This window comes from Lepisosteus oculatus, chromosome 18 (assembly GCF_040954835.1).
Source record: "Lepisosteus oculatus isolate fLepOcu1 chromosome 18, fLepOcu1.hap2, whole genome shotgun sequence".
Classification (NCBI taxonomy): domain Eukaryota; kingdom Metazoa; phylum Chordata; class Actinopteri; order Semionotiformes; family Lepisosteidae; genus Lepisosteus; species Lepisosteus oculatus.
In genome coordinates this window covers 14,346,744-14,418,832 of record NC_090713.1, presented here as the reverse complement: position 1 = coordinate 14,418,832, position 72,089 = coordinate 14,346,744, and positions in this window count along the sequence as shown.

The following is a 72,089-nucleotide window of genomic DNA, read 5'->3' as shown; positions in this document are numbered from 1 at the left end:
AACTGTAATCTTAAAGTATAATTATTGCACTGCAGATTCAAATGCTGGTCTTACATCAATACTTTCAGTGCATCATATACAGAAACTGATGAAACAGATTGAAACTGGTGAACATCCCGAAGTACAAAGAAGAAGTGTGAGGCAGCAAAGCATCTCAGATAGGTTCACAGGTGAGGTATCTCAATATCAGGCAGACTGGATTCTTAGGAGAGGCTGTATTGATAGGATGAAACAATCTGTTGGACAGGTAGGGTGAAATGAAAGAGCAGCACTGTTCTCACACACTGAGACAAGTGTCACAGTAAGAGGAGCAGAACACTGTTTTTTGGGGAAAAACTGAGACTCTCAATTCAGTGTTCAGTGTTGCCCTCTAGTGTCAGTAATACGGTAATTACACTGAGACAAGAGTCACATCAGGAAGAAGAGCAGCAACGTTTGCCAGCTGAGACTGACTCTCAATTCAGTTTTCAGTGCTGCCCTCTGTTGACTAATAATACAGTAATCCCTGTGCAGCCTTTTACAAAGAACTAATAATTATACAGAACAGTATAAGTGTAAGCAATTATAATAATTATTAAAAGCTTACAGACTACAGTATGTTGACATCAAATTAATTTGAATTTGGATTTACACAGCAAAATGTAGGAAAAGTGCATTTTGATGGGAGAAGAAACAATATTTCTGTGTCCGTTTGCACGGATGTGCATGTGTACAGAGACAGGGTAATGCCAAACAAAAACGTTTTGAAAAAGAAAAAGAATTCCAGGACGGCACACAACCCGTATTACAGCTTGTACACGGTTGGCGTTCCGTTTACTGTTACCAGCGATAACACTTGGCATAAGTCTTACTATCAAGTCAAGTGAACGTATTGCGTTCAATGTTTAAAGAGGAGGCAATGTACAACCTATGTACGGGACATGTTTCTGCAGCTTTACATCAAGAACATACTGAAAGTTTGGAAAGCCGTGACGTGTCTTCTCGCAGAAACGGCGAAAACGATACGCGTTTAACCTGGGAATGCTTACTTATGGAAGCGCATAGCTGCCACTAAGGAAAACAAAATTATCGGTAAGGAATTTTCTCGTACGAGATAGTAATTCTCGCGTACTTTACAGTATGTGATCATGCGACAGCACGATCGCCATATAATACCTCTATCGCTCCGTGTGGACTTACAGTTTTAAGCAGTGGAGCTGATTGCAGGTATAACTGTTCATAACGGAGCCATCATTGCTTTGATCTCTAAATCGCACACACCTGGTCGTCATGCTTATAATGATTCTGTTCATATATGCTCAAAATAGCAAGACTTCATTGTGATTTAACCCCAGTCGAAAGTAAATCTGTACAAATTCTACAGCGCCGGACATTGACATGATCATTAAACCGAAAGTGCCAGCTAAGCTCACGGTAGCTTCTACATGCGTTCAGCGCACAACACGACAGGTTGTGTATACTGTAACGCAACGGGGGCTCAGGCGGGCGCCCTTGCCGCATCAGATCGGCCCCACACTGTCCGGGGCTCGAACCCGGGACTTCCGCGTCTTTCTGCAGCGACCTAGCCTCGTGAGCTAAAGAGAGATCTCTTCACAGCCCAGTAGCTGTAGTCCTGCTATCACAGGGAAGGGCGGTGACGTCACCTGCTCTGGTACGCCGGCTCTTACACAGTACCTGTCGGCCGTAAGCGTTACAATACTGTACACTGAAGTAATCATTGCTATCTTGTAATCTTGTAAAAAGGGCGATTTTTTTACCCTTGGTGGCAGCAATGCACTTCCGTATTTACTGACACGGCATTGTACTTCATGTATACAAAAGACAGAACACGTGTTACTTTATTAATTTTTTTTCGAAAAGAGGACAGTGGAAATGTTCTGCTGTTGTTTAAGTCAATGCTACTTTGCAGGGGACAATATTATTTCATATTGTGGCGTCCTTGCCTGGCGTTGCGGCCAAAGAGCGCCCGGCTGGGGTGCGCGGCGAGGGGCAGGACGGGAGTAGTAGTAGTGGTCAGGGCGGGGACTAGGACAGCCACTGGCCAGTGCCGTTGACCATTCTGAACGGGTGTACACCCTGGATAGGTTGTCGGAGTCCCTGTAAATAGTTATCCCAGTTTTGCAGCCCCTTTTATATCTGTACCCACTTACCACTCTATACCACGTACTGTACACGAAATGACCCCAGTGTGTTTTACCCTGTTTCTTTATTCCCTTTCTCTGTTGCTGGTGCTGAGCCGGACGCACGTCCAACTATAAAACGCTGTGGTTTTAAAAGAGCCAGAGTTCCTGTCTCCAACCTCGCTGACCCCATCTCGTTACAATATGCAGTATTAATATAGTAGGTACCATTGTTCACAAATTAATAATTGTGTGTAAACGCAATACATGTCTCCTATATACAAGATACTTTTCTTGTATAAACGCAATGCCATTTCGTATAAATTAGATCTTTTATAATAATAAGCCTCTGTACGCTTCTGTGCTCCACTGTCGGCATTTCTGTTGTATTTTACATTGTCTTTGTGCAATCACAATATTTTCCCGCTAATTGAACAAGAAATCCAATGACACATATTACTTTTAAAGTAAATCTTTATTTCTTTATCTAAGTGCAAAACTGTAAATGTGATTGTTACTATTACAAGTGCAATATTTGGGCATTTAATTTATAACTTAAATCAGAATGCAAATTCTGACACTTTACTTAAAAAAGCAACAGTAAACTGTTAAAAATTTAAATTACAGTTGAAGGAGAAGCACACAGAAAAATAAAGGTTTATTTATCCCAGAACTCCCTGTGGATTGTAATTTATGTGATGTGAGTCTTAGTTGTGTATAATAAGGTACTGTATATACTGCATCTGAAATGCAAGTGAACAGACTGAAGACTCTCCTTCAATTCTCCTGCTATTTCCAGTAGTGCTGAGGCCCAGGGTTCAATTCAGATTTGGAGCTGGGGTCCTGACAGCCTGGAGTTTGTATGTTCTCATAAGCTTCCTCTGGGAGGTCTGGTTTTCTCCCACAGGTCAAAAACAAAGTGGTAAGTTAATTGGTTTCTGGGAAAATTGGCCACATTTTGAGGAGGTTTGTGTGTCTGTGTCTGTGTGAGTCCTGCAATGGACTGGTGTCCCATCCAGGGTGTATCCTGTCTTGTGGCCATTTCCTGCTGGGATAGGATCCGGCTCCCCATAACCCTGTATTGGATGAAACAGTTAGAAAATGGATGGATAGAAATCAATGAAAAAGTGACACCCTAGAGGCTGTGCCAGTATTTACATTAATTATCATAACATATAAATATTTGCATTTATAATTTATCATATAATGTAATTCATATTTATCATATCATACAAATAATTCAGTTGTGATATTCCACAAACCTCGAGAGCTCCATAAGTATTGAGCTTACTCTTTGACTGGGGTAGAACAGAGGAAACTCAAAGACAGACTCCTATAAAAACTCCATCTGTTTTCACAGTTCAGATCACATCTAACTGTCTGTGACAGGATTTGTATACAGGAAGGAGCTTTGCATACCTGTGCCGCCTCACTGCTCCAAACACTTTAAGACTCACAGTGTGGATCAGTCACTGTTCAGCCCTTTCAGAGTCACTGACACACAAGACAATGATGCCACTGATTCTACTGCTGTGGACACTGGGGCTCTTTGCTCAAGGTGAGGATTAAAGATAATTCTTGCATTCTGTGATTCAGATTATTCTGAATTTTGTGATACAATAAAACTTACTGATAACTGAATGAAAATTATAGCAATGCTTTTTTGTCTCTCATGTAAAACAAAACATAAATGTTTTTAACAAGCAATTATTAATAATCTCTTACTTACAGTATACACATTCCCTCTCCAGGGTCCAGTGGGCAGATTGTTCTGACTCAGTCTCCAGCTCAGACTGTTCTCCCAGGAAGCTCTGTCTCTATCAGCTGTACAGCCAGTCAGTCTATTAGCAATGACCTGCAGTGGTACCTGCAGAAACCTGGTCAGGCTCCACAGCTCCTGGTTTATTGGGCAACAAACCGTCAGTCTGGGGTTCCTGATCGATTCACTGGCAGTTACTCTGGGACAGTCTTCACACTGAAAATCACAGGAGTCCAGGCTGAAGATGCAGGCGATTATTACTGTCAGCAGAGTAACAGCTTGCCTCTTACACAGTGATACACGTCTGTACAAAAACCTCCCTCAGATCTACAGGAGCTGCTCTGGCTCATCAGCAGGTCTGAGACTGAGAAGAACAGCAGAGGTGTTACAGGAGAACTGAACAACACTGGATTTGTACATAATGTACAAATCTATATTATATTTGAATATATTTGTAAGTACTGTAGATATTTGTTTTCCATTTTTACACATACATTTCTAATGATCTAAGTTAATACAGTAGATATGGCACATTGGTTATTATTGTGCCTTGCAGTGCTGGTGCTCTGGGTTAAATTCTGAATCTGGTGTGCAGTCTGTGTGGAGTTTGTATGTGCTGGTGCTGGAGGAAATGTAATAACATTAGTTCAATTTTTTAAAAATCATTCATCTTAGATTCATCTTACATTAATCTTATCAAAGTGAATAGGAAAATAAATGTAAACGGCTTCTTTGGCATTTTTAAGTTCAAAGTTATACTAGAATAAGTTCTTAAACCATACACTCTGCAGAGATGCAACAAGTTACAGCACAGATCAGCGATGGTTTGAAATGGGTTTTAATTCATATAAAAAAGGCAGTTTTATGAAAAACACCAAAGACACACAGAAGGTGTATCCCTGTGGTGCTCTGAATCCCAGCAGTTTTGCAGGATGTTTTATAGTCTGAGTACAGCTCTGGTCAGCCTCTGTTATTACATCAGACTCTTTTCTTTTCCTCACCTCTTTCTCTTTGGCTGTCTGGGTTACTTCTCTTTCCCTCTTCCCAGTCTTCTCCCTGCTCCCCAGCAAAGCCTTTTTATTCCTTCTCAGGTGTCCTGATTCTGTTCCGATGCCTGGAGATCCTCACTCCATTAGCTTGAGCTCCCTGAGGATTCTTAGTTCCTGGGCTCTGACTGGAACCTCTCCCTGCAGCTGTGCTGACCTGGGGCTCTAAGAGTTTAGAGGGGACTGAGATCTGTATAGTAGTTCACATTGTAGAAATACAAATCTGTGCTCCAGAAATATCAAATTGAATTTTGTTACACATCTCATCTTTTGCCTTTTGCTTGTTTAGTTCCTTCACCAGTGTTTAAACTTCTCATTCAGTATCTGAAAAGTGCGACTGGCACCACAGATGTAGTTTGACTGCAGGAGTGTTTCCAGGATGCTTCACATGTCATGGAAACTGTAGATGACTGGTTTAAACAATGAGGTTTTAGATTTTAAAGGTAAACTGTATCAGAAGTGTATACAGTATCTAAATACTGTAATCCTTACTACCTACAAATAGCTTGCTTTCAGGTATTTGTGAGACAGTGTGGCCTTCAAACATCTAACAGTTGTCAATCAGTACAAACGGTATTCACATCTCCACTACACCATTAAAGCTCTCAATTTCCTTTTTTACATAAATAGATCAATATACAATACTAAATCTAATACTACTCAGTATATAACCCATAAGATCAGAAATGTGATCTGTGTGTGGATCTAAAGTCTATTTTGTATAATTATTTGTTGACTAAGATGAGCCACTCTACGTGTGAGAGAAGGGGAGCCAAAGTACTGAAAGAAGCGAACAGTGTATTTCTAGTTTGCAACAGTGACCTCTACTGGAATTACAGGAAAACTGCATTGCATTTTATAATTTAACCTAGTGTTGCCTGATTTGCAGCACTAACCAAAACAATGAGCAAAATATCTATGTAACTATCACATGTCATTAGAATACAACAAGATCACAAACTGAATGCCATCAGATAACATGAACTACATCTGCAAGAAAACATGAGGTAAACTGAGCCCTCAGGTTTCTTAACAAAAGCTACTCCTGGAATTCCTGCTATGAAGTTGTGTTTATTGCGCATAATGAGGCAGAACCTGTCACGGACACGGATTGAGATCCGTTACAGGTCTTGTAGTAGACCCTATGGGATGCGGTAAGAGCTGGAGAAAACAGGAGGCGTGGTAAAAGGAAACACACAGGGGTTTAATAGTGCACAAAATAATGGTGACAATCCATGAGACAGTGAACGGGGAAGACAAAAAGGCATCCAAATCCAAATGGGTCCAAAGACACTTCAGGGCACAGCCCAAGGGTCCATCAACGAATAATCCATCCTGGGATGCGACAAGGTTAAAATCCCCGGGAGAGGGGAACACACGAACAGGCAAAACATGGAGGTCCAAGGGTGATATGGCAAGATCCTCCAGACCCCGGGCTCAGGAAGTGGGAGGGGTCGGGGACGAGGCCTGTGCCCTCAGGAGACGGATGCAGGGTTTCCTGGTGCCAGGCTGGCCTCGCAACATCCTTACCCTAATGATGAGCCCCGAGGACTGGAGGAGCTAGTCTTCAAATAAAAGACCTAAGGGGGTACACCTGGGGAGCTTAATCACAGAAACAATAACGGGAGTAGTGGAGTGCCCTCTAGGGAGGGATGTTGGGCATGACAGAACCAGGTTCCAGCACACATTTCTTCACAGACCTCAGTGCACAAATGTGTTTACAGCTCAGCTTGGTTAATTAATTAAGGAAGACACTTTGCATTGGCAGCACATGCTTCAGTGCTCTGGGAGTGTTTATAGCCCTGTGAGTTTAACACTTAATTACCGAGAGCTGTCCTTTATTGCAACAGAACCCACAGCAACAATTACTTTTATTAGTGTCTTCATATAGACACTTGTTGTGTGTACTTGTGGCGAGTAGCAAATAAATGAAAACAAGATTTGTAATTTGACAGGGCCCATATACAGCCCATCCCACATCCTGCAAGCATCAGACAGTAATCCTGACTCTGAAATCTGGTAACTTATTTTTGAGGTTTTATTTAATACTTTCTGTTTAAAAAATATTTAAATAATCAATTCCTCACAAAGATCATATTTAATGGGAATCAAAATGACACCTTTGTTCTCAATCATGTTCCCTTTATTTAGAGAAACCCTGTACAGTTGGTAGAGGGGCTGGTAGTTGGACACTGAGCTGTTCAGTTACAAGCTTGGAGATGTTCAGTCTGGGTTCTGAACAACATACAGTACAGGAAGAAATATGCTTAAGCAAGAGACACAAGCTCAGAATGGCCGTAAGATGGAGCAACTTCCCCATTATTGAGGTAGAAACAGAAAAAAAACAAAATAGCTTTTCTCTCAGCAGTGTTCTCAGTGACAGATAGGCAACAGTCTTTCAGGGCCTGTTACAGGAGTAAAGGGGTCTGTACCCTTCAAGGTGTCTGGTGGTACAGTCAGTCAGCTACAAAACTGCATTTAGGGCTCTTCATCCTTGAATATTATGACATATATTAAAATTGTTTGTGTTAAAATAAATAAAATTTGCACTCATGTTTTTTGTAAATATTGTTAGAGACTGAGGTTGTCTACAGTGGAGGTATGTAAGAATTTAGATAAAGTGTCTAACACCTTGCAGTGTAAACATTTCCAGCTTCAAAGCAGGGGGGATGTTTGCTGAGACATATAGAGTCCAGATTCTGTGATCAAAGCAGTCATAAAGTTTACCTCGGTTTACTTTTATTAAGTTCTGAGTAAATGAGTAAAGTGCCAATCAAAAGTCCAGAATGACACCATATAAGATCCGATCAAGAGGAGGACAGAGAAGATGAAAGGGGTAAAACAGGACAACAGAAGAACAAGAACAGGACCAGACAGAACTTGTAACTTGTGCTAGACAAGAGTCCCTACTTCAAGATCATCTGAAAAGTCCTGATTCGAGCTCAGTATCTGAAGAGAGCTTGCTATTCTGTGGCTTTTAGGAAACATGGAGTTCCTGAGTGAAGAATCCCTCAGTTTAAAACTGCCTCTCCTGCTTATTGGGTGCATTTTAGAATGGAGAGATGGGCTCCCATTTATTCTGTGGCATCTGGGTGTGCAGAGAGAGATCTAAGTGTAGGCTGTATTCTGTTCAGTTTAGAAGGCAGCTTATCTCTTCTTTGGCCTCTGTTGGCATTATTAAAGAGCCAGGTATTCAGTAGCAGTTTGGGGTTATCTGGGTGGTCTGGATGTAGGCCTAGTCTGTATACTTGTAAATACAGTAACTTGTGTGTTGTGTGTTTATGATGTGTGTAGTGTACAGTTTGTTTTGTCATTGTTAATATTTGTTTAACCTAGTGTGCCTGACTTTTTACTGTTCTCATCGAAACAGAGAACAAAGAATTAATGTAACTAATCATACCACCCACTCTGGTTAATTCTTTAAGAAATCCTTACAAGCTGGGGGTTATGATTATTTATTTTACTTATTGCTTTATTTGTTCACTCAATTACTTTTATTCACTATTTTCGAAACCCCACCACTTGTAACAATACTCTATTTTCATGTCAGGACACCCACGGAACATGTTGCTCTACTGAATTTTAAGATGCTTCAGGGAGAATGCAGTTTTAGGGAAAATAGAAGAGGATATTTGAGTTTCAGGCATTTTTCATGGTTTGCACAAGATCAGTGAGTTCCAGAGGTGGAAACTTGTATTGTTTACACCTCCAATATTCCTGCTGTACATTTACTAAAACAAACAGTTTTGCTTTCCCAAGCTCTTTCTGAAAGGGTTCTTCACCTGTTAGCCAGCCCTGTCATTCTTTAAGGACACCATCCCTTTGTCCAGTGTGTGACAGTAAAGTGTAACAGCTTCCGTTGAAATATTGTGTCTACAACATGTTGAATGAAGCCGGATGGGCTGCAGACATTATTCACAGTGAAAACAGAGAACACAGGAGAGGAATCAGGACTGATTGAAAATCCAATATCCCAAAAAGGTCTTAGATTATCAAATATTCAATGTCAAGATCTACAATTGGATGAAGGCTGGATATGGGGATAGAAATGGGAGTGAAAAGAGCTTTATTGAGAACAGGAGGCAATTCCTTACACACAGAAGTATAGGTGTGTGGAACAAGCTGTCACAGCTGCAATGTTCAAGGTGATTCTATTCAAGAACATTCAAGATGAGCATCTTGAATCATCACAAATCAGTAATTTATTTAGCTGTCACCATTAAGACAGCCTATTGATCCTGTCAAGCATTTTACTGCAGCAATCTAGATGAAGTGCATGCTGAAAGGGCACAACAGCAGAAGTTTAGCTGAGATTTCAACCCTCAGCCTTCCAATTAGCTAACTGTAGTTATCACTGAGAAAGCAAGATTGACCACTGGCCTACTCATTAGTAATCTCTCTTGTGTCTCTGAGCAGCTTGGACCTTCTTTGATCATTTTATCCAAGCAGTCAAGATTTTGAAACACAATGTATAGGAATAGTTTTTCAAGCTGCATTTTCAGGTGAAAATAATTTTTTTAAAGAAAATGTGTAAAGAGGAAATGTATTTTCATAGAAAATGAAATCACTTTGGTGCCACCAGAGGGCACATTCCCTAAATGTCTCTACCTGAAATCAGCGATTTCCTGTTCAATCTCTGGCTCTCCAGCTCCACCCACAAAGTGCTGGACTTGAAGAGGGACTGTGTCACCTGTGTCACTCAACATTAAGAAGAAGTTGACTGATGTCTTATAATGGCAACTTACATTTTGAGCTTTAATCCTTCAGTCCTACTGTGAGCACACAGAGCCAAGTTCTCCTTTGACCAGACTCTCCAGACTCCACTCCATTCCAGCTGTGTTGAGTGGAATAAGGGCTCAGCTGGTTGTGTCTCATCCTCTGCTCCTTATAAAGCTGCTCTCTGTCTAGTCCTGCTGTCCTGGGAGTGTTCATGCTAAACTGCTCATCTTGGTCTGTTACAACACACAGCACCAAGCCTGTGTTTCCAGCACTGACTGGTTACAAGTGCTGATGAACCCAGGAAGACAATTTGCATAGAAGAGACACTTTGCATTGGCAGAACATGCTTCAGTGTTCTGGGAGTGTTTATAGCCCTGTGAGTTTAACACTTCATGACTGAGAGCTGTCCTTCATGATAACAGAACCCACAGCAAGAATGACTTTCATCACCATCTTCCTCTGGACACTCTTCATCTCTGTTCAGTGTATAATTTATTACTTGGCTAGGTGTTGATGTAAACATTTTTTAAAATTTATGATGGAGTATATAGCTGTTATTATGTAAACAAGCTCTACAGATAAGTGTAAAATAGGTAAAAGAAATTAAAGCATTCCAGTTATTAAATTCCTGCACTTTTTGTCTTGTTTTCAGAATCCAGCGGACAGGTTATTGTGACTCAGACTCCAGCAGAAAAATCTGTTCTCCCTGGACAGACAGTCTCTGTGAGCTGTAAGACCAGTCCTGCAGTGTATGTTTATAACTCTTAACACTACTTAGCCTGGTACCAGCAGAAAGCTGGAGAAGCTCCTAAACTCCTGATCTATTATGCAACTACCCGTCAGACTGGGATCCCAGAGCGTTTCAGTGGCAGTGGATCTGGGACTGACTTCACTCTGACCATCACAGGAGTCCAGGCTGAAGATTCAGCAGATTATTACTGTCAGAGTGAACACTATATCAACAGTAAATATCTGTTCATACAGTGTTACACAGCCGTACAAAAAGCTCCCTCAACAGGACTGCACTGCTGCAGCTGGGACGTACTGCAGGTCCACTTACAAGTTTATTTTGCTTTTATAAGAGATCATTTAATACAGTCACACTATTAAAATAACTGTGATTATATTATTTCTCATTTTTGTGGTGTGCTTGAAATAACAGAGATACAAAAAAAATCATAAGTTACACATACATACAAAATACAATATACTGTAACAGTGGGTTCAGGTCTTACGCAAGTTTGAAACATGCATTTTTAAAACCATATACCGTTAAGTATATCTTTGTCTGAATGACATGTGCCGTATAGTTACAACATTGAGTGTCTCATTGGCGTTTTGTAAATACTGGTACACAGTGATGCTATTGTTGAGAATTTTTTTCTCTCGCATTTTCTCTCACTCTCTCTCAAATTCCCTTTACAGTAAACATAACTGATGCTGACTAATATTTTATGTATGTTCGTGAATACACGTCTGTGTGAACTGTGTTTTTATTTTATAAGTTAATGTATTGAAGCTTACTAATATTTTATGTATTTTATGTATGTTCATGTACTGTATACATGTCTGTGTAAACTGTGTTTTTATTTTATACATGTTACAAGTTGATGTATTGAAGGTACAATATTTAGCGTATGCCACGTCCCATGATTCGCATCTATAGGGTGTAAGCAGAGTCACACTTACGCATGCGGAATTCAACTATAGCATTTAGAGGATCATAATTTTAAATAGGAAACATTTGTTTAAAAATACACAAAAGTTACAGTACACGCAGGTTTCCGGAACCTTCACGTAAATTGAGAACCCTCTGTAAAACTACATGACTTGCATTAATTGCAAAGGGTGCAAGGCAGGATACACTCTGGAAGAGATGCCAGTCAGTTGCTAGGCAGATGGACACAAAAAGACACACAAACACTCACATTGGGGTCAAATATCGCAGCAGCCAGTTATTCTAACAATGTATTTGGACTGTGAGAGGAGACTAGGGCACCTGGTGGGAAACCCATATGAACACGGGGAGAACATTTTGCACAAGCAAAATACAGAAATAAAAAGTTAATAAAAGTTTGGCAGTAAGGGATATTCCAATAGAATCTGCTAATTAACATAGTCTGATAATAATTTGAAAACACATAATTGATTTCATAATGATCAATTGGATTGCTCTGATTGAAAATGATTTTAAAAACTATCTCTATTAGCACAATTAGCACAGCAGAAGCAATCTTCACATATAGAATCATACAGTGTGTCTAGATACCTGGATGCTCTTCAACTACTTCACGGTCAGAATGGATGTATTCCACACCTGGAATAGAGGGACAGACAGAACACTAAAGAGAAGGAACTAAAGTTAAAAAGACACAGCACTCCACAACACTTGCCAATCATCATATAGTAATAGTCATATGAATCGCCACACAATTGGCAGTCTATCCCTAAAGCCCTATTAAAACCCACCTGAGATGTGGTCCAAAAGCTTCTGGTCTGCATCTGAAATAACAAGTGGAACATCCTGGAAGATTCCCAACCACAAAATTACGTCTTTGCAATGTCCTACAAAACAGATCGACCTATGGGAAGTTCAGGCGCAAAAAATATATATATATATGAATGCCAAAATTTGTCTTGACACGTTTGATAGTTCATGATAGTGAAAGCATATTTACTTGTATGTGAGAATAAATGTGATTTATTCTTTTTTTGTGATTTATTCAGCTTTTATATTCAAATAACGTTATGAGATATGAGAACATTAGAGTTAACATATGTGAAATATATTAACTCTGATGTTATTGTCTTATCTTGGCAATCCCTGAGGGAATGATCAATCTTTCCTATCACAGCAGATCATTTTACAAATATATTCTATTAAGACTGATAGTTTAATATACATGTTCTGGTGTTGTATCAATAAGTTGTATATCATGTAAGCTATTAAGCCCTGCAGTGAAATGACAGGTTGAGCCCCAAGCGCAGGACTTCAGGGATCTTTGGGAGATCAGAGAGATGAGATGGAGGTGAGGCAGTGAGCAGGAAGCAGAGAGCGAGAGATGTGTGGGCTGACTAGGCTGGGAGCGAGTGAAGGCTGCAGTCTGCAGACTGGGACCTGTCTGTGGAGAAGGTGGGGAGACCAGCGCGAGAGGAGCTGTGTGGAAAGTAGACAGCAGGGTCACTGGGGAGAGTTTGCCAGGAATAAACAGACAGAGGAATAGCAGGTTCTGAAGCAAGGCCAGCGGAGGACTGGGATCTCCAAGTACTGGCAAGAGGACTTCCGGGGGAAGGTGAGTCTCTGTTGGATCAATGCTTTCAGAATGTTTAGAGAAAAGGCTGTTGTTTTTGTATATGCAGAGTCTAAATGTGGTAGAGCTCTAACATCAGAGTACTGATCTAGCAGTACATGCACTACATATTATATACACATAACAACAGACCCAACCCTTGCAGATTGCACCTGTTCTCCCAGCTCAGGCATTTTCTAACTGTCTGTGACAGGATTTGTATACAGGAAGGAGCTTTGCATACCTGTGCCGCCTCACTGCTCCAAACGCCTTAAGACTCACAGTGTGGATCAGTCACTGTTCAGCCCTTTCAGAGTCACTGACACACAGGACAATGATGCCACTGATTCTACTGCTGGGGACACTGGGGCTCTTTGCTCAAGGTGAGGATTAAAAAAATACTCTCTAATTCAATTATTATTATTTTATTTAAATTAATTTCAAAATAGAACTTAGAATAAATTTAGAATAAACCTAAAATTTAAAGAATGTCAATAGAAATGTATCAAATGTGTTTTCTGAGGTACAGTAAATATATACAGTATATACAAATGTTTTTTAAAAAGTATGTATTAATAATTCATTCTTGTTAATATTTCACTTCCAGAGTCCAGTGGACACATTGTTGTGTCTCAGTCTCCAGCTCAGTCTGTTCTCCCAGGAAGCTCTGTCTCTATCAGCTGTACAACCAGCAACTATGTTACCAGTGGTTACAGTGCCCTGCACTGGTACCTGCAGAAACCTGGTCAGGCTCTACAGCTCCTGGTTTATCGTACAACAAACCGTCAGTCTGGGGTTCCTGATCGATTCACTGGCAGTGGGTCTGGAACAGCCTTTACACTGACAATCACTGGAGTCCAGGCTGAAGATGCAGGAGATTATTACTGTCAGCAGAGCTATAGCGGGTAACACAGTGATACACGTCTGTACAAAAACCTCCCTCAGCTCTACAGGAGCTGCTCTGACTCATCAACAGGAAGCACAGAGGAATGAGACTGTGAACAGCTACAGAGCTGCTACAATCACTCTGAACACTTGTACATCATTGATACTGTAAATGCTGTGTGATAAACACACAGAAAAGATGTACATGTATAGATATACAGGTATTTAAGTATTAAGCCTTATGGCCTACGAAACTGAAATTGACAAATAAATTAAAATTAATTAGCATTATAGCTAATAAATGCCAACAAACATAATATTTCAATATTTTAGCATAACTATATATATATCTTGTGATATGTATTGTTTATGTAAAACAGCAAAATACTCCATATTTTCAGACACTTCACAGACGCTACTGTGAGACACGGGGGATCTGGATGTTTTTCTTTCACATGTGTTAGACAGAACCACAGCAGACTGCAGTTATTGATATTGACCACAAGAGGGAGACAGGACATTGTTGTCTCCGCTGTAACAGCACAACTTGTCTTGTTTTTCCAGATATTATTTCATTTTTACTGCATGAAACAGACCAAAGCAATTACCTTCATGGTAAAAATTACTGGGACTTTAATCATTTAATGCCACCAGAGAACAGCAAAATAGTAATAACACAGAACGTCCTGTGGAAAATTACCAGACTAACATATTATTACACTATTATGATTCCCTCTGTGATAGATTACAACTGCTGCATTCTAATATGAGCTATTGCATTCTTGTGGTGAACGTTTGTGTGAACTCTGTATAAACTTACACAAATTGACTATGTTGTATGATAAGAAGTCATCATATGCCAGCAGTCATATCACCCTGCAACTCACAACTGGCAACCCACTGAAGCTAAGCAGGTGTGAGCCTGGTCAGTACCTGGAGGGAAAAACTAAGGTTGCTGCTGGAAGAGGTGTTAGTGGGGCCAGCAGGGAGTGCTCACCCTGTGGTCTGTGTGGATCCTAATGCCCCAGTATAGTGAGGGGGACACTATACTGTAAACAGGTGCTGTCCTTTGGACGAGATGTAAAACTGGGGTCCTGACTCTTTGTGGTCATTAAAAATCCCAGGGTGTTTCTTGAAAAGAGTAGGGTGTAACCCTGGCGTCCTGGCCAAATTTCCCATTGGCCCTTACCAATCATGGCCTCTTAATAATCCCCATCTATGAACTGGCTTCATTATTCTCTGCTCTCCTCCCCACTAATAGCTGATGTGTAGGGAGCGTTGGTGATGGTGGAGGGGAGACCCCATTACCTGTAAAGCTCTTTGAGTGGAGTGTCCAGAAAAGTGCTATATAAGTGTAAGCAATTATTATTATTACACATTCTGAATCTGTCTAAACAACGCTTATTCTGTATGAGGTGCAGAGGTGTCCCAGACAATGTATTATGGTATACGTCACATTATTAAAAATGAAATTGATAGCGGAATCAGGGTTAGGAGTTGTAGTCTCAGTCAGAAGGTGGTTGGCTCGTATGTACTGTAGTAATTTACCAATACAATTACCTTAGTAGGCTTATGGTAATCACCTTGTGATCCTTTGTAAATATTCCTAAAGTAAACATGTCCAACAAACACTGTTTTCTTTTTGCATCAGTTCTGTGGTAACACATTCCTCCCTCAGAGCACACATTACCGGGCCGTACAGATGCAGATTAAAAATACTCTGCACCTGACAGGTGATTACAAGTAATATTGTGCAAAACACATGGCGTGTGCAAAAACCCATACCAGATGCATATATAATTATAAGTTTCAAGTGAGAGTAAGACTTCAGTTTTTAGAAACACAATTTTCTACCTGTACAAAGATGTTTTCGATGAACTCCAGAGACCAGATCACTGTCAGTTCTCAGTATCACCTCTAGATGTCACTACAGGATATTTAAATTGAATAAACACGTCACACTAAACTGAGCACTCATTCACCTCAATATACCAATGTCTCATTAATGAAGTGTCTTATTTAAAGTTACACCAATAGTTAGTCTTCCTACTTTCAATGGTGACATCCTCTTTGATATAAAAAAACAATTAAAACAACATACTCCTTACTGGATTCCTGCAGGAACTACATTTTAAACTATCAGTTCCCTGAAGTGAAATAGGGCAGGACTAGTTACAAACCTCAAAACATCCAAACAATAACAACTGTTTAAATATAACTTGTATCCTTTCTCTGTCTCAATTTTGACTGGTCTTTTTCCCAAAGACACTCCTGTTCTCTGCTACCTGCGCTAATTACCAGCTAATTATCCCCGCCTACACCTCTAGTTAATTATAAGCCCCACAGGTACACCCCAGCTGTATGATCCAGTCAAAATCATTCCATCTCAACAAATATATATAAAAGTATTAGCGTATTAGTCATCTCACTACTGTATTTATCTGAATATAAGATGCACCCATAAAATTAAACAGAACTTTACAAATCACAAGTTAAAGTACCTTTCTGAATAGTAGAGAGCAGTCGCCATGCAATCTGTGTGGGTCCTAATTCTCCAGTACAGTGGTCAAGACATTATATTGTAAAAAATGATGAAGATCAAATGTAGCACTGTAAGAAAGGCACCGTCCTTCGGATCAGCCGTAAAACCAAGGTCCCAGTCATTAAAAAGGAAGGGTGTTCTTCAAAAAGAGTAGGGGTCTTACCCTGGGGTCTTGGCCAAATTTGCCAACCATGGTCTCCTAATAACCCCCATCTCTGAACTGGCTTCATCACTCTGCTCTCCTCCCCACTGAGAGATGGTTTGTGTGGAGCAGACTGGTGCATCATCCAGGTGGGGCTGCACACTGCTGTTGGAGGTGAGTCCCCATGGCCAGAAAGCTTGTTCTCCTGCAATCCTTTGGTCAAAGAAATGTCTTCTATTCCTGGATTGAAATGCAGGAATCTGCATATTTCCCCTTGTGTCCTCTGGTTTGTCTGCTATGTTGACTTCTCAATGTCTTTGAAGGTTTTGAGAACTTATATAAAGTTCCCTCATACTTCTGCATCTGTATGCTCTTCTCTGGACTGATTCCAGAGCAGCAATATCTTTATTGGCACACTATGACCTGAATTGTATGCAATATTTTCTAAATGAGACCTAATTAGTGTATTGTACAATTTTAACATAACATCCCTTGATTTGAATACTACACGTGTGAGAATACTGTGTAGCCTAAAGTTGTATTTGCTTTTTTATTGCGTCCTCACAACACCCAAATCTTTTTCATACAGTAAGCAACCTCTTCCAGTTCAATGTTTCCCATTTTACATTTATAATTCATTTTTTTACTATTAAACTTAAATTTACTGCTTCTGAATTATCAGAAAATCCTCATAATTTCTTGTCATTTGTAAAACTGACAGTTCTCAGTCAATATCCATACATTTCACTGAATACCTTCTGCCTGTTAAGTGAAAATTAATATTTTATGAGGAACTTAAGAAAATCTAGATGAAGACCAAATTGTATGCATAGTTCATGCTCATTTTCTTGCTTGTTCTAATGAAGTAGTTAAGAAAACCTACCTTTTCTCATTCCATTGTGACTAGAATGTTATTTCCATATAGGTTATTAGTTCTAAGAATTGTTTCTATAAGCTCACATGTTATAGAAGTGATGTGATCTGGTCTGTAATTGGGTCAGTATTGTCACCCTTGTGGATGGGCGCTGCATTAGCAATCCTCCAGCTCCTGGGTACAGCCCAGTGTTGAGCTGCTGCTGCTGCTGGAAGAGCTCTGTCAGTGTCTTCTGAAGAACACCTCTCCTTTCTCTGATGCCATCAGGCCCCGGAGGTTTATTTATTTTTTAGTCTCTCCTGTACCTGAAGAGCAGTTGAAATGCTTTGAGGAAAGTTGTCTACTTCTTGTTTAGTGAAAACCCAAGTGAAGCAGTCATTAAGTACATCTGCTGTTTCCCTTTCATCATCTAGAACATCATCTTTTAAGAAAGCTCATTGACCCAGCCATTAGTTTAACTGGAGCAATCTAGGTGAAGAGCATTCCAAAAGGGCACAACAGGGGCAGCAGTGGTCTAGCTGAGATTTAAACCTACAGCCATCTAATCAGCCAGTTGAATCCAAGAAAGCAAGATGGGCCCACTAGCCTCCTCGTTTGCAATCTTTCTTGTGTCTATGAGTAGCTTGTACCTTCTTTGATCATTTAATCTAAGCAGTCAAGACAAACGCAAGATCCATTTTGGAACAGGATTGGTTTTTCAGGTGAAAAGTGTAGAGGAGATTTCGGTCAATGTAATTTCAAAGAAAATAAAGTCACTATCTGTTCACTGGAGTGTTCATGCTGAACTACTCATCTTGCTCTGTCACAACACACAGCACCAAGCCTGTGTTTCCAGCCCTGACTGGCTACAAGTGCTGCTGAACCCAGGAAGACAATTTGCATAGAAGAGACACTTTGCATTGGCAGCACATGCTTCAGCGCTCTGGGAGTGTTTATAGCCCTGTGAGTTGAACACTTCATGACTGAGAGCTGCCCTTCATGGCAACAGAACCCACAGCAGCAATGACCTTCATCACCATCTTCATCTGGACACTCCTCATCTCTGCGCAGGGTATAATTTAATATTTGTCTATGTATTTACTTAAACATATTTTTTATTTATTTGTGATGAAGTGTATACAGTAGCTTTAACCATACATACTACTTATGTAAACAAGATTCATAAAAAAGTGTAAAATAGCTCAAAGTAATTTTAGCATTCTAGTCTTGAAATTCTCTGTGTAGCGGAGCTAGTTCTGACATGGTGACGTCATCGCCCTCCCTGCGCATAGTAGGGACCTTGGCCGGCTAGGCTGAAGGATGTCTCCTTTAGCTCATGTGGCTGTTTCCCTGTTGCATTACGCTGGAGACCTGGGTTTGCGCCCCAGGTGTTGTGGGACGAACTGGTGGGGTGGAGTGGCGAGGGCATGAGCCTGTGTGGAACTGCGATGGTCACATCTGTTTACTGTGTTTTGTCTTGTTTTCAGAATCCAGTGGACAGGTTACTGTGACTCAGACTCCAGCAGTGAAATCTGTTCTCCCTGGACAGACAGTCACTGTGAGCTGTAAAACCAGTCCTGCAGTGTATGTTTATAGCTCTTATCACTACCTGCACTGGTACCAACAGAAAGCTGGAGAAGCTCCTAAACTCCTGATCTATGCAGCAACTAACCGCGAGATCCCAGAGCGTTTCAGTGGCAGTGGATCTGGGACTGACTTCACTCTGACCATCACAGGAGTCCAGGCTGAAGATGCAGCAGATTATTACTGTCAGAGTTACCACTACATCAACAGTAAATATCTGTTCACACAGTGTTACACAGCCGTACAAAAACCTCCCCTAGCAGGACTGCGCAGCGAATACACTGCTGCAGCTGGGACCTCCTGCAGGTGCTGAGGGTGAAGACAAAGACAGAGGACACAGCCTGAGGAGCAGCTCGGCTGCACTCAGATAGTGAGCTTCAATTAAATATTATAAAAAATTATATCACATCAACTCATCACTGTCAATACTGATGAAGTACAAGCTAACTCACCACAGCCTGGCCATAGAGATTGGACACAGACAATCCAGTCCAGACAGTCCAGATGGGACAGACAATCTTATTATCTTGAGCAGAGAGAAGCAGAGACAGGGGGCCTTTTCTGCTGCATCACAGGAAATAATCAGGGACGGGATTACTATTCCTCCCTACAAAAACTAATTTGATTCCAGATTTCTCACACCTTCCAAAATAAGTCTCAATTTAATATGGGGAGGAAACTCAAAACATTTTGCAGAGTAGTTTATACGCTTCTGTCACAGAATGATAAAGAAAACAAGAGTCTAATATAGTAATAATGATATGATATTATATGATATTATATTACTGTATATTATATTATTGATAATGTTTGTACTGCTTCTTCTAATTCATGGTCACCAGGTAGACGGAGCCTATCCCAGCAAGCAACGGGCACAAGGCAGGTACACCCTGGACAGGATGCCAGTCCATTACAGGACACACACAGACAAACACATTCATACCAGGGCAAATTCTTACATTAATAAATTAATATGTGAGATATAATAATAAATTGATTATTAGTGAGACTCTTAAATAATAATGATATTATTCCATCCACCCATGTTCTTACTGCTTCTTCTAATTCAGGGTCAATGGGGAGCTGGAGCCTATCCCAGCAAGCAACGGGCACAAGGCAGGTACACCCTGGACAGGACACCAGTCCATCACAGGACACAAACACAGACACACATACAGTACTCATACCAGGGCAAATTCTCCCAGAAGCCAATTAACCTCACAGCATGTCTCTAGACTATGGGAGGAGACTAGAGCACCCGGAGGAAACCCATGCGAACACAGTGAGAACATGCAAACTCCACACAGACAGCACCCCAGATTTTGATCTGAACCCAGGGCACCAGTGCTGCAATGCAACAAAATGTTAACAACTGCACCATAAAAATAATAATGATTTTAAGTATTGTAAGTGTATTACTAATAGTTTCTTAGGCAACAATGAAATTCATTTACACATACACATACCAGTAAAGTTAATGGCATGAACTAGGAGTGTAATAATAATAATGATGATAATAATTCCCTTAAACTAATATATTTCTTTTCTGGAGACTCCACTCAAAGACACGGCTGTTTTGAGGACTGTTGGTACAGTGCCAGTGCTCAAGGATTCATGTATAATATTGAGGACAGTGGGAGAGAGAAAAAAGACACAGGACTGAAATAAGGTGGTGGGAATGGGATCTAAGATAGATGTGGTGGGTTTCATGTGTGTAACTAGTTTATTGAGGGATGCTGAGTCAAGAAGAGAGAAGCTGGAGAGAAGGGAACCAGAGAAGTTGAATGAGGAGGGTTGAGGTATGGAAATGATATGTGTAGTGGAGAGTATGTGATGCCGGATATTGTCGATCTTAGAACTAAAGAAATCTAAGAATGTGTTTCAAAGTTGCGATGAGGCAGGTAATGTTGCAGGATGATACAGCTGCTTGATTAAATATCAAGATTAAATTAGATTGAAAGTGAAGTTATAACTGATGGTAACTGGGAGATAACATAGGGAATAAATACACATAGAAGAAGCGACTGTCTAAAAATATTAGGTGTCATGCCTGATGGGTTGGCGTCAGTTAGAGTGAATTGGGAAGATGTACAGTAAATTAAAATTGTGTTTGAGCCCTTATACAACTGTGACTTTTATATTATTACCTCAGCTGTAACTGCACTGCAACAGCTGGGAACTACTGCAGGTGTTCTTACAAGTTTATTAAACAACTGTAAGAGATCATTTAACACAGTCACAGTATTCAAAAACTGTGATTAAATTGTGTATCTTTTCAATCATTTTGACTGTGATGCTGAGGAGAGAGATACTGATCAAACCTCTTAAGGGTTCATCTGGTTGTGTCTCATCCTCTGCTTCTTATAAAGCTGCTCTCTGTCTAGTCCTGCTGTTCTGGGAGTGTTCATGCTAAACTGCTCATTTAGCTCTGTCAGATGCAGCAGATTATTACTGTCAGAGTGGTCACTACCCCAGCAATAACAGGGTGTTCACACAGTGTTACACAGCCATACAAAAACCTCCCTCAGCAGGGCTGCAAAGCAACTCATGAGCTGGGACCTACTGAAGATGCACATATTCAAACACGTGGGTTTAAATTACTTCTCTTTTCCACAATTTTGACTGTAAGGCTGAAGACAGATACTGTACCAATTACATCTGATCTCTCTGGTATTCAAGAGGGTTTATTTTCCAGCTCATGAGACATGTTTTCTCTGGTGGCACCAAAAAGTCCATCTATCCTTTTTCTCACCACTATATCCAGTTCAGAGATTCAAGGACAAGGTTAACATTTTTGCCAAAATAAACCTTTTGGTTGAGAATGTTTTTGTGATGTGCTTAATATTACAGAGATACAGTAGATACAAGAAGATAAAGAAAAATCCTAAGGAACACATATATACTGTACTGTTACAGCTTTAGGTGACTGAAAAGTGTCTCTTAGATTTTAGATCAAGTTTGTGACACTGGGAAGAGTAAACACTCCTAACTTCAAAGCCAGGAGGATGTTTGCTAAGGTCTCTGGGGTCCCTTGAGCAGAAACAGATGTAATGTTTACCTTGGTATACCTAGGCAAGTTGTGGATTAATGACTGTCAGGGACCAGTACAGACACAAGATTACATTAAGAGCAGGAGATGGAGAGAAAAAGAAGGAAGATGCAGGGAGAAGGGAGAGGAGTCCAGAAGAGCTGGGAAGTCTGCACCAGACAAGAGCTGCTACTTCATGATCATGAATGATCAAACAAATCCTGACTGGAGCTACAGTAAGTACCTGAAACTTGTTAGAGAGTGTTTGTTGTTCTGTGTTTTTAGGGAACTTGGATTTCCTATGTAAAAGACACCTCAGTTAGAAACATCTTTCCTGATTAGGGTACATTTTATGGATTGGGATATAGGCTCCCATTTATTTTGTGGCATCCGGGGTGCAGAGAGAGAGAGAATTAACTTTTTATTTAATTAGAGGCAGCTTGTGTGGTCTCTTTAGGCATATTAAGAGTTTAATGTTTAGTAACAGTCTGGGGTTTTCTGGGTGACCAGAATGTTAGACCTCTGAAATGCCTTGTCAGTAAATACTGTATATAATGTAACTTTGTGTGTTGTTGTGTGTTAATAATAATAATAATAATAATAATAATAATAATAATAATAATAATAATAATAATAATAATAATAATTGCTTACACTTATATAGCGCTTTTCTGGACACTCCACTCAAAGCGCTTTACAGGTAATGGGGACTCCCCTCCACCACCACCACCAATGTGCAGCATCCACCCGGATGTTGTGTGTTGTGTAGTTTGTGTGTTTTGGCATTATAATAAATATTTGTTTAACTATGTGTGCCTGAATTATTACTCTTCTCAACAAAGCTGTGCCAGAGAACAAAGAATTCACGTGCCTCTAATTATACCAGCTGCTCGGGTATAGAAATTACTTACAAGTTGGTGTTATGAATAATTATCTCACTGATTGACTAAACTGCTTGGTCAATTCCGGATTTTCTCCCATTTTGTAACCCTCCCTTTGTAACAATACAGAATACAGTATGATGCTACATTACTTCAAATACTTGCAAAGAATGCAAGGCAGGATACACTCTGGATGGGAAGCCAGTCCACTACAGGGCAGACAGAGGCAAACAGCCACACACTCACACACACTCACACTGGGGTCACTTTTCAAGCTAGCAGCCAGATATTTTAACAGTATGTCTGTGGACTGTGGCAGGAGCACATGAAGGAAACCCACATGAACACAGGGAGGACATACACACAGTCAGCACCCAGGGAATTGAATCCAGGGCCCCATTTTGGTTGCTAAGAATGTTTTTGTGGTGTGCTTCATATAACAGATAGATACAAGAAGAGAAAGAAAAATCCTAAGGAATACATATACAGTATACAGTAGTTCAGATGGGGAGCTGCGTCAGCATGTGTAGGCTTTAAAGGAACGAGTAATAGGTTTATTCCATGCTGAAAAGAGAAGAAAGAAAACACTACATTTCGGCCGTGTGCACCTGAAGAAGGCTCCACGGCCGAAATGTAGTGTTTTCTTTCTTCTTTTTTCAGCATGGAATAAACCTATTACTTGTTCCATATATACAGAATACAATATGATGCTACATTACTTGTTTAACTTGCAAAGTGCGCACGGCAGGATACACTCTGGACTGGAAGCCAGTCTACTACAGGGCAGACAGATACAAACACACTCACACTGGGGTAACGTTTCCCAGCAACCAGTTATTCTACCAGTATGACTTCGGACTGTGGTAGGAGCACATGAAGGAAACCCACATGAACACGGCAAGAACTTGCAAACTCCACACAGTCAGCACCTCGGGAATAGGGCTGCAGCACTGCCAGGCAGCAATGCCATAACTCAAAAAATCATTCCTACAGTTTTACTCAGACTGCTCTTGAATGACTTGTGAGTGACTTGTGAGTGTGGAGCTCTTGTCAGCTTCATAATATTCATTGAACTGTGTATCACAGCTCTCCAACACTAAAGTCTCATCACCACCTTGTCATGTTACACTGTGCTGATGCTGAATTTTGTCCCCTTCATTACAAGGGGAGCTCAACTGCAGCGCTTCAAAAAATGTTTTGAAAACCCTTGTGTGACAATGGAGCACACATCCCTCCGCCCTCCCTACTCTGCTGCATGTGGGAATGTGCAGCTACAGCACCTGAGGCTCATCAGGATTGCTATTTTTAAGATCCCCACGAGATCGCGGACAGGGTTCAAGCTCTTAACCAGCGTAGTAGCGAAACAGTTACGGAAGTATTATTTTTTCCCTTTAATGAAAAACCCGAAGTTGTATATAACGAAGAAGAATCGCCTTGTTTTTTGTAAAAACAAAAATAAAAATCATCAGACTGTGCTATCAGAATCATTGTACGAGGAATTTGCAATTAAATCATACTTTCTATTAAACATAATTTCTATTTCTTCAGTTGCACGTCACCTGAATTTATAGAATATCCGGCGAGTGGAAGAGGGTTCATAAACTAGTATTCTGTAGTAAAAGCAAAACGCAGAAATAAAAAGTTAATAAAAGTTTGATAGTAATGTTCTGCTAGATGGACACCTGAATTGCAGTCATTTGTTTGACACAACAAATAGAAACTGCTAATTAACATAGTATGACAATAATTTATAAACACATAATTTATATCATGATGAAATATTAGATTCCTCTGATTGAAAATGATTTAAAACGTATCTCTATTAGTGTAATTAGCCCAGCTGAAGCTTCTTCACATACTGTATAGAATCATACAGTGTGTCTAGATGACTGGATTCTCATCAATTACCACACAGTCAGAATGGATGTGTCCAGTCTGGCCCACACCTGGAATAGAGGGACAGACAGAATACTAAAGAAAAGGAACTAAAGGAAAAAAGACACAGTACTCCACAACACTTGCCAATCATCATATAATAATATAGTAATAGTCCTATGAATCACCACACAACGGACAGTCATATCCCTAAAGTCCTATTAAAACCCACCTGAGATGTGGTCCCCAAGCTTCTGGTCTGCATCTTAAATCACATAAGGAACATCCTGGAAGATACCCAACCATGATATTACATCTTTCCAAAGTCCTGCAAAATAGATCACCTTTCCATGATAAGAACTTCGGATAGTTCAAATGCAAACAAAAATCGTATGAATGCCCCAAATTATCCTGACACATGTTTGATAGTTCATGATAGTGAAAGCATATTTACTTGTACAGTATGTCAGAAAAATATGATTTAACTGCTTGAGACTGACATAACCTACAAGGTTGACAACAACACTTTATAGCTGATATATATTATGAGATATGATATAATTAGAGCTAATGTATGTGATATATATGAACTCTGATGTTATTAAGTCTTATCACGGTAATCCTGAGTGAATGATCAATCTTTCCTTTCACAGCAGATCATTTCACATATATATTCTATTTATTCTATTCTATTTATTTATTTATATTCTATTTATCTATTCGTTTCGGCTCCATGGCCGAAACGTTGTGTTCTCTTTCTTCTTTTTTTCAGCATGGAATAAACCTATTACTTGTTCCTTTGCAGCCTACGCATGCTGACGCAGCTACCCACCTGAACTACTACCGCCTACAGCTGCTGCGACCCACTATGCCTTCCTCCAAATCTTTTTCTAGATCTCTTCGTCATAGCTTCTCTTCCTCCCTGGGCCACTTGCCCGCTTCTCTCACTAAACCAGAATTCCGTCTCTTCACAGCTATCTGTTCCAGAGACCAGGCTTTCTAACCACCATCTATTCCTTTACAGATGTCGTCGACATAATATCATCCCTAAAGGATTTCGCCTTAAATTTTATACCTTTTCTTTTGACTCTGATACCACCCAGAGTAACACTCAGAGACTTCTAAAACAATTTTCTAGGAAACTAATGCTCTCTACCATTTTCTCCCTCAAAAAACAGATTATCCTTTCCGACAACAACATCAAAGAGGCTAAGGAATTTCTACGGCTGACAGCTCCACATCATCTTCCCTTCATAACTAACCTCATTAGATCTCTCAACTAAACTCTACCAGTTTCTCACTACAGAGAAGGACAAAAAACTCAGTCATCTTCTACAGAAGAAAACCATCAACACCCCGAACACCCTCACCAACCCTAACCTTGTTGTCACCATACCTTCTGACCTTTCCCTTTCACAGGATGAGCGATCCCTCCTCAGCAAAGGGCTCAGTTTTGTACCAGTTCCCAGGAAGCTGGACATCCCCCAGACCAATGTCGACCTTAACCACTTTTACCGCAGGATCCGTCTCAGAGCACATTTTGCCGACAATTCCTCTTCACAGGCAGCTGATAACAACCCGATTATTGATGTCATTAAGAACATTAATCCCAAACAGAGCTGTTGGACTCCCTCCTCTGGCCGTTTTCCACCAGTTGATTATTTCATCAACCAATGCACTAATCAAGCTCCCAAGGCACTCTCTATACCCAGTAAACATAGGTCTAACCTCACCCAAGGAGAAAATCAGGCGCTCCAGTCTCTCCGCAACAGGTATGATATCGTCATCAAACCAGCGGACAAAGGAAGTGCTGTTGTGGTGTGGCGTAAGGATCTATACATCTCTGAAGCCTCTAGACAACTAACTGACACTTCTGCCTACCTCCCTCTCCAACAGGACCCTACCACTGACTACCAAAAGGAAGTGGTATCCACCATTTCCCTTCTTATCAGCAGTAACGAGCTCCCCCAGGAGGCGAACCGGCTCATCATGGAACATCCACAGGTATCTCAATTTTACCTCCTCCCCAAAATCCACAAACCGGACACCCCTGGACGCCCCATCGTATCAGCATGTAACTGTCCAACTACTTACATCTCAGCCTTTCTCGACAGCCTCATGAGACCGCTGGTTGAAGATCTTCCCTCATACATCAAAGACACCAACCACACGCTCCAACTTTTTAATGATTTCCAATTTCAGGGTTCTGTCATGGAAATATAACTATCAAGGAAGCCACAAGAGAGAGTTCTCACCTGAGTAAGGTCTTTATTTCAATATTGCAATATTGGGAGCCCTGCTGCCACTTTACAAAGTGCATCAGAGACTCAATTTGTTACAAGCAGTACAGGGTTTTTATAAGATGTTGCGCTGTAAGAGAAAGCTCAGCACTTTGTCTCTTCTAACATTTCCCCTTTCCCTAAGACAAAACAAATTATATCATAAAACGAAAGAAGAAGCACCACTAGATTCATTATTCAAAGCTTATCAGTTACTTTCGGCTAATCTAACGACCCAGACAGCATATATTGTTTTCGTACATTGTCTTCTAAAGTTACCTAAACAGTGTACTTTGACGCACTGTTTTCTAAAAATCTGCATGTACTGTAGCACAGCAGTTACATCCTTAAAATATATTTTCTAAAAGCACCAATATATTTTTTGCATAGCTCTCTACATTTTAAGAATCAATTTACTTATTAGATTTCCATTTCAAATGGTAAACTATTTAGTCCTGACCGCAACAAATATTGCCCTTTAAGAATATATTGTCCCAAGTTGTGTACTGAAATTCCCTATTACAATAAACTGTTAAATAGTTATTATACTACTTCTAATTAGTTGAAAAAAGCCAGCATTCCAACTCCCTTCTTATACTCTGAGTACTTGAAGACTACCAGGGTAACACAGTGTTAATACACAATTATTGAGGACATACAGTTCACAAACTCATCTCCATTTGTTTTGAACTGAATGTCATGTCATGTCATTTACTAAACTGCTTTATACCATATGGTGTCGTGGGAAGCCAGAGTCTACCTGGAAAGCAACAAGCACAAGGCAGGGTACTCCCTGGACAGGGCGTCAGTCCACCGCAGGGCAAGTGCAAGCCAATCACACATGGGGATAATTTGGAGGCCACGGTAAAGGCAGAGGAGGAAAATTTGGACCGGACACCAAGATAACTCCCTACTCTTGTGAGAAATGCCCAGGGATTTTTAATGACCACTGAGAGTCAGGACCTTGGCTTATCATCTCTTTCCGAACCTCAGTCTTACTGAGTGTAAAAGAAAAAATGCATTTAAAATTGAGCAAAGGAAGCAATTCTTTGTCAATTTGTCTACTCAATTTGTACTCAATTTGAACGGCTGACTACCTCATTGCAGATGGGCTGGACGGCCTTCTCTCTTTTCTAACTTTTCTGATGACCCTGTGTCATTGAAAAACTCTCTGCTCCTCTAACTGGCACCAACCTGTAAGGGTGGCAGGGTCAAAAAAGACACTTGGCAAGCAGACAGGTCAGAGAAGTGTCTGCAGGTTCTCCTTCTCCCAGTGAGGAACAGGGGCTGAATCACAAGCGTCAGAAGTACTGGCAAACCACAATGGAGAACTGCAGAAAACTGAAAAAACAGCAATTTCATTTTGTTAAAAAAGTGCATTGAAGGAAAATCTAAACATTCTTGTTCTTGTGATGAAACTAATCCAAGTACTGTATCTTCAACAAAATAATGCCAAAATAGTAGAACTGACAGTGACAGCAATCAAATCTATTTGAACAAGAAATCATGTTTTTCCATCAGTAAGTTGCATTTTACTTTTCATATTTGAGGGAATTAACTAAAAGTTTGTATTATATCTTGTTAACTGTGTATCTTTTTACTTAGATTTGACTAAATCCGTTCCAGTATGTCTGGTCTCAAAAGATAAGATAGTCACATGGGGTCTTTACGCATAGCTTGCGTAGTTCTCAGGGAAATGACCAGTGACCTTTCCTGAAACAAATGGTCCATTCAGCAGAAGGGGATGCTTGCCATGCAAGCTGGCATTAAAGAAAATAAATGTCCTGGTCAGCTTTCTAGAATGACCATACATAGCCACAGTGCAAGTAGAGAGTCATGTGGGAGTGTGTCTTGTATCGTTTGTTTCACTGTATAAAAGAGCACTGTAAGCATTATCTTTAAGTCTTGTGCCTAGAAGCAAGACTTCCATATGCATATGAAATAAAGACGACTTTTAGCACACAAACTCTCAGCTGATGCCCTTTGTTTGGCACAACATATTTAAAATAAAAAAAATCCAAACACTCTATTGTAATGTATATTTTAGAATAGTAAGGAAGGTGGATTTAGGACTCAATGTTTTTGGCATCATTTTGGTTAATTGTGTCACATACCTCGAAGCAACAGAAGGTAGGACCCTGTGCCTGGCTGTGCTGGAAATCCCTTGTGGTTCAGTGCCAAATCTAGGGACAAAGTCATCGTCTTGGACAATAGCTAGGGCTCAACAGCCAGGACGGTTCCGAGGAGGCGAAGTACAAAGGCTGTAGGCGAAGTCGTCTTGGACGAAAGCTTGGGGTCAGGAAGGTTTCGTGGAGGCGAAATACATTAATGAGAGGCAAGGACGAGAGCTAGGAGTCGAATACTGGGAGAGTAGTAATTTGGAAATCGCAGGGAAAGTAACAGGGTACTGAGCTCAGGGAGGAAACCTCAATAGTGAGCGAGGAAAAGGAGATGTGTGAGGGTTTAAATAGTGTGGATTTAATTGGTGCGTGGGCGTTTAGGGAGAGTAGAGCTCGTGGAAATGCAGGAGCTCTTGCACGCTTGCGTGTGGTTTATGACAAATTGATTTTGACATGAGTCTTGTTGTGTTAAATGATATTAAAGGACTTCTTTTGGGGGGGTATGATTGGGATGAGATGAGGAGTGTTTTTCCACTGCTGAATATCAATCCTAGTATAAATCAAGTGTAAATCTTACATATTTAACTGAAGTCCATTCACAGTTCCACTGTTATCATCAACTCCACCCATGTCACCTGTTGCTCTACATCTGCAACACGTTCCTTACCCTGGAGTTCGCCATCTTGCTTCCCTGCATAACCACACAGCAAAAATAATATTTCCAATCAACATTTACTCTAAACAACATATCCTTACCCAGTGTGGCTTCTACACTGGCTTAACTAATTACTTTCTAATTACTTCCACACCTCAAACGTAACACCGCATTTCCTTATCACTGCCACTGCCAAATGCCATCTACAGGATGAACTTTTAAACAGCATATAAACTTGTTCTCAAACCAGATTTTTCATGGTGTGTATTATCTTTAAGAAAAATTAAAAAAAAATACTAAATTTTAACAAGCAAAAAAAAAGAGGGGTGCCTCTTTTTTAACAAATACATCTAATTTCGAGCCCACTACACTGTAGCGGCGAGGCTTATTAATCAGAAAGAATTAAGTGTTCTGAGCTTTCCCAAATGAGGCCCATCTCTGTTCATCTCTGTGGTGTAGCCACAGAGAAACTATCCATGCAGGCTGATTTAAGGTTTCCTTTGATAAGGGACAGCTCCCAAAGGGGGATGCACTTAGCTAAGCCTGGCTATCATGATCAATGGTCATCCATGCTTGGTCATTACTGTCTGTATGTGTGTAACTGTCTGTATGTTCTCTTTCTATGTGGCTGGTTGTGTCTGTGAACCTGTTTTGCAGAAGTCTTTGGGTAACACAGCCTTTGTAGGAATCTATTACCCATCTCTACTTCATTATCAATACTTTTTTTCTCCTGAAGAAAAAGGGCCATATTTCAAAATGAGAAGGGGAGATCTTGACTCAATATTTAATTTCAATTTCATGTCTTTAGAGATAAAATTAGCTAAATAAAAATTGCTATTAATAATACTATATAACACAAAAAACATGATTTTATAAAGCACTCCAGCAAAGTAAGACAGATTGGGACAGTGAGGGAAAGGGTGTTTAGTACAAATGAGTGCAGTTACCTCAGATGGCCACTAGAGGACACAATGATCCACATCTGCATAGCTCAGACACTGGTCACCCGATTCGTCAGTGTTAAACACCAGCACTCTCCAGAGGGATTTAGCTGTCAGGGAAGCTGTACTGATACAGTACACTGCAACTCTGTGTTCTTCTTTTACACCTTCAACAGGTGACTTAGTTCTGACAAGCTGAATTTGAAGTATGAGAATCCTGGCTACCCTACAGATATGAGAAATCTTCCACAGCAGATAATTATCCCTTGATTTTCAAAAGTAACAGTGAAGTTAGGTTTCCCATACCAATACTATCTGCTGCAGTAGTAGGTATTGATCACAAAATACACGACTGGGAATACTGGTAAAAATGTATATTCTTATTAATGCAGATCAACAAAAAAGAAGAAATGACAAAATTCAGCGTTTGTTAAACACATTTATTGAAACTGCTAAAGATTTCAACAATATTATATTAAGAAACACAATTTTTTAATTGTGTTAAATCACATATTTATAAGCTGTAACATTCAATAATTCTTACTGTTCATATTGAGCTGCATTTCTTGTAATTACTGCAATTAACATGTTAAGATTCTCTTCAACCTCACTGTCCTTCTTCTTCACCTCATTGAATCTGTGCCTAGTCCAGGCCTACACCTGCAGCACCGTGCTGTGAAACTCAGTTTCAATAGAGGGAGATGAGGACATGACCAACCCTTACCCCATCTGCACGGTTATTGACCAGTCACAGATGAAAAAGGAAAAACACAAGGAAAGACTCTCATTTCAGATGTTTGCTGTAGAGACCATAATTATATAATCTGATTATTGTATTACAAGATGTATAAGCAGATATCAAAGCAACAATAATAGCAGCAAGAAGTAACAGCAATAGTACATTAATTTAATTGTTGATCCATAAAATGTTGTCCTAATACAGCAGGCGATTTAACTGAACTGAAGCAAACTGAGTAAATTATCTCACTTAAGGGCATACTGTAGCTGCAGTGACTCAACTACTGTAGGATCTGAACTCCCACTCTCCCTTAAAGAAATCCAGAGCCCTAACCACTGCAGCAACTAGCGCTTCAGAAGCAGTTCTTTTGTTTGGGAAACAAGGTGGATAGTTTTGATTAAGCAACCAAATAGCCAACAGATTTCTTAGATCAGCGATCAGAGGCAGTGACACGACTTTCCATTGAGTGAGAAGATTGCAGAGCAAGTTGTTTTGACTTGACTGGTGACATTACCTCTTGAATTATTCTTATTTTGTCTGGCCAGCTGCACCAGCAGAGCGTGTTACTGTACATCTACAGCGATCATCGGCCACACCTCCACTTTGATTGGATCGCTGAAGAGACAGGAAACTGCAGAGCACCTGGCTATAGTGAGAAGACACACTGCAGCAGGTTCTCTGGGATATTTAAGACCTGGTCAGTCTCTACTCGTGACATTGATATATATGCCACTTCACTCCTGGTTTGTACCGCACACTTTGAATGACTGCATCTCTATAAATTCTGAGACATATAATTTAAATTGAGAACTTGCGAGTCAAATATATGGCAATCGGACGTTTTATTTCACATAGTGTACAATATATCAATAGGTCATTCATTATATTCCTTATATTTGAAATAAACAGTACTACTGCTTCGGATGTCATTCAGTGTTATGGTAAAGAGGGGGGGTCATGGTATTTGGCCAGTTAAGAGACCCTGGCCAAATGGTCAGTTTAAGATTACGCCCACAGGGGGTTCCTAGCTCGCATCTGGAATCCTTATCAGTTAACCCCCTTTCCTGCCATAAACCCCTGTTGCTTAGAAGTCTAATTTTCAGGCAGAACTGACTTAAGTTAACCCTTTTTACATCTTGTGTCTTACTTCAACTGAATACATGAGGAATGACAGCAGCCGAAGACTGAGAGAAAATAGGATGTTTTGAGAGATGTGAAGACATGGCTTCAAAAACTCCATTCCGAGGCTTAAAGCAATGTCCTACACCGACAGGCTGAAGAAACTGAACTTTTAAGCCTTGGACAAACAAGAATATGGAGGGGATCTGATACAAGTATTCATACAATCAAATGCATTGAAAAAGCCAACAGTTGGACCCAACTAGAGGACACGAGTGGAAACTATGTCGAAGAATTCTTAAAACTGTAAAAGCTGTGAACAGGAGGCACATCTTTATCCAAAAGGATTGTGAAAGTATGGAATAAGCTACCCAACCACTTTGTTGAAGCTGGTATTTAAAACTAACAACCTAAATAATACCCCTGAATCAATTCTCAACATATGGTTTAGATGTGCTATAAATGACCTCTGATCATTTGTAATATTTCTGGTAACCTAATACAGTTTACTTTTTAATTTGTGTAGCTTCATATTCATCTGATACTCAAAAGGCCAAATAACTATCAGTTATGTGGGTGTGGATTAACATGGATACAGCAGGGAGCAGATTGCGGTAACCTTTTTGTTCAAGGTAATTCATCTGTCACACACCCATACTGTTACAAAAGTATTCCTACTCAACACTTCCATGGAAATGTTCCTAATCTTCATGTGATTTGGCAATCTTCCAAAGTTCAACAGGAACACAAACTCTCAGTCAGCACAATTACTGAAACTCCTTTGACTCTGGTCAACTGGAGCAATACAGAGATCTGTGCAAGAATCCTTGCATTTCTTAATTTCTGTCAATGATCAAGATTCACTAGTTAATCTAGTTAAACTAGGCTTGTTTGCATATGATATCCAATCAGTAAGATTAACAAATACTCCATAATCAGCAAATAAAAAGATTAGTTGGATCAAATTTGAGACTGTAAACGCTGGGCAGGGGAAGTTTAATATCGATACGTGCAGGGTTTCACATCCTGTACACAAAGTAACACAAAAAAGGGAGCACTGACATACAAGAGTCTAGTGACCAAAAAAGAATTGGGTGTTTCTCTTGACACATTATTTATGTTTTCTAGACAATGTGGGGAAGCAGCAGTATAGGCAAACAGAATATTAGGATAGAAGTGAAACACAGGCAGTTTCTCCTGCATACCCTGGCTCTGGAGGAACACAAGTGCTTCAGAACACTGGCAACTATTTTTCCATTCAATCAAGACTGCTGGACTGTACCACACTCCAGTAAAATTTCCAGAAACACGGATTTATAAAAAAATACCTAAGGAAAGTGCTTCTCACTATACTTCAAGATCTTCAATGCTTGGTGCCCCAGCATACTTCTACAATGCCTGATGATGTCATTCATGGTGCAGCACTCCAGTCAGCTGCAAGGACCCCTGAGCTGCCCAAGACTCCATTTACTGAGCATACAGATGTGTCTTGTCCTTCTGTTCCTGCTGCCTCCTTCGTATTTTTGTGTTCTTCTTGTTATCTACAGCCAAGCTATTTTCTCTATTTTCCTCATTTATTTTTCCACTGATCTGTAAGACATACTATCTGCTAATCTGTTCATGTGCTGCCAACAGACAGGTCTGTATACTTTTCCCACTTAAGTGACATCTCGGAATAAAGTCTGCTCTTCTTGTGACTTCACAAGGCAATAAGTACTATAAACCTACTTATCAAGGAAATATAAGAGACAGCATTATACAATCTCCTGCCATGTAGGAATGCTAATTAAGCATGGCACCTCTCCAGTCAAGAAGAGGATATCTCCTGTCCCAGTAAGAGAGTAGAAGGTTCAGAAAGATGGGAAGGTATGCAAGAACTCCTTCCAAAAGATTAGATCCTTTAAAAGCTGGGGAAATGTTCCTAATAATTGCCCACATGTCCCAGAAGTACATTTTTTTCATTTTGTTGATAATAAAGCAATAGTGTGGGAAGATCCAGAAACATTGTAACCAACTCTACTGAATTCTAAGAAACAAAAAACTCTCGTAAATATCACTTAATTGGTCTTAAAGACGTATTTACAATATACTAAATGAAACAGTTCACTTTGCAATAAGCAATGATCAAAAAGATTTTGAATTGAGGGGATAATCCAAGCCACATGGATTAAGGGTCTTGAAATACCAATCGATAAATCTAGTGGTGAAATGAGGAAAAACACCAATTAGAAAATTTGAAATTCACACCAAGAAAATAGTATTGTGACTGCTTCTATTGGTAAAAGATTGAATTTTAATGTTAAATTTAAACTAGCCAAGCAAAAATTGTTTGTCTGCAGCTAATGAATATCACGGAAAAGAACAAAAAACGGAAAGTAAACAACTCAGTAAGAGACGAATCCAAGAAACAAGAGGAAGTAGAGAAGAGCTCTGTTGAACCAGGGAAGCAAAGTTTGATATGCTACCCACCATCTCTAGTCTGCAACAGATGTACTTGCACTCTTGAAAAATGTCAGATCATCTCCGAAGTCTGGCTCTCACACAACACAATCTTCAATTATCAAGTGATAATCTTCCCCAATACTCAAAAACAAGCAATAGGATCACACCAAACATTTGTAATCTGTGTACTTCCTAAGGGAATAAGCAATTTGCATTTACCTTCTGCTTGGGTACTTTTCTAGACAGAACTTACATAAAATTACCTTCAATAAATGTAATTATAGTAATTTTAAAACTTGAGCTTAAATATAAAATTTTGAGTTTCTGAAGTCTTTTAGAATAGGCCTGTTGCAGTTATGCCATAGCCACAGTATAACAAGTAAAAAGGAAGAAAGTTAATTCAACCATAGCCCCTAGAATTATAGAGGACTCTTGATTCTATTGTCTGGGTATTTCCTGTTTTCATCTGCCAGAAACTAGAAAGCTAAACACCTGAAACTCCTGATCTGGACCCTGACATCTCCCAGAAACACCAAAGCCCATCCAATACCTTTTTAGCTCCATTGCTATGCAGATAACTAATGTTTTCAAAAGAACTAGATTCCATTCTCCATTTCTCCTCTCTCTCAGCTGTCTCCGGTGACCTTCTTTCATCCTCCACTCTGGCATCCTCGCCAGCCTCTGAAAATCAGGATCTCTACCTGTCAGCAGCTGCAGCTGTGCATTTCAGATAGCCACAGTGCAACATTCCCAAAGTGCATGTAACAATGTTCTTTTAATTGGGTGAACAGCTGTGGTGGCAACAATGAAAGGACACAGCATTCAAACCCACTCAACACTCGCTTAAACATGGTCACTAAGATGTTTCAAAGTAAAGAGGAGCTTCAACATAAGCACACTAGTGGGTTTCCACTTCCAGCCATATAGAGGCCATTTCTGCCAGAAAGAATGCATGCTGGAACATTTTGCATTACAGATGCAGTCATGTAGAAAGAACATCAGATTTCATTTTAACAATAAGCATACCACATTTTTGGACAGTGCGCAGCTTCATTTAAAATGTGTTTTTCTTAGTCTAATGATCATATGTCTTTATGTAGTAATTGTATGTAGTCATTTTAATATTTCAATTTGCAAATTCACAGAATTCTTTAACTTGTGTGGGATGTTGGAAAATGTAGTTTTGGATGTCTGTTACGAGCACAACCTGCATCAATTGATCCTCATTATTCAATCTCCTCTTCCTTCACTATTTAAACCCTCCTAGTCCTTGCCCGGTATTAGGAATTCTTCCGCCTCCTGAGCTCACCTCTGCCTTTGACCACTACAATGAAGACTCTTCTCGCCTCCGACCCTTTCGACTTCCCTTTTGTCTCGCCCCTCTCTGATTTGTTTGCCTCTCTGTTTTCACTACCTGGATTTGACCGCCTCACCTGGAACTACTGACTGCTCTTCTGCCTCACCCTTCTCGGACTCGTAGCGCTTCGGGCTCATTTGGAAGACCTACTTCGAGTTCTTTATAACTAGATGTGCGACAATGTCCAGGTATTCGGCCCACGTGCCTCATTAAAAACTGTGGTACTGTACATGGTTTTCTTGGTATGTCCTGTTCCTGTTTTTAATAGAACATTACAAAATGGAACATTTATTTTATAAATGTAAAATTAAATTGCACTCACAAAACCCAGTAGTACTCTGAATATTTGTCTATCGACTTTGTCCCCTATTTATACATTGCAATACATATGCAATAATATTGCTCCATGCAAACTTCAAATTTCATTAAAGAACATTGTTATACTCTTCTTTTTGCAAATTAATTAATATAAAAGAGCAATGTGTAATGTCTCTTGTATACATCTAAACAGTTGTACATCCCGTAAGGAAATAAAACACGCAAAAAAGGTTCCACATATATAGTATTGCTCCACAGTATTCAGAAACCACGTATGAGACTGTACATTGCTGTGTTTTATTGGTTCCTAACACTCCTCAAAGCACTCTAAAAATGTACTGTATCAATTTCAGATTCTTTCAGTAAATTAATGACCGAGCTTCACAATGTTTCTTCTGGTTTCAGTGATATATTTCTCCTTACCTGATAATAGAAATCCATCTCTGTCAACACCTAACTTAAACATAACATATAAACACATAACTCATGAATCATTGTTTCATTAGAAATGCAATTAAGCAAAAATATATTTAATTAGAAATAGGGAGATAAAAGAAATGTTGGTGCCCTGAAATTGGCTGTGAAAAGTTTCCTCTTCTAATACAAGGTGTGCTATAAAAAAGCCTATCTTATCTTTCACACTGAGGTGAAAACAAGATGTTATTAGCACGTTTATTATTTTTTTAACAGTTATGATTCCAGCTTAGAAAGCTATATAATCAAATTATGTTTGCTTAAAATACTGACTGACTGATAAGATTGTATAAGCTCAGGTTCCAAAGGTCTGTTTTCTGAGTCACTTTAAATTCTACTTTCTTAATTCCTCAACATTGTAAATGTTCTGCACATAACATGGAGAAATAATGACTGAAAATGTATTGTTTTTCCCTTTCCCAAGGGACAATTTTAAACCACTTCAGTGTTTTAATTTACAGAAGATCTTGAGAAGACATGGAAATAGTCATTTGCTCAAATTAAACACAGTAACAGTTCGATTCCAAAGATATTAAAAGGATCCTTCAGTTATATCTAGATACTGTTTTGCTACTGAGGGCAATTAATTTTTCTAATTTATTCTTCCAGGGATATAGCTTCTTTGTAGTTATTAAGTGTAGATTAGTATTTTATTTCTGCCTGTTAAGCATTTTAATCCTAAAGAACACCTTAACCCAGACTTCCATTCGCTATCTTTGTTCTTTTACACGTACAGTATGAAATGTATTCTTCCTTATGTCAACATACACAGTATTTCACAACTCATTGTCTTCCTGAAGGACATCCTTCTCTTATCCCCCAATTGAAAACTACTAAGAGATTAAACTGTCAAAAAGGGCTGTGATTTTTTCTGAATGCAATCTACTGTATCAATCTATTGTTTTATGTGAGGTATAGAATGGACAAATGCCCTTGCACTGAGTTATTAGGACTATGTGAATATTTTACCACCTTAGCAACAGGAATGTACAAATGTTTCAAAGCCTTCTGCTGATTTTCCTGACATGTTTTCTGCCGGTCCCTTTGCTCATTTGTGAATGTGGCCTGATCTACAGCAGGTGAAGTCTGGGAGCTATGACACACATTCCACTTCTTAATGATGGATGTGAGTGTACTCAAAAAGTGAAGTTGCCTTCTCATGATCGGGGCCTTTGTACCACTGTGCTGCCAATTTGTTTTGAGAGCTCTTTTATCTTTGAGGTGTTTGTCATGTCACTGTGTGATAAGTGAGCTGTGAAATCTTTGTGAAGTATTAAGTGAGTTGAGATCTCTAAAGTCTTTAAAGGGAACTGAAAGAGACAGATGCTTTTATCATGAAGTCTACTGTAGTTAAACCTCTATTGATTACAGATGGGTGTCCATGGCCAAAAGTGATATTTTTTTCATTTTACACTTCCACTAATTTCAATTCACGCTACCACTGCTATTAAGAACATGTGCACTGTGGGACCTATCTGCTTTTTTCACACTGTGAACTCTGAAGTGCCCCAGCCAGGTGATCATCAGTGGGAGGAGGACTGTGGCTCTGAACAGGTTCTCAGGTGTTTGGAAAGCCACAGTGGTCATTACTGTGTTTACATCCGAGGACACTTCAGACAGCTAGAACTTGATGGCAACACGTGGCTGTTAGTATGGCACTTTCAATCTTACATTCCTTTCATGAGCTGAATACTGTCACAGTCAAGTTACCAGCGCCGATTAACAGATATGGGCAGATAAGATGACTATCCGTCTTTTGTTGGAGATATACAGCCTGAGTGAGGAGATCCAGACTCAATTCCTACAAGACCAACCTATTCTTTTGTGCCACCTGAGCCCTAATATACATAATTGTCCACTATATCCACTCTGCCATCTACACAGCTATACTGTCTGTACTTTAACTCACTGATGAATCTTCTTGGAAATCAAAAGCAATAAAGATCTGGCATAAATTGGGTGCTTAATAATGTCTGTTTCAAAGTTGTTTTTTTTGCAATGTGCAATTATTCATGTCAATTATGTGCAATCTTAGAAGAACACTTTAAAAATATTGTCTCACGTAACACAGTGCTGGATCACATTTCTGAAAGTATTTTGCAGGATTTTAGGGAAATTTTAATTCAGAAGAATCCTGAAGTGAGTTAAAGTGTGCATGATTTAATATATATACATATGTCTTGTCTATGTTGGCAGTAGTTTATCACTGTTAGCTGATAAACCGTATTGCACTTCAAAGATATAAAACAATTGTCAGCTTTACTTTTGAAGATAAAAGACTCAGGTTGCCAGGAGATTCTTTTCCTGCTCCAGTGACCAGTCCAGAATGAAAGTTAAAGGACATGACAGGGAAGCCCTTCTTGAAATTAACAGGTTCTTGCTCAATTCAGGTAATATGTCAGGATAAACTTGGAAGTGTGATGATGAGAATCACATTAGTATGAGTAAGTCTGTAACTCTCTCTAATCTGATCTAGACCAGCTTATTCTTGGGTGCCTGTGTCCTTGTGTCTTCTAGATGTGTAGAATTTTCTCCTGATATTATACAGTACATTGTTTCCTTGACAGAGCCACTGAAGCACGAAAACAGCACACATTCTTCAGAAGCAGAAGACAATGCAGACCTTCACACGGTACATGAGTATTTATCTTCTTAATGCCGGTAAGTTAATTTTGGAAACATGGTTACTGTAGAAAATAATTAACCAAAAAAGCAAGGGATCAAATCAGTTTGGAGGCTTAGAAGGTGATATTTAAATTGTTTCCTGCTGCTTCTGTCTTTTACACTGGTGACTAGTTTTTTTTACTCGAAATCCCCAGCACTAAATTAAATAGGTCTTGCACACATGCAAGAGTGGTATTTACAGTATCTTTGAAAATTAAACCTAAAGAAAAGTTAGAATGTCTGTGTAGTGTATTAGGGGTAATTTATGTATTAAACAGGTCAATGAATGCAAACAATGAACACTTTGTAGCGGGTACATAATCCCCAAAACTCATATATATATATAATTCATCACTCAATCAATAACCAAAACTGATTCTTTATTAAGAATTCTTCGGTATCTCCAACAAACTGCCTGTAAGTGATAGTGTGAGCAGTCCTCTGGAACACAAATTAGATTTAAATAGTAAACTATTTAGTCCTGACTGCTACAAATATTGCCCTGTAAGAACATATTGTCCCAAGCTGTGAACTAAAATTCCTTATTGCAAAAAACTGTTGAATAGTGTTTATACTACTTCTAATTAGTTGTTAAAAGCCAGCATTTCAACTCCCTTCTTATACTCTGAGTACTTGAAGACTACCAGGGTAACACAGTGTTAATATATAATTATTGAGGACTACCTCCATTTGTTTCAAACTGAATGTCATGTCATGTCATGTCATTTACTAAACTGCTTTATGCCATACAGTGTTGCGGGAAGCCGGAGTCTACCCAGCAAGCAACGAGCACAAGGCAGGATACACCCTGGACGGGGCGTCAGTCCATTGCAGGGCAAGTGCATCCAATCATTGGGGAAATTTGGCCCGGACACCAGGATAACTCCCTACTCTTGTGGGAAATGCCCAGGAATTTTTAATGACTACTGAGAGTCAGGACCTCGGTTTATCGTTTCATTCCAAACATCAGTCTTACTGAATGTGAAAGAAAAAATGTTAAAGTCAAGCTGAAATGAAAACTCCTGTACTTTTAATTATATGCATTTAAAATTGAGGATTTAAAACAGGAAGCAATTCTTTCTCAATTTGTACTCAATTTGAACGGCTGACTACCTCATGGCAGATGGGCTGGATGGCCTCCTCTCTTTCTTAACTTTTCTGATGACCTTGTGTAAGTGAAAAACTCTCTGCTCCTCTAACTGGCACTAACCTGTAAGGATGGCAGGGTTGAAAAAGACACTTGGTAAGCAGACAGGTCAGAGAGTACTGGCAAACCACACTGGAGAACTGCAGAAAAATGAAAAAACAGCAATTTTATTTAGTTAAAATAGTGCATTGAAGTAATATCTAAACTTTCTTGTTCTTTAATAAAACTAATCCAAGTACTCTATCTTCAACACAATAATGCCAAAATGGTGCAACTGACAGAGAAAGCAACCAAATCTATTTGAACAAGAAATCATATTTTTCCTACAGTTGAATTTTCATTTTCATATTTGAGGGAATTAACTAAAAGGTTTTCACTAAAAGTTTGTATTATATCTAGTTAACTTGGTATCTTTTCACTTATGTTTTACTAAATCCATCCCAGTATGTCTGGTCTCAAAAGATAAGATAGCCACATGGGGTCTTTACGCATAGCTGGCATAGTTCTCAGAGAAATGACCAGTGACCTCTCCTGGAACAAATGGTCTATTCAGCAAAAGGGGCTGCTTGTCACGCAAGCTGGCAGTAAAGAAAATAGACGTATATACTGGTCAGCTTTCTAGAACGACCATACATAGCCACAGTGCAAGAAGAGAGTCATGTGGGAGTGTATCTTGTATCGTTTGTTTCACTGTATAAAAGAGCACTGTTAGCGTTTTCTTTTAAGTCTTGTGCCTAAAAGCAATTCCCTTGTGGTTCGGTGTCAAATCTAGGGACGAAGTCGTGATCTTGGACAAGAGCTAGGGGTCGACAGCCAGGAAGGTTCCGAGGAGGCAAAGTACAATGGCTGTAGGCGAAGTAGTTGTTTTGGATGAAAGCTTGGGGTCAGGAAGGTTTCGTGGAGGCGAAGTACTTTAATGAGAGGCGAGGACGGGAGCTAGGAGTTGAATGCTGGGAGAGTAGTAATTTGGAAATCGCAGGGAAAGTAACAGGGTACTGAGCTCAGGGAGGAAACCTCAATAGTGAGCGAGGAAAAGGAGATGTGTGAGGGTTTAAATAGTGTGGATTTAATTGGTGCGTGGGCATTTAGGGAGAGTAGAGCTCGTGGAAATGCAGGAGGTCTTGCACGCTTGCGTGTGGTTTGTGACAAATTGATTTTGACATGACTCTTGTTGTGTTAAATGATATTAAAGGACTTCTTTGGGGGGAGGTTGTTAATTGGGAAGAGATGAGGAGTGTTTTTCTGCTGCTGAATATCAATCCTAGTATAAATCAAGTGTAAATCTTATACATTTAACTGAAGTCCATTCAGAGTTCCACTGTTATCATCAACTCCGTCCATGTCACCTGTTGCTCTACATCTGCAACACGTTCCTTACCCTGGAGTTCGCCATCTTGCTTCCCTGCATAACCGCACAGCAAAAATAATATTTCCATTCAACATTTACTCTAAACAACACATCCTTAACCAGTTTGGCTTCTACAAAACGCTTAACTAATTACTTTCTAATTACTTCCACATCTCAAACGTAACACTGCATTTCCTTATCACTGCCAGTGCCAAATGCCATCTACAGGATGAACTATTAAACAGCATATAAACTTGTTCCCAACACGGATTTTTAATGGTGTGTATTATCTTGAAGAAAAATGAAAAAAAAAAACTAAATTTTAACAAGCAAAAAAAAGAGGGGTGCCTCTTTTTTAACTAATACATCTTATTTCTAGCCCACTACACAAACACAAAGAGGAACCAATATCCTCTAATATATCAGGAACACAGCACCCTTGTTTCATCTGTAAATTGGAGCCATTCCTCAGGTGGACTCTCCAACAGTGATATAAAGTACTCTTTACTGCTGAATCAAGGCTTGGCATTTTTGCCTCAGGATTTGCTGTGCTAGTTAAACTGTCGAGATGGAGTGTGAATTTTCTAGAGGAAGAGCAGCAACTTACAGCCATTATAGAAAATAGCACAAGCCATGGACTCTATTTGGCTTTGACGTGTGGATATCAGAAATGGGGTACAGCTCCATTAGTCTGTGAGAACATTGGGACTGTACTGGCCTTGTGTGTTTTCTACCACAATTTGACCTCCAGTCAAACTCCATTCAAAAACTCCTTAAAAAAACCAGGAGTCAGGAACCCAAGTTTTAGGGTTTTATTGAACAAACACTAAGCATTTAACTTTGGAATAAAGAGATTAGATTAGATTAAAGATACAAACTAAAACATGATTAATTACTAACATTTATACACACTTCATTTCTTGTTCTATACAAATTTAGATACCTTCAGTTATTTGCACACAATTTTTTACTATATTAACAAAATATATTTTTAGTTTTGTATTTTGAACATTATTAACTGCGCTTTTGTTATATGAATCAAACTGGCCTGGTACACAGTAGTATGTTTCACATCGTTCACTCAAAAAAGTGAAGAATAGTTCTGAAATATATCTGTATATACTGTAAACACATTAAGTTTATATATTAAAAAAGCCTGTCCGTTATCAGTCCAAAAGCTTACTCTTAAACCCCACACACATCCTGGTGTCCAGACTGACAGAAGATCTGTAGGTTCTCCTCCTGGACTGGAGACCAGTCTCCCATAGGGTCATCCTCAGCAATGCTGCTCTCATTTGTACAGCTGGGAAGACTTGAGCAGTTCAGGTGAAGTGTCTGGCTCACAGCAGCAGGCCAGCGCTGCAATAGGACAACAATTCCACAGCCTTCTGTTTACAAGATAAGAGACCTTACTGCTGCACCCTGCCTGTAAAAGATTGAGAGGCAACGCTACATCAGAACAGTAGAGCCTCAGAAAAAATTACACATCTGAAAACCTCAAACCTCTCAAGTGCTGTACATATGAGCTCAATTCTCTCTGAAACAGAATGAGAGGAGGCTGAAAGGATGATACTATAAAAATGAGTAAGTATTAATGTTATTTTAGTAGTCACTGAATCAGTAGACCTGGTGTCCATAACTTCCTCTGTGTTCGATTCTGTCTTTTTCTCTCTTCCTCAGTCAGGACTGTGTTCCCCCATGGCTGTGCTGGGCTCTGGGGGGGGGTCTGCGCGCCATGGTGGCTCTCATGGGGACTTTAAGTGAGCTGGGGGCTCAGAACCTTCTGGACACCATCATGTACCTGTCTGGAGTGTCAGGATCCACCTGGTCAGTCTGAGACTGGGCTCCAAGATCAGCTGTGAGCCTGTGAATTCAGTTCCCTTTCTGAAAGATGAGAAACAGCAATAGATCTGTGTTGATAGTCAGGTGTGCAGTGTAACCCTGGAAATTCAGATTTCAGTCCAGAAGGTTCTGGGAGAGCCGTGGGGTCAGCTGTGCACAATCCATGCACTGGTGAAATGTTTTTGGTTTCCTTCCTGATCTGTGTGTTTGTGTGTCTCACACTGCAGGTGTATGTTTTCTCTGAACCATTACCCACAGTGGTCCTCTCACGTGGATAATGCAGAGTCAAAGATGGTGGAAACACTCATAAGGGACAATTTCAGCTTTTCAAAAATGAGACAAAAAAATTAATGAGTTGACAGAGGATGAGAGCTTTTCCTTAACAGACGTACAGTATGGGCTGCTGGTTTTGTTTACAAAGTGGTGAAAGCATTGCCTTTTGTGTATGCTTGTGTGTAACTGTCTGTATGTTCTCTTTCTATGTGGCTGGTTGTGTTTGTGAACCTGTTTTGCAGAAGTCTTTGGGTAACACAGCCTTTGTAGGAATCTATTACCCATTTGTACTTCATTATCAATACTTTTTTTCTCCTGAAGAAAAAGGGCCATATTTCAACATGAGAAGGGGAGATCTTGACTAAATATTTAATTTCAATTTCATGTCTTTAGAGATAAAATTAGCTAAATAAAAATTGCTTTTAATAATACTATATAACACAAAAACCATGATTTTATAAAGCACTCCAGCAAAGTAAGAGATTGGGACAGTGAGGGAAAGGGTGTTTAGTACAAATGAGTGCAGTTACCTCAGATGGCCACTAGAGAACACAATGATCCAGATCTGCAGAGCTCAGACACTGGGCACCCGATTCGTCAGTGTTAAACACCAGCACTCTCCAGAGGGATTTAGCTGTCAGGGAAGCTGTATTGATACAGTACACTGCAACTCTGTTCTTCTTTTACACCTTCAACAGGTAACTTAGTCCTGACATGCTGAATTTGAAGTATGAGAATCCTGGCTACCCTACAGATATGAGAAATCTTCCACAGCAGATAATTATCCACTGATTGTCAACAGTAACAGTGAAGATAGGTTTACCATCTGAATACTATCTGCTGCAGTAGTAGGTATTGATCACAAAATACACAACTGGGAATACTGGTAAAAATGTATATTCTTATTAATGCAGGTCAACAAAAAAGAAGAAATTACAAAATTCAGCGTTTGTTAAACACATTTATTGAAACTGCTAAAGATTTCAACAATATTATATTAAGAAACACAATCTGTTAATTGTGTTAAATCACATATTTATAAGCTGTAACATTCAATAATTCTTACTGTTCATTATGAGCTGCATTTCTTGTAATTACTGCAATTAACATGTTAAGATTCTCTTCAACCTCACTGTCCTTGTCCTTCACCTCATTGAATCTGTGCCCAGTCCAGGCCTACACCTACAGCACCGTGCTGTGAGACTCAGTTTCAATAGAGGGAGATGAGGACATGACCAACCCCTACCCCATCTGCACAGTTATTGACCAGTCACAGATGAAAAAGGAAAAACACAACAAAGGAAAGACTCTCATTTCAGATGTTTGCTGTAGAGACCATAATTATATAATCTGATTATTGTATTACAAGATGTATAAGCAGATATCAAAGCAACAATAATAGCAGCATGAAGTAACAGCAATAGTACATTAATTTCTTTTAATTGTTGATCCATAAAATGTTGTCCTAATACAGCAGGCGATTTAACTGAACTGAAGCAAACTGAGTAAATTATCTCACTTAAGGGCATACTGTAGCTGCAGTGACTCAACTACTGTAGGATCTGAACTCCCACTCTCCCTTAAAGAATTCCAGAGCCCTAACCACTGCAGCAACTAGCGTTTCAGAAGCAGTTCTTTTGTTTGGGAAACAAGGTGCATAGTTTTGATTAAGCAACCAAATAGCCAACAGATTCCTTAGATCAGCGATCAGAGGCAGTGACACGACTTTCCATTGAGTGAGAAGATTGCAGAGCAAGTTGTTTTGACTTTACTGGTGATATTTACCTGTTGAATTATTCTTATTTTGTCTGGCCAGCTGCACCAGCAGAGCGTGTTACTGTACATCTAAAGCAATCAGCGGCCACATCTCCACTTTGATTGGATCGCTGAAGAGACAGGAAACTGCAGAGCACCTGGCTGTAGTGAGAAGACACACTGCAGCAGGTTCTCTGGGATATTTAAGACCTGGTCAGTCTCTACTCGTGACATTGATATTTATGCCACTTCACTCCTGGTTTGTAACGCACACTTGGAATGACTGCATCTCTATAAATTCTGAGACATATAATTTAAATTGAGAACTTGCGAGTCAAATACATGGTAATCGGACGTTTTATTTCACATACTGTACAATATATCAATAGGTCATTCATTATATTCCTTATATTTGAAATAAACAGTACTACTGCTTCGGATGTCATTCTGTGTTATGGTAAAGAGGGGGGGTCATGGTATCTGGCCAGTTAAGAGACCCTGGCCAAATGGTCAGTTTAAGATTACGCCCACAGGGGGTTCCTAGCTCGCATCTGGAATCCTTATCAGTTAACCCCCTTTCCTGCCATAAACCCCTGTTGCTTAGAAGTCTAATTTTCAGGCAGAACTGACTTAAGTTAACCCTTTTTACATCTTGTGTCTTACTTCAAGAGCAACTGAATATATGAGGAATGACAGCAGCCAAAGACTGAGAGAAAATAGGATGTTTTGTGAGATGTGAAGACTTCAAAAACTCCATTCCGAGGCTTAAAGCAATGTCCTACACCGACAGGCTGAAGAAACTGAACTTTTAAGCCTTGGACAGACAAGAATATGGAGGGGACCTGATACAAGTATTCAAACAATTAAATGCATTGAAAAAGTCAACAGTTGGACCCAACTAGAGGACACGAGTGCAAACTATGTTGAAGTGCTCTTAAAACTGTAAAAGCTGTGAACAGGAGGCACATCTTTATCCAAAAGGATTGTGAAAGTATGGAATGAGCTACCCAACCACTTTGTTGAAGCTGGTATTTAAAACTAACAACCTAAATAATACCCCTGAATCATTTCTCAACATATGGTTTAGATGTGCTATAAATGACCTCTGATCATTTGTAATATTTCTGTTAACCTAATACAGTTTACTTTTTAATTTGTGTAGCTTCATATTCATCTGATACTCAAAAGGCCAAATAACTATCAGTTATGTGGGTGTGGATTAACATGGATACAGCAGGGTGCAGGTTCAAGGTAATTCACCTGTCACACACCCATACTGTTACAAAAGTATTCCTACTCAACACTTCCATGGAAATGTTCCTAATCTTCATGTGATTTAGCAATCTTCCAAAGTTCAACAGGAACACAAACTCTCAGTCAACACAATTACTTGAAACTCCTTTGACTCTGGTCAACTGGAGCAATACAGAGATCTGTGCTAAAATCCTTGCATTTCTTAATTTCTGTCAAAGATCAAGATTCACTAGTTAATCTAGTTAAACTAGGCTTATTTGCATATGATATCCAATCAGTAAGATTAACCCCATTATCAGCATAATACTCCATAATCAGCAAATGAAAAGATGAGTTTGATCAGATTTGAGACTGTAATCGCTTGGCAGGGGACGCTTAATATCGATACGTGCAGGGTTTCACATACACATAGTAGCATGAAGCATAATTACAAAAAAGAGAGTACTAACATACATATAGTCTTGTGACCAAAAATAATTGGGTGTTTCTGTTGACACATTATTTATGTTTTCTAGACAATGTGGGTTTGTATAGGCAAACAGAATATTAGGATAGAAATGAAACACAAGCAGTTTCTCCTGCATACCCTGGCTCTGGAGAAACACATGTGTTTCAGAACACTGGCAACTATTTTTCCATTCAATCAAGACTGCTGGACTGTACCACACTCCAGTACAATTTCCAGAAACATGAACTTAAAAAAAATACCTAAGGAAAGTGCTTCTCACTATACTTCAAGATCTTCAGTGCTTGGTGCCCCAGCATACATCTACATTGCCTGATAATGTCATTCATGGTTCAGCTCTCCAGTCGGCTGCAAGAACCCCTGAGCTGCCCAAGACTCCATTTACTGAGCCTACAGATGTCTCTTGTCCTTCTGTTCCTGCTGCCTCCTCTGTACTTTTGTGTTCTTCTTGTTATCTGCAGCCAAGCTATTTTCTCTATTTTCCTTATTTATTTTCCCACTACTCTGTAAGACATACTCTGCTTATAGGGTAATGGGTTCAGGGGCTGCCAACAGACAAGCCTGTATACTTTTCCCACTTAGGTGACATCTCCGAATAAAGTCTGCTCTTCTTCACAAGGCAATAAGTACTATAAACCTACTTATCAAGGAAATATAAGAGACAACATTATAAAAGCTCCTGCCATGTAGGAATGCTAATTAAGCATGTGTAATGTAGTGTGCTCTCTGAAGGCACCAGTTCTGTAGGGTTTGGGCATTTACTGGGACAATTATTAATTGTAGCAGTAAATCACAAAATTGATTCTTTTGATGGCTTTAGAATCCAACCATGCGATATAGCTCAAACAACGCACACACACAGGTACTAATACACGAGGATACATTTATTAATACATAGAATATGCATGTAAACCTAACAGATCTTATCGAGAGGGTTATCAGAATACAAAAGGTATATATTCAGTCAGTTACAAAGAGTTACATATAACAAGAGGACATACGTTCAGTATATCATTCATTTAGACCGTTTCGTAAATGAACTTGGTTATAACTTCTACATTAGATACTCAAAACAAGTACATAACTCTTAGGAATTAAATTGATATCAACTGGTTGGGATAACAATTGAATTCTCGAGCAGTAATGCAGTGAAGTTGAATACTCATCCAATCTTTGGGGATTCAGATCTCCTGCGGGCACAAAGAAACAGTTGCAGGCTTGTTGCTGTCCAATCCGCGCTGTCTGGCTAGGTGCCAGGCTGTGCTGTGCGGTTTGTGACAGTGCGCTGCTGATGCTCATTGACCGGCTAGTTAGTGTTGGCTTTAACTAGCAAAGTTTGCGCACAGGAGAAAAGATGACTGTGGGTCCCAGCAAGTCAGGAAGAGGACCAGTTCGTTCCTGGTGAAGAGCTAGTTCTGAATAGTGATTCAGCTGTCCACAGTTCTGACCTGTTCACGAGGCCTGCTGCTGGTGCTAACCTCAGGTGGATCCTCTGGTTACTCTCTGGCAACCTCCGCTCTAGACTCTTAGAACAAAGGAAAGTTCTGGCACTTGGACACACTGGCCGTTCCGTGGTTGTCCGGGCTGAGTCTCAGGATGGTCAGGAGGCACGCTGCGAGAATGTCCTGCCCTTGGGAGCCTTCTGCTCCTGGGCCGTCCTGCCCTGGAATTCTCCTTTGAATTCCCTTTAGAAAAGTCCACAGAATCCTCCTCTGAAATCCTACTGAATCTCTCAGGCCCTCTGTGTTGCCTGTTTTTACCTGGAGGAACTTCAGCTCATTGATTGGCTGAAAGTTCCATGGGCATCAGAGTCCCACCTGGGTTACTCGGCCCTACCAGTCCCTGATTGGTTGATCAAGGTGAGATATGAGTCACTTACTCCTGATACTTAGGAATGCAGTCCAGATGTCCATCTGGCACTCCCTAGACAGATAGGCGCCAATGGATGACCATTGATCATGATAGCCAGGCTTAGCTAAGTGCATCCCCGTCTGGGAGCTTGTTCCTTATCAAAAGAAAACATCAGCCTGCATGAATACGTTCTCTGTAGCTGCACCACAGAGATGGAGGGTGAGATGGGGCCTCATTTAGGATGTTTACCAAAGCTTAATTCTGTCTTATTAACAAGCATTGCCGCTACACATGGCACCTCTCCAGTCAAGAAGAGGATATCTCCTGTTCCAGTAACAGAGTAGAAGGTTCAGAAAGATGGGAAGGCGTGCAAGAATTCCTTCCAAAAGATTAAATCCTTTTATAACTGTGGAAATGTTCCTAATAATTATCCACATGTCTCAGAAGTACATTTCTTTTTCATTTTGTTGATAATAAAGCAATAACGTGGGAAGATCCAGAAACATTGTAACCAACTCTACTGAATTCCAAGAAACAAAAAATTGTAGTGAACTCTCGTTAATATCACTTAATTGGTCTTAAAGACGTATTTACAATATACTAAATGAAACAGTTCACTTTGCAAAAAGCAATGATCAAAAAGTTTTGAATTGAGGGAATAATCCAAGCCACATGGATTAAGGGTCTTGAAATAGCAATCGATACCTCTAGTGGTGAAATGAGGAAAAACACCAATTAGAAAATGTGAAATTCACACCAAGAAAATAGAATTGTGACTGCTTCTTTTGGTAAAAGATTGAATGAGGTGCTCGATGTGGTGACATTCCAACAAAAAAATGTATGCTTACTATAATATTGCATAACATACAGTATGGCTTTAATTTCCTTCAAATTAATTGAGGCTTTAATTAACCTTAATTTCCCTTTGGGGTCAATAAAGTCTATCTATCTTTAAGATAGAATAGAAAGAATTATGCTGTGTTTGTTAAGAAGTAAAAGAAAGAAACAACAAGTTGTTCAGAAATCCGAATATCATACCTGTTCCAATCACATATAAAAAGTTTAATGTTCTAACAAATGCATGGGAACTTTTCAACATTTCATCCAGTCCATCCTGGAGGCAGTATATTTTAATGTAAAATTTAAACTAGCCAAGCAAGAATTGTGTTTGTCTGCAGCTAATGAATATCACGGAAAATAAACCAAAAACGGGAAATAAGCAACTCAGCAAGAGACGAATCCAAGAAACAAGAGGTAGTAGAGAATAGCTCTGTTGAACCAAGGAAGCAAAGTTTATATGCTGCCCACCATCTCTAGTCTTCAACAGATGTACCTGCACTCTTGAAAAATGTCAGATCATCTCCAAAGTCCGGATCTCACACAACACAATCTTCAATTATCAAGTGATAATCTTCCCCAATATCCAAAAACAAGCAATAGGAACACACCAAACATTTGTAATCTGTGTACTTCCTAAGGGAATAAGTGATTTGCATTTGCCTTGTGCTTGGGTACTTTTCTAGACCGAACTTACATAAAATTATCTTCAATAAATGTAATTATAGTAATGTTATAACTTGAGCTTCAATATAAAATTTTGAAATTCTGAACTCGTTTAGAATATGTTTTACATATTTCTTTTGCAGTAATGTCATAGCTACAGTATAACGAGTAAAATGGAGGAAAGTTAATTCAAACATACCCCCTAGAATTATAGAGGACTCTTGATTCTATTGTCTGGGTGTTTCCTGTATTAATCTGCCAGAAACCAGAAAGCTAAACACCTGAAACTCCTGACCTGGATCCTGACATCTCCCCATCTATGAATTGGCTTCATTACTCTTTGCTCTCCTCTCCACTGATAGCTGATGTGTGGTGAGCGTTCTGGCGCACTATGGGGAGTCCGCATTTCGTGTAAAGCGCTTTGAGTGGAGTGTCCAGAAAAGCGCTATATAAGTGTAAGCAATTATTATTATCATTATAATTATTATTATCATCTCCCAGAAACACCAAAGCCCATCCAGTACCTTTATAGCTCCATTGCTATGCAGATAACCAATGCTATCAAAAGAACTAGATTCCATTCGCCATTTCTCCTCTCTCTTAGCTTTCTCTGGTGAGCTTTCATCCTCCACACTGGCATTCATGCCACCCTCTGAAAATCAGGATCTCTGCCTGTCAGCAGCTGCAGCTGTGTGTTTCAGATAGCCACAGTGCAACATTGCCAAAGTGCATGTTACTATGTTCTTTTAATTGGGTGAACAGCTGTGGTAGCAACAATGAAAGGACTTACAGATGCAGCCATTCAAAATGCGCGGGCGATACCACATTATTTTGCGGTGCGCTTATGCAGTCTACCGCGAGTTACCGTAAATTCTCCTATAATACCGCAAGCAAATTAATAGTATCCGGAATTTCCGCAAGGTGGAGCTAATAAAGCTCAACCTCTCATGTTTGAGCTGTGGCAATCAAAGTCTTTAACGAAGATATTGCTAATAGTATTAATAATGAATGACCTTGGACAAGCTGTAAACTCAAGTATTGCCCTGGTCCACATTCTTTTTTTCATTGACCGTCTTTGTAAAAGTAACACCACAGCATTTTGCAATCACGCATTTGTTTCCAATCATGCAAAGTACAGTAATTTTTGAGAATTGATTCACCGTGCCTTTCACATGCTCATTAAAGAGATTGATTTAGGAACATAAACATATTACCGTATGCAAACTGTACTGTATACAGTATGTATATGTATATGTATATTTAATGTCTTAACTATGCCCGTTTAAGTATTGAATATTTATATGGAATTTTACCACTGAAGGGAAATCTTATCACCTGAGCATAAAAAGAATAGGAGCATACTGTAACGCGTGTGAAGGCCATAAACGATATTAATTTTGGAACTTAAACATAGAGTATATGGCTGGTCTCGGTACTTGAAAGAAAACATACACACCAGTATTCCATTTCTCCCTAAACATTTTAAGCATTGAAGTCTTTAACTAACATGATACCGGAGACAACAAGCATAATTTTAGAATTTGATTAAAAGGGAATATAATATGGAATCGCGTATCTAAAGAAATTAATAACAATATAATTATATTCATGTACCGCAACACAAGAATAGTACACGCTGTACATTGTCTGTTGATAATGTTTCTGTAGTGCTTTTTCAAAACCTTGTATGTAACCTTGCTGGTGGCACAGTGGGTTAGGTTCCTGACTCCCATGTCACACAGTCTGTGATCAAATCCTGTTGGAGCCATGGATTTTCTTTAACAAACATTTCTTTGAAAAAATTAAATGTTTCCCTGAGTCAGAGATTAAATAAAACCTCACTCACACCAAACAAATTTATATTTCTAAATATCACAACATGATCAAATTTAAGTCATTTTGATAACAATGAATAGTCACCTAGGAGTTACAATATAAACATTTATATTAATTTAAATCAAAACACGGGTTTAAATATACAGTGCCTTGCGAAAGTATTCGGCCCCCTTGAACTTTTCAACCTTTTGCCACATTTCAGGCTTCAAACATAAAGATATACATTTTTTATTTTATGTGAAGAATCACCAACAAGTGGGACACAATTGTGAAGTGGAACGAAATCTATTGGATTTTTGAAACTTTTTTAACTAATAAAAAAATGAAAAGTGGGGCGTGCAAAATTATTCGGCCCCTTTACTTTCAGTGCAGCAAACTCACTCCAGAAGTTCAGCGAGGATCTCTGAATGATCCAATGTTGTCCTAAATGACTGATGGTGATAAATAGAATCCACCTGTGTGTAATCAAGTCTCTGTATAAATGTACCTGCTCTGTGATAGTCTCAAGGTTCTGTTGAAAGCGCAGAGAGCATCATGAAGACCAAGGAACACACCAGGCAGGTCCGTAATACTGTTGTGGAGAAGTTTAAAGCCGGATTTGGATACAAAAAGATTTCCCAAGCTTCAAACATCCCAAGGAGCACTGTGCAAGCGATCATCTTGAAATGGAAGGAGTATCAGACCACTGCAAATCTACCAAGACCTGGCCGTCCCTCTAAACTTTCAGCTCAGACAAGGAGAAGACTGATCAGAGATGCAGCCAAGAGGCCCATGATCACTCTGGATGAACTGCAGAGAACTACAGCTGAGGTGGGAGAGTCTGTCCATAGGACAACAATCAGTCTTACACTGCACAAATCTGGCCTTTATGGAAGAGTGGCAAGAAGAAAGCCATTTCTCAAAGATATCCATAAAAAGTCTCGTCTAAGGTTTGCCACAAGCCACCTGGGAGACACCCCAAACATGTGGAAGAAGGTGCTCTGGTCAGATGAAACCAAAATCGAACTTTTTGGCCACAACGCAAAACGATATGTTTGGCGTAAAAGCAACACAGCTCATCACCCTCAACACACCATCCCCACTGTCAAACATGGTGGTGGCAGCATCATGGTTTGGGCCTGCTTTTCTTCAGCAGGGACAGGGAAGATGGTTAAAATTGAGGGGAAGATGGATGCAGCCAAATACAGGACCATTCTGGATGAAAACCTGTTGGAGTCTGCAAAAGACCTGAAACTGGGACGGAGATTTATCTTCCAACAAGACAATGATCCCAAACATACAGCAAAATCTACAAAGGAATGGTTCACAAATAAACGTATCCAGGTGTTTGAATGGCCAAGTCAAAGTCCAGACCTGAATCCAATCGAGAATCTGTGGAAAGAGCTGAAAACTGCTGTTCACAAACGCTCTCCATCCAACCTCACTGAGCTCGAGCTGTTTTGCAAGGAAGAATGGGCAAGAATTTCAGTCTCTCGATGTGCAAAACTGATAGAGACATACCCCAAGCGACTTGCAGCTGTAATCGCAGCAAAAGGTGGCTCTACAAAGTATTAACGCAAGGGGGCCGAATAATTTTGCACGCCCCACTTTTCATTTTTTTATTAGTTAAAAAAGTTTCAAAAATCCAATAGATTTCGTTCCACTTCACAATTGTGTCCCACTTGTTGGTGATTCTTCACATAAAATAAAAAATTTATATCTTTATGTTTGAAGCCTGAAATGTGGCAAAAGGTTGAAAAGTTCAAGGGGGCCGAATACTTTCTCAAGGCACTGTATGTGTTTTTTGATTCACAATCAGACATATGCAACATAAATTGATATTTTTGTCTTCTAAGTATCTTAATAAACTTTCAGCATAGCTTTCTCCCCGTTTAGATTTATTTTTCTTGGGATCTTGGGATCGAACGTGGAAAGATTAGATTGTAATCATTTTTATTTTTTAAATAATTTTAGGAAAGTGTAATCTATACTAAGAAGCTGTACACCACCTGCTATAAAGATACATATTTTAATACTTTCGAGTTCGGATAGGACAGACTCGAGAACTCAGACTTGCGGAGTTAAAGCAAGTTAAAGCCTTGATTTTATATATCACCTTTAAAAGTGGCATCTCACAGCAAAGTAAGTACCCAACACTGATTGTACCCATCTGTCATGCTAATAAAGCACCTTGAATTGAATTGAATTGAGGGAGAGAGGGGGGGAGGGCGAGCGAGAGTGCCAGGACCGACAGGCAAATAAGATACACTCCACAGACATTCACAACAGCGACATATCATAAAACGTTTGCACATATAGTTAAGTTATTACTTACAATATTACAATATTGTTGTTGTTGCTGTTATTGCTGTTTTTATCCTGTACGGCGTTTTGAGAAGCCACCTTTAAAGGCGATATATAAAAGCGTTGATTCTTATAGGAATGTGTTCCTCCGGGGATTCAAAAATTATTATTTTTTTACGCGTATCTAAGAAAATAGCAGTATAACCTTGTTCATCCACAAACAGTGGCATGTTACATTATTAATTTGGGTGTCTCCTCTTGCCAGAAAGCTCTAAATTGCATTTTGAGTGCGGTTTTTGGCTTTTTTTAAATTGCAACCCATAAATAAAGCTGATACTGTTTAGACTTTGAATTAGTTTAAACTGTATTACAGCAGCACAATGGACAATGCAACGTAAATTGCAAAAATGCACTTGGAATCAGTCCAAGCCCTACTTTGTCAGGCATTTTCTTTTACTGCAACAGACATAAAAACTCCCTTGCTTTTAACAGAGCGTTTCATAATTTCTAACTACGAAAATTATTTAAACTGCGACACTTATCATTCAACCAGAGCTCGAAATATCACAAGGATCCCCAAGAGCACAGCAAAGACTGTATTAAAAGAATTGTGTATCTAAAGAAATTAATAAGATATAATTATATTCGTGTACTGTGACAGGGCTGTGTAGGGCTGTTTCGCCTCTCTCTTCATGTGACTCTATTCAAAAGCCATTTAGCAAAGAGGGGATGAGAAGAGTGACAAACTAGTATACTTTAGATCTTTTTTTCTGAACCGGGGAAAATCTGATCATGTTTCTCTATAACAATAATAAAAAACATTGCCACACCCGGACTGTTAAACCAACGCATTAGTACGTCAAAGCCCATTGAGTAGCCGGGCGCAATAATTGTTTTGTCCCTTGATTTACTGATCTGCATTAATTACAGAAATCAAGTTCCTGCTCTTTGCAGACGACCTGGTCCTGCTGTCGCCCACAGAATAGGGGCTGCGGCAGAACCTGGCACTGCTGGAGCAGCACTGTCAGACCTGGGCACTGACAGTCAATCTGGACAAGACCAGAGTTATGGTTTTCCAGAAAAAAAGCCAGACCTCAAGGAAACAGGTACAAATTCACACTTAACATTCAGCGGGTGTCTGAGCCGCTGTGTCCTATCTTCTGACAGTCGCTGTTGTGAATGTCTGTAGAGTGTTCTTATTTTTTTTTAAATCTTATTTTTAGTACTATATTTTTATATTATATTCCCTATTAATCAGACTCTAAGAGTATGTATCGACATGTCCCCCCCTCCCGCCCCTCTCTGTGTACAGTAGAGCTTCCTGTCCAGCCAGCACATGTCCACAGACATTTACAACAGCGACATATCATAAAACGTTTACACATATAGTTAAATTATTAGTTGTTTCTCAGGAAGTTAAAAAAAACACTTGAATTACTTATCCAGTCTCTCGAAATAAAGTTATTTTTCAAGCAATGCAACAAACGTCAGGCAAAGTGTTTTTTTTTTTAATCCAACATTAACAGCCACATCTTAAATCTTGTCAGTCAGCTCTTTTTTCTCTATTTGAATTGTGGCGATTCAAAGAACCTGGGATAACAAGTGGTCTCAAAGTCAGAGCTTCAACAACAGATGACAATTCCCTTAGTCCTCCCTTAGTCTTCCTGAAATTGTCAGATTATGAGTCAATAAAAGCATCTTATTAAAAACACGTTTGCGTTTGTTTGGGAGCTATATTATGTATTTTTCATATGTAAGATATAATGATGTGTTCCCGCTTACACATCGCATTACTTTAAAAGCTAGAAAAACAGGTTTCGATTCACATTATCTGGCGAGCCTTGTTTTGTCAAAGGACAGCACAAAAAAAACAGACAATACACAGGGGGGTGGAGGGCAAGCAAGAGAGAGAGTTTTTTACACTCTGTCAAAAAAAACCAAATCACCCGGGGCAGAGACTCTGGGGGGATCATTGTGTGGTACAGAACGGAGCTCAGTCAATCCAAACAAGTTCAGTAGTAAAGAGAGAAAAGTCAACAATTGATTTAAGGACGATCTGTCAAAGTGCAATGAAATACAATATTGTTGTTGTTGCTGTTATTGTTGTTTTTATCCTTTAGCATTTTGAGAAGCCACCTTTAAAGGCGATATATAAAAGCGTTGATTCTTATGGAATGTGTTCCGCCGGGGATTCAAAAAAACTGCAACGGACATAAAAACTCCCTTGCTTTTAACAGAGCATTTCATAATTTCCAACTACGAAATTTATTTAAACTGCGACACTTATCATTCAACCAGAGCTCGAAATATCACAAGGATCCTCTAAAGCACAGCAAAGACTGTATTAAAAGTTTTTTCTGAACCGGGGAAAATCTGATCATGTTTCTCTATAACAATAATAAAAAAAACATTATTTTATATATCACCTTTATGTGATATCACCTTAAGGACAGCACATACAAGGCTTAATTGCACAATGGACAGCGCAAAGAAATTTAAAATAGTCTTCTTTAGGTGTGAGGGCAGGAGTGGATCGCAGAAGGCATAATCAGCAAATTAGGAAAACAAAGAACAGGACAGGTGAGACGTTTATCCAGAGAGCGAGTGATCAGAAAAAGGAACAGCTGTTACGCCCAGGTTTTACGCTCTCTCTCTGCTGAATGAATAAAAGCATTTTATTAAAAAACGCGTTTGCGTTTGTCTGGGTATTTACTTTGTAATCTGTGGTTTACATCTGTGGTATTGCTTTGAGATGCCACTTTTAAAGGTGATATGTAAAATAAAGTTTTTTATTATTGTTATAGAGAAACATGATCAGATTTTCCCTGGTTCAGAAAAAAGACGATTAAAATCTGTAATCTTTCCACTTGTATGTCATCGGAAAATACAAGCAGTTTCTGCTTTGTGTAAGGGTGGTATCAAAATGTAATCTAAGTGTTGAGAAAGCTGTGCTCCTCAAAGCACTTTACAGATAAAAACAATAACAACAATAGTGTTAAGCTGGGCAAACGATTTTTTTATAGAAATACAAAATGAGATATAATGATGTGTTCCGGCTAAGACATTAACGAGTACAACCCCCCTCTCTGCGGGAGTGCTGGCTGTGACGAATTAAACCGGTTTCACCGGTGTTTATGTAGAAAAAGTGATTAGGTTTATGAGCAATCTAATTACTTATTCGTTTAAATCGCTATATAAAATAAAGTTTATTATTAATTTGAACATCATTATGGATAAGACAAAGATAACGATCCTGATCAGTTTAGAAATCTGTGTACGCTGTAAGGTTTTTACTTCTTAAACTTTTAAAATACACGTTTCGAATAGAAAGAAAACATCTTCCTGGTACAGTATGTATAGCAAACCAGCACGTCTTTTTTCTCCAATCAGAGGGGTTAGACGCTCGGTTAAAAGCAAAGGAGATTGTCTGTTATAGTGGACATAAAAACTAGAGTTCGCTGGCATTATATCCTAGAAGACACAGACCGGCGCCAGACTGGGAGAATGCCCACAGCGTAAAAGAAAATCCTGATGAACTAGGGATTGGACAGTTTCCAAGTGCTTGTACAATCGATGGAAATGTTCAAATAAATGTGCAAAAGAAAAAACAAAATAATCATTTATTTCTTTATCATATTGGCTAGCTAATGTCCTCTCTTTGCTAGTTAGTGGCTGTGTTTCTGCGTTGGGGAGCAACGGGTGACTGTTCTCAGGCGGAAGATGTAAACAGCTTAATTTTCGTGTTAAATAATTTTTTAAAATTAAAATTCATTCTATACAGCAATCGCATATTTGGGTACTGTTTCATAAAACTTTCATGCTTAAAATGTTTAAGGAGAAATGGAAGGCTGGTGTGTATTTTTTCTTTAAACTATCAAGACCAGCCATACACAGTACAGTTTACGTACATACAGTAATGTTTATGTTCCTAAATTAATATTGTTTATGACCTTCAGATGTGTTATGCTCCTCTTCTTTTTATGCTCAGCTACTAAAATTTCCCTTTAGTGGTAAAATTCCATATAAATATTCAAATCTAAGCAGATTAAAATGTGCACAGTAAAGACATTAAATGATTCAATCTTTTCACTACCAACCAATGCACCACGAGTGCCCCTGTCGGTCATTTTGGCCAGCCAATCACTTACCACGGTGCCCTACGGTGCCCCGCGGTGGCTTGTGGGTAGATTACCGTACCGCGGGTTTGTACCGCGCATTTTGAATGACTGCATCTGTATCATTCAAACCCACGCAACACTCGCTCAACACTTAAACATGGTCACTAAGATGTTTCAATGTATAGAGGAGCTTCAACATAAGCACACTGGTGGGTTTCCACTTCCAGCCATGTAGAAGCCATTTCTGCCAGAAAGAATGCGTGCTGGAACATTTTGCATTACAGAAGCAGTCATCTAGAAAGAACATCAGATTTCACTTTAACAATAAGCATACCACAGTTTTGGACAGTGCGCAGCTTCATTTAATCTGTGCTTTTCTTAGTCTAATGATCATATGTCTTTATGTAGTAATTGAATGTAGTAATTTTAATATTTCAATTTGCAAATTCACAGAATTCTTTAACTCGTGTGGGATGTTGGAAAATGTAGTTTTGGATGTCCGTTATGAGCACAACTGGCATCAATTGATCCTCATTATTCATCTCCTCTTCCTTCACTATTTAAACCCTCCTAGTCCTTGCCCGGTATTAGGAATTCTTCCGCCTCCTGAGCTCACCTCTGCCTTTGACAACTACAATGAAGACTCTTCTCGCCTCGGACCCTTTCGACTTCTCTTTCGTCTCGCCCCTCTCTGATTTGTTTGCCTCTCTGTTTTCACTACCTGGACTCGACCACCTAACCTGGAACTACCGACTACTCTTCTGCCTCACCCGTCTCGGACTCGTAGCCCTTCGGGCTCATTTGGAAGACCTGCTTTGAGTTCTTTATAACTCGGTGTGCAACAATGTCCAGGTATTTGGCCCACGTGCCTCATTAAAGACTGTGGTATAGTACATGGTTTTCTTGGTATTTCCTGTTCCTGTTTTTAATAGAACATTACAAAATGGAACATTTATTTTATAAATGTAAAATTAATAAATGGCACTCACAAAATCCACTTGTATTGCGAATATTTGTCTATCGACTTTGTCCAATATTTATACATTGCAATACATACAGTACACATTGAACAGCCACTCCATCAGACAGAGTCTATTCTTTCATGTTGGTGCTAATGACATCTAATTAACATAAATAGTATTGTAGGTAAATTGTAGGTTTTTAGTTTATGTCACCTATACCTGTTCCCAGAATAAATCAGAAGCCAACTAAAGGCGGCATGGTGAGACATGAATGAAAATTGTTACCTTATTCCATGGAAGAGGTTTTGAAGAATTAAATAATACACATTCTTATTATTAACTTACTTTAGCTCTGTCAAGTTAATCAGCTGCAATATTCAATTCTTGCCACCAATTTTCATGAGTCTACTCAAGTCTTTTAAAAATTTTATGTCACGCAAAGACATTCACTTTCTTATTCTTAAATCATTCTAGTGTTTTCCTGTTGTCTTTTAAGGCATTTTCCTTTGAAAGGTAAATCTTCTTTCCAGTTTTAGGTCATTAACTAAAAACATATCCCAGGAAGCATTGGGAGCAAGGTAGGAATCATCCTGTATGGGACAATAGTCCTTCAGAGATCACATGCAGACACAAACACAGATACTTACTCCAGAGCCAAGTTTCCCATAAGCCAATTAACCTGCCAGCATGTCTTTGGAAGTACAAAAGTCCATGCATATAGCACCCCAGGAATTGAATTCAAGGCCCCGGCTGTCTGAGGAAGCAATGCTAGCTTGCAACTCTTGTACTATACATTTCCCATTCAGTTTTGACGAGCATCCCTGCTAATGAGAAACAGATCCTTAACATTCTGTTGTCACCGCCATGCTTGGAAGTAATGATGGTGCATAATTTTTTTTTCCAAAATGACTAACTCCTCGCCACTCTACCATACAGCCCAGATTTGTGGACTGCCTCAGCTATTGTTGACTTGCTTACAATTTGTCAGTTGTGAGACATTGTAGGTTTTTCAGGCTCGTTTATGGCCTCTTGACTGCTTCTCTGACCTATGTCCTTCTTGCCTGGCTGATGTTTTGTCTTCTACTTCCTGAATATTGATTTAACAGTGCTGCATGAACTAGTCAATGTCTTTTTATATCCCCTCACCTGACTCGTGTCTGTCCACAACTCTGACAGTGGGAATACACACGGGTGGGGGTATTTAACCTTACAAAGACACGTGTGTGCAATCTGAATGGTTAACCACTTTACTTGCTCACAGGTGGATAACTATCAACATATTGAGCAAATTCTGAAGGCAACTGGTTGAAGTAGGGCATAATAAATATAAATTCTAAGGGTGTGATAGGAGGTGAATCATTTTCTAATAAAGATTTTTTAGGGCTTTTATTTTTTATTAATTTGTAGCTTTAAACTTGTAAACACATTGATATTATAGAGGATGTTGCATGGATCAAACTGAAAATAACATGAGTTTATGGAGTTTTCCAGTTGGGTCAATACTTTCTACACCCTTTGTGTATACAGTAGCAGGATCAGAAAGAGGTTTGTTTCCAACTTTGAGTGCTTGTCCTGATTTTTGATGATTTTTTGGTTTTACAATATTGTAGCAGTCACTGTTTCCTCAACCGGCATTTTGGAGACATACTGGGAGGAAGGCTACTATATCTCTGGGGGGGAAACAATAGGCTTCCATGGTGACATAGAAAAATTGAAGGAGAAGCTGTGAACTGTCTGACAATAAAAAGAATATCTCACTTTCCCTTTTCTTTTGCTTTCATTTACCACTTCGGTCCATCACAGGACACAGACAGATACAAACTTACAGTAGCACACACTCACACTCCACTTTTCCCAGAAGCTAATTAACTTACTGGGATATTTTTTTACTTTGGGAGGAAAGCCACATGAACATGGAGAGAATGTGCAAACTACACACAGATTGCACCCCAAGAACTGAACACAAGGGCAGCTCTGCAAAGTGGCCCCATCCAGCACATAAAGTTTTTCCTGCACTACACATGGCACAAACAATGATTCCCAACACATTTCATTCCAGAGTTACAGTGTCTTATTTTTCGGGGTGTGGCGTCAGTGATGTTGCTATATTATTATGTTATGAATGCTGTATTATAATTATTATGACATTATTTGATCTTTAAATTGATTATGTTGATGTCTCCACACTTCCAATTTTATTTTAAATCTAAAGTGGTTTATGAAAAATATTTTAATGGGACAACAAATACTTTAAGAAGAGGTTTCATTTTTCATAAACTTCATGATGATTACATCAGTTAAAATTGACATAACTTGTTATGGTTCGGAATTCTAATTAAAGCAATTTATTCTGTGTCCAATAGGAGGGAACAAAGCTTTATTTTTATTCCTTGTGGCACCAGGACTCATGGCTGCTGCAGTTCATAACCTTGGATTATCTTGTAAATGCATTCATCTCTGTCACACTGATTCCTTTGCAATGACTGGATATTTAATGTCTCCAAATTGCTTTCTTTGTCTGTCCAGTGGTTGGAGGTGGGGCTGAAGTAAATGTCTCCTAAGTTTAATACTTGATATGTCCCCAGTACATACAGTAGTCGTTGCTATGGGATTAAGAGATTGTGAAAGTAAAGTGAATATTTAACATACAGTGATATGTACATAAATAAATAAAAATGACAATCTAGCATACATATTAAACCTCATCCATACCTCCCTCAAATGAAAGTCAAAATCAATGTCCTGGAATGGATATACCATTAATATTTGGATTGATTTTGGAAAGTACAGGCCTGGTTAGGGTCTTGAATGCAAGAGAACCCCTTGGACATCCAGTTTGAACCTTCACATTTTATATAAATTAGTACACACAATAGAAATAAATTTCCAGAATAACAACAGGAACAACCTGGATTTAAAATTGTTTTTCTAAGTCTTTTCTAAAATGTCTACTGCCTTAGATAAAAATTTGAAATTGGTTTAAAAAACTCTGCATGTTTTTTTTATGAAGACAAGGAATCGGGTTGGATTTCTAAGCCTTTCACAAAATGTAAAATAAATTGATTGCGTTCTATTTACTAAATTTCCTTTGTTCCGCTATCCATTAAAGCTGTCAACGTAAATGTCAAGGATAAACACAATTTTGACTCTTACAACCCACTTGATTGCAATATGTTTTTGTGATGTGTTATAAATGTTACATGTTGTTATGTGTTATACTGTACATGTGCAATAGAGTGATGTGCAATGTTTTTTTTATCTTTTGTAATAGAATAACGTGTAATGTTTTTCTTTTCTTCTTTTTTTTTGTTTTCATTCTATTTAAATGTACCAGAGTGCTGTGTGTCCATAAAACAATTCCCTCAGGGGACAATAAAATCTTATCTTATTTAAATTGTAAAAGAGTACATTGAAAACACCTGAAAACACCCAAGTTAAGAGAAAATGATCTTTATATATTTTAGTGATTTTTTTTCTTTTGCGCTTGCATTTTGCTGGAGAACTGATTAATTATTGATATACTGTACTTTGGTGCTTCTCAAAACTATAAAGCAAGATGAATATTCCTATTAAATGGTCATTTGCTTTATACTGATGTATCTAGTTACAAAATGCAGGTCTGAAAAGCTCAGATTTGTGATTTATCTTGTGATGACCTTGTGTTTTGTGACATAAAGTCCATAGTATTTTGTTTTGATTCCACCGGAATAAATGTGTACATTAATATTAATCCATGTGCAGATGTCATTAAAGTGCTGGTGTCACTAAATAGTTTCACTGCATTGGAAACCAACTTAATGGTCATGTTTAGAGGATATTGGTCATCGCTTGCAATTTTGCTATATTCTGAGAAGTGATGAAAAGGTGTTGTTAAATTCCCTTGCTCTTTCTCGGCATCCTGGAAACTGTTGGTCTGGATGTTAATTTTTGTCATTACTTTAAGCTTATGATTGCAGTTGGTCATGTTAGAGCTAACAGTTCCCTGGGAAGACTGGATTGAGGAGGCCAATGAAAGGAAGAGAGCCAAGTATGAAGAATTGGTTAACCAGTCCCATTTGAATGTGTGGAGGAGCACAGTGTGAGCCTGTTGAGGTGGGCTGCAGAGGATTTGGTGGCCAATCACTCTGTAGAGCCTACAGTCCTTTGGACAAAACAGTGATGAGCAAGAGGAAAGCCAAAACAAACTAATATAGTGGTTGCAAAAAGAACCTCAGGATGGCTATGGATCAAGAGGAGTGATCCGTGGGTATCAAAGCCACCGTCAAGCCAGGGCTTGATCAACCTTGGCTGGGTCACCTGGGCGAGAGTTTCTGATGTTGAGAGACCTGGAAAACCCTGTGACCCTAGATAACATCACTGATGTCCAGGTGCATCATAGGGTGAATTTTTCAAACTCTTAATATTATTTAAATATTTAACATACTGTGATATATAAAAATAAAATAAATGTGAATAAAGTTTACATATTATTTTATTATTAGAGGAAGTCTTTATTATGCTCAAGGGATACTTTGTTGAAAGTAAAACTAGCATTTTGGCTGGGCTTAACCCATGACCCTTTCACGTGAAAGGCGAGAATTCCACCACTGAGTCACCAATGCATCATTCTCATTCGCTTTTGATTTTTATTTACAACAAATGTAGTTAAAGAGCAGTTAAAACAAGCACATTAAATATTTCCAAAACAATCACAACAAGTGACTGAGTTAAAGACATTGCTGTAGAAAATGTACAGGTATATGTAGAAGTTGGAATACTGTTGTATAACTTGTTTTTTAATGTTTAGCTACCGTTTACAGCTATATGTGTATATTATTTTTCATTTATCATTCATTAATTAATATTGTTAATGACATTCAGAGATGTTAACTTTGGTTAGTTTTATTTTAAGTGATCAAAACTATGCTTTAGTTACATGATTCCATATTAATATTCCATATTAAGTTAATTTAAAGAAGTACAATAGGGAAACATACTGTAAATGAAGCAAATGTTTCACTAACATCTAAGACATTACAAGTGCCACCTATTAATCATCTTCAGCCAGTGAAAAGTTAAGTTTGGTGTCCTGAATGATATTGTAGTCTGCTGCAGCGAGTTTGTCACAGGAAAGATTTCTGCCCCACATTCTGAATGGCCTCATCTAAAATAAAATAAAATGAGCGTGAGCTCTATAGCACACATATACAACAAATACAACAGAAACTAGTCAACATTTCTGACAAAACAAAAATGGTTTATGATGTTAATTGAGAAATCTTGTGGAAAGAATAAAACCCTAACTGTAAATGTAAGACAGAGCTGAGATCATGGCTGTCTGATCTCGATATCCTGCATGTCTGTTAGCAGGCAAAATCATTGTCCTTATGTTGGTGAATGACTGATTACAGACATGACTTTGTTAAGTTTACACTGTCTGAAAAGGGGGGTTTTCAACACCTCACTTAAACTTTATCTGACTCTTCGTTAAGGTTTGTATCTTACTGGTCAACAGAATTACAGACTGTTATGAAAAAACACCCCCACCCCTCTCAAGTCTCGGGGTCTTGAGAGGAAGATGGGGATGACCCGCTGCAGGAAACGGAGGAGCCTCGAGCTTGGCGACAGCCACAACTCGATTAGTTCAAAACCAATAAGGCTTAATCTACATTGTTTTAGAAATGAGCTCTTTAAAAAAATGTACATTTTACATAAATAAGCAGTGTAGGTCTGTGTATATATTACAAATACCAGAGATGAAAAGTAAAGAAAAAGGTACCTAGGTTACATGGTGGGTAAAGGACAAATACGGCCTCAACTAGATAAAGTCCAGGATATCCAAGACTGGCCGGTCCCCACAACAAAGACACAAGTAAAATCATTCCTGGGCTTACTTTATTATTATCAGCATTCTATTCCCCAGCTTGCTGAATGGGCTGACGATTACCTCTGGTCCAAAGATTGTACACTGCACCCCGGAATCAGCCAAAGTCTTCATTGACCTGAAAGATGCCCGCTGTCAGGAGCCCGTTCTTATGATGCAGGATTTCGGGAAGCTGTTCCTCCTACAGACCCACACCTCAGAGAAGGGAATTGGACAGCGTTCTGTCTCAGGAATTTGACGTAGTGGAGCATCCTCTTATGTTCCTGAGCAGGAAACTACTCCCGAGAGAACAAAAATAAACCGTGGTCGAATAGGAATGTCTGGTCGTAAAGTGGGCTATAGAATCGCCACGGTTTTATCTGCTGGGCAGGGAATGCACTCTAGTGACTGACCACCCACTCACCTGGAAGAAGGCTAGTAAGAAGAAATATACCAGGGTGACTTGGTGGTTCCTTGCCCTTCAGCCGTACTGATTTGAGGTGAAACATTGAGCAGAGACAGCACATGGGAATGCCGATGTCCTGTCCAGGAGGCACAACCTGACCGCTTAGGGTGGACCACTCTAAGCTGGGGGGAAGGATGTGTGGTGCACCACTAGAGGGCCCTCTAAATGCTCCCTCTCTATCTAATTCCAGATGAGAATGTATATCCCCACCACCTGGTGTCATCATTAGAAACCCTATATTATGTTCTCAGGTGATCTACGGCACCAGCTGAAAGGCTGGAGAAGCTCTTTTTCCTTCTCGCTTCTCACTATTCAGTATTTTCTGTGGGCTGAAAGAACGCAACTCAAAGTGACTGCACATTGGTTCTTTACCTCAACCTGAGGTATCGAACCTCTGCCGGCAAAAAGGCAGCCAGAAATTCCACACTGTTACAATGCGACCGCCTTCGGGGTGGACTGCCTAGTCATGTCCATCAGTGGTGCTGCTCGCTCTGCAAACTGAAGAATAAACTTGAGAAAATCAGATCACTTGGAGAAAACCCATGTGAACCCAGAGAGAAGTGCAATTTTTATGAACGTGCAGTTTTATGAACTCCACACATACAGTACTCCAGGTATTGAACTTAGAACCACAGCACTGGAAGATAGCAATGATAACCTCTGTGCCACCATTAGAAATGGATGGAAAGATAGTCATCTTTCTTGTTCAAATATTTGCATGCATTATTTAATTTTGAAAGCCACTGAGCCATCTAGTGCTACTGTTGAATTTATGACAAAGATACAAAAACCATGCTAACCAGTTTGCCACCCTATTCTTCCGGTAAACCATTTAATTTTAAACAGTTACATTGTTAAACATTGTTATTTATTGTTGATGGTTTAGTTAGTAAAATATTTTAAATTATATTTTACCCTTTTTGATATTTTATAATTTTGTCTTTTACTTATTTTATGATAGTCAGACTAATCATATATTTGAAAATGTATTGTCAATTAATATTTTTACAAAATGTGAAAAAAGTTCAACACTTTATTTCATTGCCAATTTAAATCTTTATTATTGATTTCTAATAGTATATGCAAACACCTGACATTCTTATTTAGATGTACTGTATACAAAAACTTAAAATAAGTGTGACATTCAGAAAACATTCAGAAATACAAGTTTTGTGGTATTTTTATAGATGGCACTTTTCCTAAATTTTCCATATGAACACATTAAATCATGTTGTATCTGCTTAGCTATGTCGTAGGTATTACGGCCATTACACACACTATCTTTCAAGAATGGTTCTCCCGTAAACATGAGTAGCTCACTTTGGAGTTAACTTTTCTTCACTAAAGCTGAATCTTCAATAAAAATAGAGGACAACAGGTAGACCTCCAAATAACACTCTTATACTGTACAATGATATTCCTTCTCCACGGTAAGGAAACAAAACATGCAAAAAAGATTCCACATACTGTAGTATATTGCTCCACATAGTATTCAGATTCCATGTACTGTATGAGACTGTAAATTGTTGTGTTTGATTGATCACTAACAGTTCCTAAAGCACTCCAGAAATTTACTGTTTCAATTTCAGATCATTTCAGTAAATGAATGACCGGCCCTCACATCACCATACTGAAATGTTTCTTCTGGTTTCAGTGATATATTTTTCCTGACTTGCTAAGAAATATCCATGTCTATCAATACATAATTTAAACATAACATATAAACACAAATTGTTTGGAGATCTAAACAATAATGAATAATAATTTAATTAGAAATGCACAGGTTAATGAGGAGAAAAAAATATTTGTGTCCTGAGATTGGCTCTGAAAATCTTCCTCTTTTCATACAAGGTGTGCTATAAAGATCTCTGCCAGGATATAATTCACAAAAACAATCTCTCTTACTGTATCTCTCACACCTACTGTAGCTGAAAACAAAATGCCATTAACAGATTTATGATTTTATTAGCAAAATTTATGATTCCAACTTAGAAGGCTGTATAATCAAATTACATTTGCTTAAAATACTGATAAGATTGTGTAAGCTCAAGTTCCAAGGGTTGTATTCTGAATCGCTTTAAATGTTACTTAGTGAATTGCTTAATAGTCTAAATGCTCTGCACATACACTAACATGGAGGAATAATGATAAAAGAAAATTATTTTCTAAGGGACAATTTTAAAGCTTCTCATCTGCAGTCTATTCAGGTGTTTTCTCAAAAGATAAATGAATCAATAAATAACTTACGATGACAAACAGTATTTCTTTATTGAATTCAATAACTTCAACACAGAACTTACCGCCCTCTGTCAGTGAACGACTATATACTGTACATCAAAGTAATAAATGCTTGACACTGACTTCTGCTAAGAATTGCTTTGAAGTTCCTTTCTATCTCTTAGATCCTGGGCTATTGCCAGAAATACTTAGAGATACTATACTAGGTTTTCTAAATAAATTTCACAACAGGTTTAGAAAATATCATTGGCACACGGTTTATATCAGCTTTCCCATGAGGACTGACTTTTGTTGGTTAAACACAATCAAAAGGCCTATTTGAAATGGACATATTCACCAAATCAGAAATGAAATTTCTGTTTAAAAGCATGGAAATTTCAAACTTCAGGTGTTTATAATTAGACACAATATAATGAGATATAAAAATGATGAATGACTACATAGTTTTTTACTTTTTTAAGTTGATATTTGGAATTTCAGTATTTATAGTATGAGTTGTTGTTTATACATCATGAACAACTGAATAGTTGTGTCGTGTTAAGAAATCCTGTATTCTATGTTCTATGTTTCAAAGTAGACAGGATAGGAGCTGTGAAAGTCTGGCCTGGAGATCTACAATAGCTCAGGCTCCAAACGGATCTTGCTGAGCATGCCGAGGCTAAAAGGAAGCACATTGCAACCCAGCCTTCATTCCAATATTATTGCAGCTTGTCAGAGACATAAAAGTCATTTTACAACAAAGCTACACAGCACCAAATAGCTAGAGATACATAGACTGGACTTCATGGCCCCTGTTACGACTAAAAACTTGTGAAACATGGTGGGTTATCATGTTCAGCATAAACATACTGAATCACAGAGAATTACACCCTTTTGAAAACTTTCCGTGCTTCAAGAACATATTGTGCAAAATTATGAACTGTTTAAGTTTGGTGTTTCAACTATGAATACCTTTTTTTTTTTTTGGGGGGGGGGGGTAAATACAAGTTAATTTTTTCTGGTTTTTGTTTTTCTGTCAATAAAGTCTAATTGAACTCTTATCTGAGCTGAGATCAGTATCACCTTTGATAATCTTTAGAAATCTGACAAAATTCAATAAAAATTGGTAATACTAATAAGCAACTCAGTTAAGCACACTGATTAATCCAGTTTGTGTAAAGAAATTAAAATAAGCTATATTTAATTTCGTGTATCTTCTTCTGCTCTAGCGATGTCACCAGTCACTGCTGTATTCAACGTAAACTGTATTTGGATTAAACAGAGCACATTACCTGTCCACTATACAGTAGGTACGTTAATGCAATAGAAAAGTTAATTGGCATTGGCAGTAATACATATAAAACAGTAATTAATGTTTTAGGTGATAAAATTATATTTTAATACAACTCAAAATCATAGTTCTTGCTTCAGATTTCCGATTGAGAACAGATCTCTCCGAGAGTTGGGTATCCTGATTTTCAACAAGAGGAACATTTGACTCAACATTATTGAGGTATGTTGTGTTTCTTTTCTTCTCTTTTCAGTGTGGAATAAGCCTTTACTTGTTCCTTTGCAGCCTGTTCATGCTGACACAGCTCCCCACTTGATACTTCACAGATGACAATTTAAAGAAGATCTTGAGAAGACATGGAAATACTCAGTCGTTGCAAATTAACCACAGTAACCATTTGATTCCAAAGATATTAAAACAATCTTTCAGTTATATCTAGATGCTGTCATCTAGGAGGTGTCTGTTAGGAGATGTACCTTCAAATTGAGCTGCTGGTCAAGGGCAATTCTGGATAGGGATGCAACTGTGAAGTCATTGGCTACTCTTATAGTTTAATAATGTGTTCTGCAAACAAATCAGATTTTATTCTCCCGAATTGTTTTATATCTTTGAAGTGCAATACGGTTTATCAGCTAACAGTGATAAACTACTGCCAACATAGACAAGACATATATATATATATTTTAATCACGAGCACCTTAACTCACTTTAGGTTCTTCTGAATTAAAATTTCCCTAAAATCCTGCAAAATACTTTCAGAAATGTGATCCAGCACTGTGTTACGTGAGTCAATATTTTTAAAGTGTTCTACTTAGATTGCACATAATTGACATGAATAGTTGCACATTGCAAAAAACAACAACTTTGAAACAGACATTATTAAGCACCCAATTTATGCCATATCTTTATTGCTTCTGATTTCCAAGATAATTCATCAGTGAGTTAAAGTACAGACAGTACAGTTGTGTAGATGGCAGAGTGGATATAGTGGACAATTATGTAACTGAGAGCTCAAATGGCACAAAAGAATAGGACACAGTAGGTCTTGTGGGAATTGAGTCTGAAACTCCTCACTCCGAATGTATATCTCCATCAAAAGACGGATAGTCATCTTATCTGCCCATATCTGTTAATCAGAGCTGGTAACTTGACTGTGACACTACTCAGCTCATGAAAGGAATGTAAGATTGAAAGAGGCCATACCAACAGCCGCGTGTTGCCATCAAGTTCTAGCTGTCTGGAGTGTCCTCAGATGTTCATACAGCAATGACCACTGTGTCTTTCCAAACACCTGAGAACCTGTCCAGAGCCACAGTCCTCCTCCCGCTGATGTTCACCTGGCTGGGGCACTTCAGAGTTCACAGTGTGAAAAAAGCATATGGGTCCTACAGTGCACATGTTCTTAATAGCAGTGGTAGTGTGAATTGAAAATTAGTGTTAAAGGAAAAAAAATCACTTTTGGCCATGGAAACCATCTGTAATCAAAAGAGGTTTAACTACAGTAGACTTCATGATAAATGCATCTGTCTCTTTCAGTTCCCTTTAAAGACTTTAGAGTTCTCAACTCACTTTGTACTTCACAAAAATTTCACATCTCACTTATCACACAGTCATATGGCAAAGACCACAAAGAACAAAGAGCTCTCAAAACAAATTGGCAGCACAGTGGTACAAAGGCCCAGATCATGAGAAGGCAACTTCACTTTTTGCATACAGTCACATCCATCATTAAGAACTGGAATGTGTGTCATAGCTCCCAGACCTCATCTGCTGTAGATCAGGCCAACTTCACAAATGAGCAAA